Source organism: Peromyscus eremicus, chromosome 23 (assembly GCF_949786415.1).
Source record: "Peromyscus eremicus chromosome 23, PerEre_H2_v1, whole genome shotgun sequence".
Lineage (NCBI taxonomy): Eukaryota > Metazoa > Chordata > Mammalia > Rodentia > Cricetidae > Peromyscus > Peromyscus eremicus.
In genome coordinates, this window is record NC_081438.1 from 24,235,253 (window position 1) to 24,294,592 (window position 59,340).

General features: G+C 50.4%; 3 protein-coding genes across 3 annotated transcripts in view; 1 reads left to right on the forward strand and 2 right to left on the reverse strand.

The window, feature by feature from the left end:
- The window catches only part of LOC131898151 (syncytin-A-like), a 5,050-nt gene extending 2,332 nt beyond the window's left edge, over nt 1-2,718 (reverse strand). Inside the window, exon 1 of the mRNA XM_059249255.1 lies at nt 2,614-2,718. The gene's annotated coding sequence lies outside the window, so the exon portion shown is untranslated. The remainder of the gene's footprint in view (nt 1-2,613) is intronic.
- Nucleotides 2,719-23,890: 21,172 nt separating this feature from the next.
- On the forward strand, nt 23,891-39,540 carry Rfc2 (replication factor C subunit 2). Its single transcript, XM_059248904.1, has 11 exons — nt 23,891-24,043; nt 28,290-28,359; nt 29,154-29,195; nt 29,647-29,753; nt 31,167-31,268; nt 31,397-31,497; nt 33,687-33,844; nt 34,445-34,510; nt 35,369-35,449; nt 37,220-37,333; nt 38,540-39,540. The coding sequence occupies exons 1-11, from the start codon at nt 23,937-23,939 to the stop codon at nt 38,648-38,650; spliced, it is 1,059 nt and encodes a 352-aa protein (XP_059104887.1). The 5' UTR covers nt 23,891-23,936; the 3' UTR covers nt 38,651-39,540.
- Nucleotides 39,541-41,154: 1,614 nt separating this feature from the next.
- Nucleotides 41,155-55,648, reverse strand: Lat2 (linker for activation of T cells family member 2). The gene is made up of 12 exons (XM_059249307.1): nt 55,535-55,648; nt 50,335-50,457; nt 49,619-49,658; nt 47,868-47,911; nt 47,653-47,713; nt 47,442-47,473; nt 47,050-47,080; nt 45,878-45,933; nt 44,454-44,513; nt 44,128-44,199; nt 43,584-43,688; nt 41,155-41,895 (listed from the first exon to the last, which is right to left on the reverse strand). Exons 2-11 carry the CDS (start codon nt 50,429-50,431, stop codon nt 43,606-43,608), a joined length of 576 nt encoding a protein of 191 aa, XP_059105290.1. The 5' UTR covers nt 50,432-50,457; nt 55,535-55,648; the 3' UTR covers nt 41,155-41,895; nt 43,584-43,605.
- Between the last annotated feature and the right edge of the window lie 3,692 nt (nt 55,649-59,340).

A 59,340-nucleotide genomic window follows, 5' to 3' on the forward strand; every position in this document is an offset into this window, starting at 1 on the left:
AACCTTAGGGCACTCATCAAAATACCAGTTAGGGGGTCTCAGCAATAGGAACTTAGGGTTGGGGTTAGGGTTAGAAAGTAACAAGGAGTCAGGGGGATCAATAAAAGAATGGGGGTCCTCTGTAGGGCTAATGTCTACAGGAAGGAAAGTGGATGGATTAAGAGTTTTGTGTTGAAAGGTGATTAAAGGGTTTTGTATAAACTGTGTATGTAAGGCGGGGAGGTGGTATGGGTGGGGGTGGTGATGGCGCACACCTTTGATCCCAGCACTCGGGAGGCAGAGGAGGCAGATCTCTGTGAGTTCGAGGCCAGCCTGGTCTACCAAGCGAGTTCAGGATAGTCAGAGTTACACAAAGAAACCCTGTCTCGACAAACCAAAAATGAATTAAATAAAACAAACAAACAACAGCATATTATATCTGTTAAATGCAAGAGAGAGAGAGAGAGAGAGAGAGAGAGAGAGAGAGAGAAGAGAGTTGGGTCACATATGAGCGCAAGAAGATTGTGGGAGGTGGAGACAGGAATAGATTGGTAGAGTGTTAATTTGAGGGCTTCTGTTGTTAAATGGGGGGCACCCCAAGGGTTTAAGGAAGAAGGCCCGCCCTGGACCACCAAGTCTGACCGCTTAGACAGACAGTCTTCATAACACTGGCCGAGGAGACCTAGGCCTGAGTTAAGGATGAAAGTATAAAGAGGATGAGAGGTTTGGAGGGGTCCGGATGCCCTGAGGCAGGAGCAGCCATGAGGGCCTCTGAGCATACAGGATGAGCTTGAATAGGTTATGGGGGTCCAGAGGCTCTGTGAGAGGACCACCAGCAGCCTGGCTTACTAAAACCCCCAAGTTGAGGATCCAGCTACAAAAGTAACCCGCTAGGCCCAAAAAGGAGAGAAGAGGTTTCGTTTAGCTTAGGGGTGGGGGGGATGGGTGCCCTTGTTTAGAGCTTTGCAGCTTTGAGGTACCCCTTGGGAGGAGGAGGTTAGGATGACGAAGCCAAGATATGTGACTTAGGAAGAGGCTATCTGGGCCTTAGAGGAGGACACTCAGCATCTCTGGTCCCCCAGAAGAGTGGAAGACTAGAGGTGTTGTACAGACGGGTCCTTCGAAGGTGCTCAGAGTGACCTGGAGGCTTCAAAGGTCAGGACAAGAGCCTAGCTAAAAATATGAGGACAATCTCGAAATCCCTGGGAAAAGATTGTCCATATTAAGTGGGTAGACATTTGGGTGTCAAGGGCTTTCCAGGTCAATGTACAAAGGTCTTGGCAAGAAGGGCCAAGATGCCACCAGATGTTAAGAGTTCTTGCTGCTCTCGCAGAGGACCCAGGTTCAGTTTTTAGCACCCATATGGTGGCTGACAGCCAAAGGTAACTCTAGTTCCAGAGGAATTCTGGGCTGTTTCCTGACCTCCTCAGGCACCAGGCATGTAGGTGATGCGCATCCATACATGCAGGCAAGACACTCACACACAGAATATAAAATACAGGATCCTTTAAAGATAACATAATAGCTGGGTGGTGGTGGCGCACACCATTAATCCCAGCACTCGGGAGGCAGAGCCAGGCAGATCTCTGTGAGTTCGAGGCCAGCCTGGTCTACAGAGTGAGTTCCAGGAAAGGCGCCAAAGCTACACAGAGAAACCCTGTCTCGAAAAACCAAAAAAATAAAAAATAAAAAAAATAATAATAATATAATAAAAAGGGCCAAGAAGAATGTAAAGAAAGCATCTTCGAGATGAAGGACTGAGAAATGAGAGGTGGAAAGAGGAGGGTAAGATAGAATCCTGCAAGGTTTGGGGACCGCTGGGTGGACAGGAGTTACTAATTAGGCCCAAGTCTTGGCCTAGGCAGTAGGAGACATCTGGCATTTGGACTGCCAGGACAGGATGCTATGTGGAGTTAGTGGAGTGTGAAACGGAGGCTTTCCAGCGTCTGCTAATCACAAGTTTAAATTCCTTGAGTTCCTTTAGAGTGAGTGGATACTGAGCCTGCCACACAAAAGCAGAAAGGTCCTTTTTTTTTTTTTTTTTTTTTTTAAAGTTTCTCAGGACAGGGTTTCTCTCTGTAACTGCCCTGGCTGTCCTGAACTCGCTCTGTAGACCAGGCTGTCCTGGAACTCACAGAGATCCGCCTGCCTCTGCCTCCTGAGTGCTGGGATTAAAGGCATGTGCAGCACCACCCCACAGGAAGGTCCTTTTTTAATTAGGAGTATGGTGGGTGGGGGAGGTAGCTGCGATCTGAGGGTGAATGGAGGCAGGACAGCGGTGCAGAGTAGGACCGCGCTAACACAGTCCCCAGGAAGGGTCGGGTCTGGGTGACAAAGTCACAGGAAGGCAGCTGCCCTGAGCAGGCTTTGTGAAATAATGACAATTGCAGTGTAGAGCTCATCTAGAATGTCACCTCCCAAGAGAGGAGTTGGGCAACCAGGAGTGACCAGGAAGGAATGGGGAAAGGAATGCCCGAACAGTCTGCAGTACTGGTCTGGGTTGCTTAGATTTCATAGGCTTGTCTTCCTCTCCCTTAAGAGGGGGAGGGAACTCATGCTGGGGTCCCGCCGATTCTGGTAAAACTGAATAAGCTCTCCCCAGCTCCCGATCCAATAAACAAGATGTAATCTTACCCGCTGTTCCCAGGTTACCTAGGGTCCACTGAGGATGATAGCTGGGGGCAACGACCCCTGACCCCAGGCAGTCATAATCAATCCCCGAAAGCTTGCCAAGCTGGAGTCCAGGTTTAGATCGATTGTTGGGACCTGATAGAGAAAGAGGCAGCCTCTGGGCAACTAGAGCTGAATGCAATCTGGTTTGGAGTGTTTTTTCTCCCCATGTCGGGGGGCAGGGGTGAAGCGGCAGGCACAGAATGGGACAGTCTCCCCCGGGGTGAGAGTCAGTCTCCAATCTTTGAGGCTTCTAATGTCAGATGCCCTCACCCCAACTCCCTGCAGGAGCCACCAAAGGTCAGAGGAAATGTGCAGCTTCTACACCAGAGGTCTCTAGATGGGAAAACCAGAGCGCTCGCTGCTTACAGAGCAGGGGTAGTTATGGGGGGATGGGAGTGAGGGGAAGGGATGGGGGGGGCACAAAATCTTCCAATGCCAAGAGTGGAGTGTAGAGAAGCAAGAGAAAGAGAATGTGTGTCAGGGTGGGCAGGGAGGCACACACCTTTAACCCCTGCACTTGAGAGGTAGAAGCAGGCAGAGCTCTGTGAGTTCCAGGCCAGCTGGGTCTACCTAGGGAGCTCCAGATTCAAGGATACACAGTGAGACCCTGTTTCAAAAAACAAAACAGAATTTCCAGGGGTCATCAACATCTCTTATGATCGGTTGGTTATTCTCAGTGGGTGGCAGGGTTGCTGGGAGGAATCTAGAAAAGCAAGCCTGGATTGATGCTGATTAGTGTAGTTTTGGGAAACTATCATTAATTCACCAAAATGGAGAAAAATTTCAAGATGGCATGGCCATGGCTGACAGAGTGATTCTGGTCCTTAACATTTGCAAGAATTCTTGCCAGACATAGTGGCGCACGCCTTTAAATCCCAGTACTTAGGAGGCAGAGGCAGGCAGATCTCTGTGAGTTCGAGGCCAGCCTGGTCTATATAGCAAGCTCCAAGCCTGCTGGACTACATAACAAGACCCTGTCTCAAATAAAGCAAAACAAAAAGAATTATTTCCCTAGGGAGATAGACACAACATCTCCTCACTCTTCTTAAGATCCCAGTGTCAGGGCTGGAAAGTTGGCTCAGGAGTTAAGAGCAAGAACTTGTTCTTCTTGCAAAGGACCCAGGTTCGATTCCCAGCACCCATCTGGGGGTTCACAACCTCCTCACACACGCATTTGGTGCATAGACGTACATGCACACAAAACACTTATACACACAAAATGATAAAAATAAATCTAAAAAAAAAAATCCCAATGACCAACCAAAGTATGACTCCACTAAAGGTGACCTAGGGAGAACCAGTGAGTGAGTTTATTGGGGCTTACCTATAGAGTGTGGGTGACCCAAAAGTATCAGCACTGGAAAGTCTTCTTCCAGCATGGATAATGGCTTCCATATGGTCACATGAACTGAGCTTCTTCAGTTAATTCTCCCCAGTTTAAATACTCTAGCATGTCCTTAGACAACACCTCCAGGCTATATATAATTAGAGCATAGTTCTGTGGAAGGAATGGCTGGAATCTCAGGTAAGGGGCCAGTGGCCCTGCCCACCCCCTCCTTCTAAAAGGCCATTCGAAGAGTCAACAGGACCAGCCATGATGCACTCTCGGAACAGATGTGCACAGGTGTTTCCAAAAGAAGCTGCATCTCACCCTGAATATCTTCTGCGAGGCTGATCAACTGATCAAACCTTCGACGTTTGTGGTGAGGTGGGAATGTTGCAGGCCAGAGCCTAATTAAAATTTACCTTGGGCTATCTTTAGGCCTTTTTTTTTTTTTTTTAGCCATTCTTCCCCCCCACCCCCGCTCTAAACGTGATCTAACATTCTTGTGACTATCAGGTGAGGTATTTCTTTTAATGGATTAGCGTAGCAGGCCACTACCTTGCTCAACCCAACAGCTAAGGGTGACTTCAGAGAGCATTTGAAGCCATTAAGAGAGGTTTCCCAGCGTTGCTATAACCTGTCACTCTGATGTTTCCACTGACGTAATTTAAAAAAAAAAAAAGTATTGGAGCTGGAGAGATGGCTCTGCAGTTAAGAGCACCTACTGTTCTTACAGAAGACCCAGGTTCAGTTCCCAGCGCCCACATGGTGGCTCGCCACTGCCTGTAACTCCCTCTCCCGGTCCGTGGGCACCAGGCATGCACTTGGTGCACATACATGCATGCAACACTCAAACACATACAATACAAAATAAATCCTTAATGAAAAAAGAAGTAGCCGGGCGGTGGTGGCGCACGCCTTTAATCCAGCACTCGGGAGGCAGAGCGAGGAGGATCTCTGTGAGTTCGAGGCCAGCCTGGGCTACCAAGTGAGTTCCAGGAAAGGCGCAAAGCTACACAGAGAAACCCTGCCTCGAAAAACAAACAAACAAACAAACAAACAGAAAACTTAAATGAAATTGGGGCCTCATGGGAAGACAGAATTTTGAGTAACCTAAATCTGTGTTCTCGGGCCATGGTCACTCATATTTGGCTTTGGAATAAGATATCTCTTGTCCCCTTTGAAGTGAGCTGTGTCTTTGCATCCACACAGGCACAGCTGATGTCATGGAGATGGAGGCCGCTTGGCTGGAAGGACCACGTCCTACAACAGTGGATCTCAGCCTTCCTAACGCTGCAACCCTTTAATACAGTTCCTCAGGTGTGGTGACCCTCAACCATAGAACTGTTTCATTGCTACTCCATAGCTGTAATTTGCTGCTGTTACAAATCGTAAAACAAACACCTGATATGCCACCCCCAAGGGAGTCGCGACCCCCGGGTTGAGAACCAATGTCCTGCAACCTTCTCCTACCCATGCTCCAGGTCGCTTTGGCTTCTCTGAGAGTTGTGCCTTGGCCTTTCTTGGGTTACCTCCACTCTCTCCCAATCCCACCTGAGCCTCGCATGTCACTACACCCCCCGTGTCTGGGGGCCAGATGTTTGAGAGCCACTAGGGGGTCACTGATCCATCCAACTGCTGTGGCATTTCAGGTGGAAATCTACAGTGCTGAGGCAGAGCGGGACTAAGAACTAGCGATCTCCTTATGCTGAAGCTTACCCGAGCAGCTTCACCACTTAGAACTGCTTCATCCCAGAGATGGGGCCGGTGTGTGAACAGTGTGGGGGTTCCTGCAGCGTCACGCTGGCAGCGAAATAACAAATCCACGAAGAGGCGGGAATGAAAACTCCATTCAGCTTGATTTTGCCAGGCTGGATCAGTGCTGTGGAATAATCCTTCTGTACACTGTGGAAACGTGTTGCTCTCAATTCTCAGTAAAAAGCTGATTGGTCGATAGCTAGGCAGGATTCTTGGGACAGAGGGAATGCTGGGAAGAAGGAGGGTGGAGTCTCAAGATACGCAGAGGAAGCAGGAGATAAACATGTCCTGCTGAAAGAAGGTACCTCCATGTGGAAGAGGAAATATGGGTTAAGTTGTAAGAGCTAGTTAGTAACAAGCCTAAGCTATTGTCCGAGCAGTTATAATTAATAATAAGTCTCAGTGTGGATATTTGGGAGCGGCTGCCAGGACACAGAGAAACTGCTTACAGATCGGACTTGACTACATAGAAACTCTTGTGACCATGAAGATGGATTCTAAAGCTAGAAGCCCTTGGATCTGGTGTGGTCTCTGACTGAGATAGCATAAAGATCAGCAGGCCATAAACTACAAGTGCCATCTCCGCTAAGGATGGGTTCCATTAACTGAGCTAAACATAAAGGTCTAGGGAAGGAGAGTTTGGGATAAATCATTTCAGGGGAGCCAGGCATAATAGCACATGCCTTTAATCCCAGCACTCGGAAGGCAGAGGCAGGCAGATCTCTATGAGTTTGAGGCCAACCTGGTCTACAGAGTGAGTTCCAGGACAGCTACAGCTGTTACACAGAGAAACTCTATTTCAAAACAAACAAACAAAAACCAAACACCATTCTGAAGGATTTGGGTATGGTCTACAGATAGCAAAAGGTCACTGGGTCGTTGACAGCATCCACTCCCAGCTTTCTGGGTAGAAAGCAGGTGTTTTATTTTCTTCATCCATGAGACACTCCTGCGTGTTTAACATTCCTGGTTTCTCTAGTGCTTACCTGTGAGTCCCCATAGAACAGTGCACAAAAGGGAGGGCTCCTATTCAAGCTGCTGTTGTCTCAAGAACAAAGCCCTTCTTACAGCTTTTAATTAATTATTTGTGTGCCTGTGTGTGTCTGAATGTATGCCACTGTGCTGGGAACCAAACTTGGTCCCTCTGCAAGAGCAGTAAGTACTCTTAACCACTGAGCCATGTCTCCAGCCCCTTCATTTTATTTTACTGGTACATTTTTGTGACTGGGACTCATGTAACCCAGGCTAGCCTAGAACTCTCTATGTAGTTAAGGCTGACTGAATTCCTGATCCTCCTGAGCTGCTGATTGCTGGGATTACAGGCACTTGCCACATGTCCAGCCATTTTTTGTTTGTTTGTTTAGACAGTCTTCCCACGTAGTCGAGGCTAGTTTTGAAATCTCAGCAAAACTCCAGCCTCAGCCTCTCCAGTTGCTGGGATTACGAGTGTGAGTCACCATGTTGGGCTGATGTCCTGGCTTGAGATAACAAACAGAAAACTGATTTCATATTTATGAATGATAGGAAAGCAGGTTTTTGCTTTTGTTTTGTTTTGTTTTGTTTTGTTTTTTTGAGAGGAATGTGGTGGCTGACACCTGTCATCCCAGCATCCGGGAGGCAAAGGCCTGCTTGGGCTGCAGGGGTGATCCAAGACCACCGCGGAGACTGTCTCAAAATAAAAAGTAAATAAGGGTTGATTCAGTGGGAGAGCACCTGCCTAGCATTCCTAGTGAGGGGCTGGGGGTGTGGCTCAGTGGTAGAGCACCTGCCTAGGATCCCCCAGTGAGGGGCTGGGGTGTGGCTCAGTGGTAGAGCACCTGCCTAGAATCCCCCAGTGAGGGGCTGGCGTGTGGCTCAGTGGTAGAGCCCCTGCCTAGAATCCCCCAGTGAGGGGCTGGGGCGTGGCTCAGGTGTAGGGCACTTATCTAGTATGTACAAAGCCTTAGTTAGGTTCCAACCTCACTACCGTAGAAAAAGAAAAGAGACAGCATGTTGGGAATAGGCTAAGACCTGAGGACACCAATATCTAAGGTCCTCTTTTTATGATCTAGGGAACTAAGGGCTCCTAGCTGATGGTCTTGAAATGTACCTGGCCTTCTGATATGGGATGAGTGCTGGCTGGTCTCATGTCAACTTGACACACAAACTGGAGTTATCTGAAAGGAGGGAACTTCAATTGAGAAAATGCCTCCATAAGATCCAGCTATAAGGCATTTTCTTAATTAGTGATCAATGGGGAAGGGCCCAGCCCCTTGTGGGTGGTGCCATCCCTGGGCTGGTGATGGTCCTTGGTTCTGTAAGAAAGCAGCCATGGGGAGTAAGCCATGAGGAGCAAGCCAGTAAGCAGCACCCCTCCATGGCCTCTGCATCAGCTCCTACCTCCAGGTTCCTGTCCTGCTTGAGTTCCTGCCCTGATTCCTTCGATGATGAACTGTGATATGGAAATGTAAGCCAAACAACCCCCCCCAAACTTGCTTTTTTTTTTTTTTAATTAGTTTTTTTGAGACAGGGTTTCTCCGTGTAACAGCTCTGGCTCCTCCCGGAATTCACTCTGTAGACCAGGCTGGCCTTGAACTCACAGAGATCTGAGTGCTGAGACTAAAAGCATGTGCCATCACCACTGGGCCCCAGCTTGCTTTTTGATCATGGTGTTTCATTACAGCAATAGAAACCTTAACTAAGGCAGGGTGCTGCTTGAAAGCAGAGACAGGAGGCTAGGTGTGATGGCGAATGTCTTTAATCCCAGCACTCAAGAGGCAGACGCAACCCAATCTCTGTGAGTTCAAGGCCAGCCTGGTCTACAGAGCAAGTTTCAGGGCAGCCAGGATTACACAGAGAAATTCTGTCTCAAAAAAACAAACGAAAGGAAGGAAGGAAGGAAGGAAGAAGGAAGGAAGGAAGGAGGCAGAGATAGTAAAGCCCCACTTAGATCAGCTTCCTAGACTAGAACAGCTCAAGTGCAGTCTGATGATGATGGACAAGGGGCCATGTAGGGGCCAGTCCTCGTGGGCTGAGCGAGCCCTGGACCCTGCCAATGGCCTGGTGGCCAGCAGCACCAGCAGTAACAACGCCTCCTAGAAAACGTCACTGCCAGCACAGCCAAGGCTTCTTCCTTTCCAAATCACACCGTGGGCGGGTGTTTGAATTCAGATTTGCCTTCCAGCTGCGCTGTAGAGTGGACAGGCTGGTGTGACTGACGGTGGCCCAGGGTACAGAGGGCACTGCCAGTGTGCTGGCCTTGAGGCCCCAGCAGGAGACCCTCAGGACTGAGAAAAACGTGATGAATCTTGTTTACCCAGGAAGCCTCTCCCGTGGTGGCTCTCCTAAAATGTGTGCCTTCTCTCTCCTGTCCACCAACCAGCCATGGGGCCTCCTCATCCTTACCTCTGCCTTCCTAGTCTCGTATAGGACGTGAGCTAACTCTTCAGAGCCATGCCCCCCTTTTCCACCTGCATGCTTTAGTCTCTGCCAGATGGGGCCATGGCAGCACCTCCCCAACAGGAATCTGGGGCAACAAAGTGACATCACCTTTTTTTTTTTTTCTAGAACTTTTCACTTATAACCTGGTAAGCTGTAAGTGGCGTCACGCTCCCCACCCCATCCCCATCGCTCCCCATACCTCTACCCCTTCCACACCCCCATAACCTGAGTTCCACCTGCTGAAGTTTCAGGTACCTACCGCCAACCACCATAGTCTCAAAGTATTGAAATGGAAATTTCTAGAAAGTACAGGCATGGAATCTCAGAAATTAGTAGGCAGAGACAGGAAAAGTGAAAGTTCAAGGCCAGCTTGAGTCATATGGTGAGATTTTTTGTTTTTGTTTTTGTTTTTGTTTTTGAGACAGAGTTTCTCCGTGTAGCTTTGGAGTCTGTCCTGGATCTTGCTCTGTAGACCAGGCTGGCCTCGAACTCACAGAGATATGCCTGGCTCTGCCTTTCGAGTGCTGGGATTAAAGGTGTGTGCCACCACCACCCAGCTATAGTGAGATTCTTAGTCTCTGTCTCTCTGTCTCTGTCTCTGTCTCTCTCTCTCTCTCTTACACACACACAAAAAATTCATAAATGTAGATTTCTGTGCCATTTTAAGTAGCATGATGGAATCTTTCACAGTCCCCGTCTATCCATCCATCTTGCCTGGGATGTGAATTATCTCTTTGTGGAGTGTTTTACCCTACCCTCCTGTTAAGTCTAATAGCCTTCTTTGTAGACTAATTGATGTGCAGAGTATCCACACTGTATACACAACCCTGTTAGCTTCTCAGTTATTAAATGGATTGCTAGCTAATGTCTCTGAAACCTTGGCCCTGAGAGAAGAGAAAAGACTAGGAACCCAACCAGATTGGTGATAGATCCTAACTACCCACCAATTATTTGCATACCCATGTCCTGAGACAGGGACCCTACTGTAGCACTTGTCTTGAGGTGGGATGGGAGGGGAGAGCCTTATCAGTAGACAAATGGATGCATTTGAAGTGGAGAATCTAATCCCTGTTCCAGGGAGAGTGCGTAGGCAGCTTGAGCCAACAGAGGAAAGACTGGGGTAGCCAGTGAGTGGGGATTCTCAGAGTCTAGGAAAATCCAGGTCTCTCAAATCAGTGGACTACAAGCTCAGGGGCCCTTCTTCACTCAGAGTATGTATCACTTGCCAGTGAAATCTACCTTCACTTTGCCTTGAACTTTTTCTCTGTCTTTTAATTCTTTAATTCATGGAGGAGAAGAACCTGAGCCTCGGACTGCAACATATCCACACAGTATGTGCTACCCTCCTGTTAGTCATTCTGTGGGTGTTTATTATCAGACCCACTGCTGTGGTACTATAGTGTTTCCATTTTATTATTAATCTCTACAGTGCTTAACTTATAAACTAGCCTAGGTATGTGTGTAAAAGAAAAAAAAAAAGACATATGGGGTATCTTAGTCGTGGTTTATATTGATGTGAAGACACACCATGACCATGGAAACTCTTAAAAAATATTTAATTGAGGTGGCTTACATTTTCAGAGGTTTAGTCCATTATCATCATGGTGCAACATGGTAGCATGCAGGCAGACATGGTGCTGGAGAAGTAGCTGAGAGTCCTACATCTTTACTCAAGGCAACAGGAAGTGGTCTGCCTCACTGCCTCTTGACGAGCCCTCGAAGCCCACCTCCACAGTGACACACTTCCTCCAACAAGGCCACACCTACTCTAACAAGGCCACACTTCCTAATAATGCCATGCACTTTGGGGGCCATTTTCTTTCAAACAATCACATGTGGTTTGGAACGATTCCCCAGAGTCTTAGAGAGCAACAAAGGACAAAGGAGGATGTGTTAGTTAAAATATCAACCAAGAACAACAAAAAAACAACTTAATTGGGGAAGAGTTCATCTTGGCTCACAGTTTGAGGGCATACAGCCCGTCATGGTAGAAAAGTCACAGCCGCAGGAGCAGTGTGCCTGGTCCCATTACCCATTGCAGTCAGGAAGCAAAGCAGACCAAAGCTGCGGAGGGGGGGGGGGTGCGTGGCTCACTTTATCCTCTTCATTCAGTCCAGGGCCCCAGCCTGTGATGCTGCTCACACTCAGTGTGGGTCTTCTCACCTCCATTAATTCAGTCTAGAAACTCCCTCCCAGACATGCCCAGAGTTCTCTCTGGGTGATTCAAAATTCGTCAAGCTGGCAATCCAGATGGTGTCCGTGCAGGAGATGATGACGGCTCTCCAGGATGCAGTGACCATTGCCCTCCCGGAGCCAGGACTGCCAGGGACAAATTTGTATCCGAGGCGGAAGCGAGGCTCCAGCCTGGCAGGGCTCCCTGGGAGAGTGTCTACACATTCCAGGAGCCCACACAGCTGGAACCAGGCAGGCTCAGGCCCTCTCTGTGGAGCAACACCCACACAATTGATTCATCAGCCCCAGCCCTGACAGCTACATCCTCTCAGCTTTCCCAGGCCCCTGACCGCCCCCTCGGTACACTACCCTTGCCTCCTCCCCTTATATCGCCTTGTGGCCTCCAGCCCCCAGGACACCACAGGGAGAGCAGCAGGACACACACACACACACACACACACACACACACACACACACACACACGCAGTGGGAGAAACCCGGCAGCCTGGACCACTGCAGGCCTGATTATAGCACATTCCCAGATGGTCCCTTTTAAGTTGGGAACTTCCTGTTTTTATTTCCCCATCCACATTCTTTTTTTTTTTTTTTTTTTTTTCTAAATTTGAGTCAGGCCTGGTCTACAAATTCAGTTCCAGGACAACCAGGACTGTTACACAGAGAAACCCTGTCTCAAAAAACAAAACAAAACAAAAATTTGAGTCCGAGTCATACTTTGTAGCCAAGGCTGGCCTGGAGTTCTCTCTGTAACTCAGATTAGCCTGGAACTGGAAGCAGTCCTCCTGCCTCAGCCTCTCCAGTGCTGGAATTACAGGCATTAGTCACCCTGCCGACCAATTCCAATAAGGTTTCTAAATCATAATTTCCTTTCCCATAAAACAACAGCAACAAAATGTTTCGTGTTACCAACTCGGTGAGGCCACTTTGAAAACTAGGAATATTTGGAATACTTTTTATTTGGACCAAAATTAAAATTAAAACCAGGGCTGGAGCAATGGTTCAGCAGTTCAGGGCATTTGCTGCTCTTGCAGAGGACCTGAATTGGGTTCCCAGCACCCATGTCTGTAATTCCAGCTCAATGGCATATAGCATACCCTCTTCTGTCCTATGGGGTACCTACACCCACATGACACACACACACACACACACACACACACACATAAATAAATATTATTTTAAGTAGGGCATGGTAGTATACACATAATCCAAGTATTCAGCAAACAGAAACTGAAAGATCATGAGTTCAAAGCCAGTCTGAACTTTTATTGAGATCCTGCTCAAAAAAAAGGGGGTGGGGGGGATGATGGGGTGTGGCAATGCACACATGTAATTCCAGCACTTGGAAGGTGAAGGCAGGAAGTTCAGGAGTTCAGGACCATCCTCGGCTACATAGTGAGTTTAAGGTCAGCCTGGGCTACATAAGACTCTGTCTTGAAACAAATACATAAACAAATAATAAATAAATTGTGCCTGTGGGTGACGAGATGGCTCAGCAGGTAAAGGAGTCTGCCACCAAGCCTGACCGCCCCAGTTCTGTGTCTGGCACCCACAAGCTGAGAAGAGAACGGACTCCTGAAAGCTGTCCTCTGACCTCCACTTGAGCGCCGAGTCTCAAGTTCACAGGCACACTCACTAAATCAATCAATCAATCAATCAGTCCTGGTAAGCTGTCAGACCTGCTTCCAGCCTTTGCCCTCTGATCCTGTGTTTCCTCGTGTCTAAATGAAGGCTTTGGAGAAAGATTATCTCCAGCCTCAGCATCCCCCACTCCCCCTCTAACTACAAAATGTTCTGACTTGATGATACTAATCCAGAAAGATTAATAAAAGCCTTTGCTCTCTCTCTCTCTCTCTCTGTGTGTGTGTGTGTGTGTGTGTGTGTGTATGTGTGTGTGTGTGTGTGTTGGCTCACACTTGTAATCTCAGCACTTGGGAAGCTGAGGCAGGGGGACTACCTCAAGTTAGAGGACAGCCTAGGCTACACTGAGACCCTATCTCTAAGATAAACCAGGACTGCCGGGCATAGGGGTCGGCATCCTTAGTCCCAGGATTTGGGAGGCAGATGCAGGTGGGTCTGTGAGTAGCAGGCTGCACAGTGGAACTGTCAATAACAACAAAAGCAAGGGCTTGGAGAGCTGGGTCACCATTAAGAGGTCTGGCTACACCTCCAGATGACCAGCACCCACGTGGTGGCTCGCAACAGTCTGTAACTCCATTCCAACACCCTCTTCTAGCCTCCAAGGGCACTGTGTGCACACCGGGCACAAACATGCAGGCTAAATACTTATACACATTAAATAAATAAATATTAAAAAAAATTAACAAGGGGCCAGGCAGTGGTGGTGCACACTTTTAACCCCAGCACTCGGGAGGCAGAGACAGGCAGATCTCTGTGAGTTTAAGGCCAGCCTGGTCTACAGAGCAAGATCCAGAACAGGCACCAAAACTACATAGAGAAACTCTGTCTTGAAAAACCAAAAAAAAAAAAAAAGAAAAAAAAAGAAAAAAAAATTAACAAGGGCTCTGACCAGAACTCAGTGGGTAGTGTGCTTGTCTACCAGGCAAGAAGCCCTGGGTTCCACACCAGCACCCCAGAACTGGGAACAGGTTTGCATGCCTGTAATCTCAGCACCCAACAGAGAAGGAGGCAGGAAGATCTGAAGTTCAAGGTCATTTTCAGATCTGAGTTCCAGGTCAGTTTTCACTACACGACACTCAGTCAAAAAAATAAATAAAATGGATGTTCTTAAAAGATTAGGAAAACTAAGCCGGGTGGTGGTGGCGCACGCCTTTAATCCCAGCACTCGGGAGGCAGAGCCAGGTGGATCTCTGTGAGTTCGAGGCCAGCCTGGGCTACCAAGTGAGTTCCAGGAAAGGCGCAAAGCTACACAGAGAAACCCTGTCTCAGGGGAAAAAAAAAAAAAAAAAAAAAAAAAAAAAAAAAAAAAAAAAAAAAAAGATTAGGAAAACTAACTAAAGGAAAAAAAAAAGAAAACAAGAAAGTTTTATGTTCCTCTGGAACAGACCTGTGAACAAAGCTTGGTGGTCTAATTCCAGGAAATGGCCAAGAAATACAGAAAATGCCACAAAAATCTCCTGCCTCTGGTCTCCTTGACCGCAGAGGAAAAGTCCCTCGAAATCCCATACGGGAGGCGACAGCAACCAAAATATTAAACCACCTCTGGTCCCTACCAGCTGGCTAGCCTGGGTTTCTTCCCTTCTAAGCTTGGCCTAGAAACTCATATTTTATTCATGAAAATTGAGGCCCTGGGAGGCCTTGGCATAAACAGGATGTAAATATTTGCGGGCAGTTGAAGGAGAGGCGATATCTGAGCAGGGGCCGTCCAGAGCTGGGACGCCTGAGACAATGCTTACTTGGGGACCCGCCCACCTCCACCTCGGCTACAGGTTGAGGGTGGAGGACTGAGCTGCAGGTACTGGTGTACTGGTGTTCAGTGTTGGAGGTGCTCGGAGCTGGAGCTCGGTTTGCGATTCCAGTGTCCTTGAAGTGAGCCCCGGGATACTGTGGAACTCTCTCTTGCATTCTGTCCTCCTAACCCCTGGGGGTCGTCCATACCCCTTCCCCCAGCTGATTCAGATTCTCACACTGGTTCTTGCAACAGCCTTGTTCCCACCCCTCAGTAGCTCCCCTTGGTGTACCTAAGCCGTACGTGTGAGGAATGGGAGGGGGGCGTGGTATTATAGGCAACGGAGCCCTACTACCGTGGAACTGTGACCCTGGTACACCCCCCTCTTTTTTTTTTTTTTTCCTTCACTTTTTTCTTTCTTTTTTTCCTAGGTCTTATGTAGTTCAGGCTGTCCTGGAACTCTCTATAAGAGTCCTTCTGCCTCCGCATCCCAAGTGATGGGATTACAGGCATGGGGCCAGCATGCCTCAGTTTATGGCCACCTAACAACCGTCCAGGTGGAAATGCTTTACCCTGAATCCTTGCGGTTCCCCGTGTCAGCTGTGGTACTCCGGCACAAGGTCCCCAAGTCTCTCTCTGAGCAGGATGTGATGCCTACGGGATCATCGTGCCCACATGTATGTTCCGCAGCTGGCTTTACTCGGCTTGCCTCTCTGAGGTTAACTTGGCCTGGCTGGGAGCTGCCGGGGGAAACACCGGTAGCCTGGGACATGCAGAGGAGGTTCTCCCACACCTTTAACCCCAGCACTCGGGAGGCAGAGGCAGGCGGATCTCTGTGAGTTCGAGGCCAGCCTGGGCTACACAATGAGTTCCAGGACAGCCAGAGGCTGTTACACAGAGAAACCCTGTTTCAGGGGGGAAGAAAAAAAGACTTTTCCTTTGCACCTTATCTGAGTCACCTATCCCACGGTCTCCTTGAGAGACATTCCCTGGTCACAATCATTAAGTAGGTCACAAGGTGGCTTTGGGCAGCAGCATCCAAAAAATAACTGCTCAACAGGGACATCACCCCAGATGTCACTTTGAAAAGAAGCTGCCGCATGAGCTTTGTGTGAGAAATGGGAAATGAGCAGAGGGGAAGTTCATGGTCTGAGCATCCTGGTATATAGGTCCTGGTGTACCGTCCACCCCCACCTCTGTAGGGTAGCTGGAGGGGACTGGAAGGGGAGGGTCACCCCCAGCAACACATGGCCCATCTTCACAGGAAGCTGACCCTATTTTTAGACAGGGTCTCGTGTAACCCAGGCTGGACCCCAAATCCCGATAAGCTTAGGGTGTCTTTGAACTTCTGATGCTCCTGCCTCCACCTCCTGAGCCATGGGATTGCAGTCAGCTCCATGCCCAGTTTATACAGTGCTAAGAATTGAACTCGGGGCTTTGTGCATGCTAGACAGGCATTCTGACTACTGAGATACAACCCATCTCTATTTTTTATACCCTTTAACCCAACCCCCAACCCCCATACCCCTCTGTGCCTTGGGTTTTGTTGTTTGGCTTTGGGGTTGTTCTGAGATAGTCTTACTTTGTAGCCCAGGCTTGCCTGGACTCCACAGGCAATCTTTGGCCTCAGCCTCTGTAGGTCTACCATCATATCTGCCTTGGGACACCTCCGTTTTGAAGAAGGATCTAATTTTAATTGTTTTGTTTGTTTTCTGAGACTAGGTTTCTCTATTTAACAGTCCTGGCTGTCCTGGAACTCGCTCTGTAGACCAGGCTGACCTCGAACTCATAGAAATCCGCCTGCCTCTGCCTCCTGAGTGCTGGGATGAAAGGTGTGCACCACCACCACCACTGCCCAGCCTAGCTTTAATTTGTGAGACAGGGTCTCATGTAATCCTGGATGACCTTGAAATCACTACCTAGCTGAGGATGACCATAAACTCCTGATCCTCCAGTCCCCATGTCCTCTAATATTGAGATTACAGGCGTGTGTCACTCTGGGTGGTCATGAAAACCTGTGCTCCAAGTATGTTAGGCAACTACTCTACCCACTGAACTACATCCTCCGTTCTCCTCCCCGCAATGCATCTTTTTTTTTTTAAAAAAAAAAGATTTATTTATTTATTATGTATACAGCATGTATGACTGCAGGCCAGAAGAGGGCACCAGATCTCATTACAGATGGTTGTGAGCCACCATGTGGGTGCTGGGAATTGAACTCAGGACCTCTGGAAGAGCAGTCAGTGCTCTTAACCCCTGAGCCATCTCTCCAGCCCCCCCCCCCCCCCCCCGCAATGCATCTTAAAAAAAACCTTTCAAAACATTTATTTGGGGTGTGTGTGTGTGTGTGTGTGTGTGTGTGTGTGTGTGATACACAGGAACTACCAAAAGAGTGTGGATGCCAAAGTACAACTTACAGGAGTCAGTTCTCTCTTTGCATCGTGTGAATTCTGGGGACTGAATCCACATCATTATTCTTGGTGGCAAGCGCCTTTACCTGCTGAGCCAGCCCTCTGGACTTGCTGTTGTTTGTTCTTAAAGATTTATTCGTTTTTTATTTTATGGGTCTGAACCTTCTGCCTGCATGCACGTATGTGCACCACATGCGTGCCTGGTGCCTGTGGAAGCCAAAGAGAGAGCCAGATCCCCTGGAACTAGAGTTAAAGATGGCTGCGAGCCACCGGGTGGGTGCTGATGGGATCTGGGTCCTCTGCAAGAGCAGCATGTGCCTCATCTGCTTAACCTTCTCTGCAGCCCCTGCTTTTTTTTTTTTTTTTTTTTTTTGGTTTTTCGAGACAGGTTTTCTCTGTGTAGCTTTGCGCCTTTTCCTGGAACTCACTTGGTAGCCCAGGCTGGCCTCGAACTCACAGAGATCCGCCTGGCTCTCTCACTGGCCTGGCTGCCTGGCCACTGAATCCTGGGAGATATACCTGCCTCTTCAGAACTGGAGTTAAAAACATGTGCCAATTCATCCCGCTTTTTTTTTTTTAAATTCCAGCAGTTCTCAGCCTCTGGGTTGACACCCCTTTGGGGGGGTCGCATATCACATATCCTTCATAACAGATATTTACGATTCACAACAGTAGCAGGATTACAGTTACGATGAAGCCGTGAAAACAATCTTATGGTTGGGGGTCACCACAACACGAGGAACTGTGTTAAAGGGTCACAGCACTAGGAAGGTTGAGAACCACTGGTTTAGCCTGTCTTTACTTGTTCCTCGTCAATTTCATACACATATGCACGTACCTTGATTATACCCATCCCCACTCCCCCACCGTCTCTCCCTGTCTCCCCACGTGTCCCACTTCCTCTTCATACCCTCTTGATCTCTTCTGACTCACTGAGTCCGATCGGTTCTGCCCACTGTGCCTGGATGTGGTCATCCACTAGAGTGTGGACAAGCCGTCAGGCTTGACACTCTGAAGAAAACTGACTCTGGGCTGGAGAGATAGCTCAGTGGTTCAGAGTGCTTGCTGCTCTGCCAGAGGACCAGGGTTCAGTTCCCAGCACCTATGTCTAGTGGCTCACAACTGCCTGTAACTCCAGCTTTAGGAGATCTGACGCCTTCTTCTGGCCTCCTTGGGCATCTGCACTCACATGCATATTCACAGACACACACACAAATAAAAAAAAAAACAAATCTAAAAGAGAAAGAGAAATTGATTCTCCCTTCCCCAGTTGCTATCAATTACCAACTGCTCTTCGTCTTCGTGGGAGGCCTCATGAGTCCTCCCCCCATCTTTTCTGGGTTTTTGTTTGTTTGTTTGAGGCAGGGTCTCTGTCTGTAGGCCTGATCCTCCAGTACTGGCCATTTGACCACTCTGTGCATGAACTCAGAGATGCAGCTGCCTCTACCTCCAGAGTGTACTGGGATTAAATGTAGCACCATGCTCAGCCCTATCTTTACGTTCTTTGAGACAGGGTCATGTGGCCAAGCAAGATCTCAAACCCAATATACATTGGAGGATGCATGAGTCCCTGAGTCCCATCCCCAGTACAGCATAAAACCAGATGTGATGGCGTACCCCTGTGAGCCCAGCACTCAGGATGTGGAGGCAGGAGGGTCAGGAGTTCAAGGTCAACCTCAGCCATATGACACTTCCAGGCCAACTTGAGCTACATAAGACCCTACTTTTTTTTTTTTTTTTTTTTTTCTTAATTAGGAGAGATGATGCAATAGTTAAAAGCACTTGCCGCTTTTGCAGAGGACCTGGGTTCAATCCCACCCTGCAGGGAGGCTCACATCTATCTGTCTTTTACTCTCATTGCCAGGAAATCCACCGCCCTCTTCTGGCCTCCCTGGGCACCACACACACACACACACACACACACACACACACACACACAGTACGTATACATATGGTCAGGCGAACACTTAAATACATAAAACAAAAAGTAATATTTATCAGGGCATGGTGGCATTTAATCCTACCACCCAGGAGGCACATGCAGGAGGATGTGTGTAGTTAGAGGCCAGGCTGACCTACATAATGAGTTCCAGGCTAGCCAGGGTTACATAGTGAGAAATAATAATAATAATAATAATAATAATAATAATTTATAAATAAATAAAAAGATAAAAAAAAAACAACCTAGACAACTTAGTAAGACCCTGTCATGAAATTAAAAAAAAAGGACAAGGATGGGGGTGGGGGAGCTGGAAAGATGGCTCAGCAGTTAAGAGCACTAGCTGCTATTCCAGAGGACACAGATTCAAATCCCAGCACCCTCATGGTGGCTCACAACCACCTGTAATTTCAGTTCCAGGGGATCCAACGCCCTCTTCTGGTTTCCCAGAGCATTGCATGCATGTGGTGCACAGACATACGTGTGGGCAAAATACACACATAAAATAAAAACAAAAAGAAGAGCAAAGAAAGTTGGGCAATATTGGTGGTAGAGCGCTGCCCTAGGACAAGGCCTGGCCCAACCCCTGGTAAGACACACAGAGAAACAGATAGAATTGAAAACCAAGTCCTGAACAGACCTCTTCAAGTTTCCAATAACCTTTGGAATGAGACAAGCAACAGATCTTGGGTAACTGCCAGGCTTGTTTAGCTCTAAGCCCAGCATGAGTGAGTATGTTTGTGGTTTGTTGTTTGAGGATCCAACTTGAGGCTTCGTTTAGGCAAAACACTCAGCTGCTGAGCCACGCCCCTCTCTCCTCTCTGGGGGACGTCAGGCAAGTGCTCTACCGTGGAGCTACATCCTCAGACCTGTCCACCGTTTACTTATTTACATTTATTTAGATGTGTGTGTGCACACACCAAAGCGTGGTAGTGGGGTCGCTTCTTCCCTTCCACCATGTAGGTCCCTGGGATCAAACTCCAGTCTTCAGGCTTGGTGGCGAGTGCCACACCAGCTCTCGCCTTTTAGTTTTGAGATGGAGCCGGCTAAGGTGACCAGGCTGCCTTTGAACTCGCCATCCCGCGTCTTAGCCCCTTGAGTAGCGGAGACTTGAGTGTGGGCCACTGAGCCCTTGGCTGTAAGTCCTTTGTATTAGTGATTTCTTCCCTTTTGAGCTCTACCCTCAGCCTGCTTGCTCCATCATGCACCCAAGATGATCGACTAAAACGTAATCAGTTGGACTCCAGCGATTCTGTCATACTACCACTCAGGGGATGGAGGCAGGAGGATCACATTTTTGAAGCCAGCCTGGGTTACATAGTAAGACCTACTTGCAAAAAAAAAAAAAAAAAAACAAAAACAAAAACAAAAAGGCACCAAAATTGAAGTCTGTTTGGGATCTGGAAGAGTAGCTAAGGTTTACACGTTTACACCCTGCACCTAACAAGCAAAGTATGAGGAAAATATTGCTTCCTGTAAGACAAGGCCCTCTTGGAATGCACACCCTCAGGGCAGCACAGAATGTGGTGAGCTTGTGCGTCCCTGTGTGCGCACATGCCTCGGCAGGCCAGGACTCCTCTGCCAAAGGGCTCACTGTGAATTCTTCAGATAATGAAGCCCACACACAGAGAGATTCCTGGGATTAGAGAGAATAGACACAAGAAATATCGGCCTAGGTGTTGAGGATGTGGTTCATGGATTACAGAGTTAGCCAAGGATGCATGAAGCCCTGGGTTTGGTGCCCAGCATGACTTTTAAAAGGCCTGGGAGTGTTGCCGGGCGGTGGTGGCGCACGCCTTTAATCCCAGCACTCGGGAGGCAGAGCCAGGTGGATCTCTGTGAGTTCGAGGCCAGCCTGGTCTACCAAGTGAGTTCCAGGAAAAGGCGCAAAGCTGCACAGAGAAACCCTGTCTCGAAAAACCAAAAAAAAAAAAAAAAAAAAAAAAAAAATAAAAGGCCTGGGAGGCTGGAGAGATGGCTCACAGGTAAGAGCATGTGCTGTTCTTGCAGAGGTCTTGAGTTCTCTTGCCAGCACATAACGTCAGCCCACAACCATATGCAATTCCAGCTCCACAGGATCCAATGCCTTTGGCCTCCACTGCCAACTGCACTCACATGTGCACATGCGCACACACACACACACACACACACACACACACACACACATAAAATAAGTCTTTTTTTTTTTTGGTTTTTCGAGACAGGGTTTCTCTGTGTAGCTTTGCGCCTTTTCCTGGAACTCACTTGGTAGACCAGGCTGGCCTCGAACTCACAGAGATCCGCCTGCCTCTGCCTCCAGAGTGCTGGGATTAAAGGTGTGAGCCACCACCGCCCCGGCGACTTGCAGCTTTTGTAGGATACCCGGGTTCAGGTCTCAGTTCCTAACTGTCTGCAACTCCAGCTCCAGAGGATAGGATTTCCTCTTCTGATATCCAAGGGCACACCCCCACCTTACAGGTGGACAGCCCCAGTCAGACCATATGCAGACATAGACATAAAAATACATCTTAAAAGGAATGTGTGTGTGGTGCTACACACTTGTCATCCCAGCACACATGAGCAAGAAGCAAGACGATCAAAAGTTCAAGGCCATCCTAAATGGCATAGTGACTTTGAGGTCAGTCTAGGATTCTAGGCAGGTGTTCTACCACTGAGCCACACCTCAGCCCCTCACTGGGGGATTCTAACCAGGTGCTCTACCACTGAGCCACACCCCAGCCCTTCACTGGGGGATTCTAGGCAGGTGTTCTACCATTGAGCTACACCCTAGCCCCTCCTGGGACATAAAATCTGTCCTCTGTGCCCATCTGGGAAAGTTCTCTCCTTGCTTTCTTATTATTAAAGAAGACAAAGTATGGCCAAGAGTGGTGGAAAAGCCTTTAATCTCAGCACTCCAAAGCCGGGGTTTAGGGGGAAATCTCTGTGAGTTCAAGTCCAGCCTGGTCTCCATAGTGAGTCCAGGTCAGCCAGGGCTACCTAGAGAGACTTTGTCTCAACAACAACAACAACGAAAAGCCAGGCAGGCAATTCAAAACTGTCAATGTTCAACTAAAGAGTTCAAATGAAAACCTTTGTGCTTAGCAGAGGCGCTTGGTGGAATGTGTCTAGACAAGCAGGCGAGTTCATATGGAAACGAGTCTCTGAGTGTTCTGCTGAGCTTGCTAACGGTAGGGCAAGCCCACGTGGAAATCACCAGCTTCATTGCTTGAAAATGCCACCTTGGGGGAAACATCGGCCCCCCACACCTGAGGCTTCTAACACAAACCCTGTTATTTCTCTGAGACAGACTCTTGTGTATCTCAGGCTGGCCTCCATCTCCCAAGTGCTGAGGTATGAGTCTCCTGTCGGTTTTTTTGGTTGTTATTCTGTTCAGGCAGAGGCTCCCTTTATGTAGTTTCAGGCTGGTCTAGAACTCATTATCCTCTTGTCTCTGTGTCACTAGTGTTAGGATGACAGGTGTGCACTGCCATGCCTGGCCAGAAAGTACCTTTAATTTTATTTTACTTTTTGAATTTTTGTGATAGGAGTCTCACTATATCTGGCTCTGGCTGGCCTTGAACTCACAAACATCCAGGTGCCCCTGTTCCCAAGTGCTGGAGTTAAAGGCCTGTGCCACCAAGCCTGGGCCTAGAAAGTATCCTTTCTGGTCTACAGAGTGAGTTCCAGGAAAGGTGCAAAGCTACACAGAGAAACCCTGTCTCGAGAAAAAAAAAAAAATATTGTGAGAGGTGGGTCTGGTTGTTTCTCACTCTAGCATCAGGAGGCAGGGTGACTGAATCAATGTGAGTTCAAGGCCACCTTGGTCTCATAGTGAGTTCCAGGCCAGCTGGAGCTACATGGTGAGATCCTCTCCCCAAAATGAAAATTTATCATTATTGGGCTGAAGAGACGGCTCAGTGGTGAAGAACAGTTGCTTCCCTTCCGGAGGACCTGAGGTTGGGTCCCCACACCCACAATGGGCAGCTCACAATTGCCTATAACTCTAGTTGCTCTCTTCTTGCCTCTACGGGCACCCACACACGGGGGGCATAGACTCACACAGACACAGACACATAAGTAAAAGGATTTTTGTTTTGTTTTTGTTTTTTGTTTTTTAAAAATATGTGTATGAGTGTATGTTTACAAGGGTCTAGTTACCCACAGAAAGCAGAGGAACTAGTTCTAGGCAGTTGTTTTTGTTTTTGTTTTCAAGACAGGGTTTTTCTGTGTATCCCTGGCTGTCCTGGAACTCACTCTGTATCAAAACACAAAACCAAAACACAAACAAAAGAGCACTAGACTTTTGCAGAGACCTGGATTTAATTCCCAGCACCTACATGACTGCTCGCAAGAGTCTAACTTCAGCTCCAGGGGATCCAACACACTCCTCCAAGAAGACATGCATGTGGTGCATACACATGCATGCAAGCAAAACACTCGCGCGAATGAAGCAATACTTAAAAAAGTAATCCTATCACCCGGGAAGCTGAGGCAGGAGGATGGCCACTCGTTTGTGGGTCAGGCTGGGATACAGAGCAATAATACTCAGTTTCTAGAAACCAAAAACGTGGAAATAAAACGGAACGAAATGAAATAGAATACAATTAAACGAAATACAATAAAGATGACACAAACGTCCTTTCCTGGAGACACTCTCCTTGATGGCAACATTCTCACCTTTCCTCGCCCCTCGAACGCGGTCTCCTGTAGCCACAGCGGCCTCTAGCGGCCAGTGGTGTGGCTACGCTGCACGCTCTGCGCAGGCGCGGAAAGAGACCGCCCCCCCCTCACTCTCACTTCCGCTCCCCTCCCAGGGTTGCCCGGAAACCAGGGCCGAGACTTCCGTGGAAACGTCACGGGGCGGAGCTTCGGGTGGCGGGAAGAGCAGGCGCCGGAATGGAGGTGCAGGAGAGCGGCTCTGGCGCGGCCGAGAGTGGGGCGCAGGAGCCCTCGGCTGTCCCCAGCAGGACCGCGGGTGGCGCTGGCCACTACGAGCTGCCCTGGTGAGCGCGCGGCCGTAGTCACGCGCGCGCGGAGAGGTGATGGCGAGTGAGGGCGGGCTGAGCTCCAGGGACCCGGCTTCCGGCTGGGTCTGGGGGGGGGGACCCCGAAGGTGCTGTTCGACCCCTGGAGCCAGATTTTCTTTTTCTTTCTCTTCTTGAAACTGGGTTTCTTTTTTCACTTTATTTTTTTTTGAGACAGGGTCTTGGGTAACCCCGGCTGGTCTCGAACCCACTATGTAGCAGAGGGTGACTTTGAACCGGTGCTCCTCCTGCCCCCAGGGGATGACAGGCATGCCTCACTGTCTGTCATAAAGCAGTGCTGGGGATGGAACACGGGGCTTCGTGTATGCTTAAGCAAGCACTCTACCGACCGAGTCCCATTCTCAGCCCTGGGTTTCACTGTGCAGTTCTTGAACTTACCGCAGTCCTCCTGCCTCGGCTCCCCAAGAGCTGGAATGACAGGTGTGAGCTACCAGGCAGAGGTAGAGATTTTTATTTATGGAAATTGAGGTGAGTGTATCTCAATCCCAATCTGTCTAAGTGATGCTTGAACTTGACGAACAGGGCGCTCTGCTGTGCAGTACTAACGGCACGTCTCACTACCCTAAGCTGAGCCTTGAACTTTATATAGAGCCAAGAATGACCTTAAATTCTGATCGTACCGTCTTTTCCGTCGGTGTGTGCACCAGCCCCGGTTTTTGTTTTTGGTGTTGGTGTTGGTGGTTTGGTTGTTTGTTTTATGGAACTTGATTCCAGACATTTGTACAAAAGCATCTCTATCATGAACTTGTTTTTCTTGATCAAATGTAAGGCCTATGGCACCAGACAGCAGAGACAGTCCTTAGCAAACTGAAGCATCAGACTGTCTAGACCAGTGGTTCTCAACCTTCCTAAGGCTGTGACCCTTTAGTACAGTTCCTCGTGTTGTGGTGAACCCCCTACCATAAAATTATTTTCATTGCTACTTCATAACTTATTTTGCTACTGTTATGAATCGTAACGTAAATATCTGTGTTTTCCAGTGGTCTCAGGTGACCCCTGTCAGAGTCGTTTGACAGTCCCCAAGGGGTCGTGACCCACAGGTTGAGAACCATTGATCTAGACTGTAATACTAGGAAGAATATTACAAAAGCTGGGAATACGGCTCGGTGGCAGAATTCTTGCCTGGCATGCTCAGGGCCCAGGGTTCCATCCCCAGCACTGAAGAGAGAGGGAGGGAGAGAGAGAGAACCACATATGTAATTTAGCATTGTCTGGTAGCCACAGAAATAAGTAAAAAGAAAATGAGAATCCAAATGGGTAGCATATACCTGTTAGGTCCTTGTCAGCTGCATAGTGAGTTTGAGACCAGCCGGGGCTATATGAGTCCCTGTCACCAAAAACAAGTCCCGGTGAGATGGCTCAGTGATAAGGGTGCTTGTAGCCAACCAGCCAGCCTGAGTTTAACGTCTGGATTCTGCATGTTGGAAAGAGAGAACTGACTCCCAAAAGTTGTTTCTGACCTCCACACCTGTGCTGTGGCACACACACATAGTAAACGTGTGTGTGTATATATACTAAAAACAACATGAAGCACTCAGGAGGCAGAAATGATGGATCTCTGAGTTCAAGGCCAGCCTGGTCGACATAGGGAGTTCCAGTCTGGCAAGGACTACATGGTGAAACCCTGTCTCTGAAAATAGAAAAGAAATCCACAGAATATAATAAGGAAGCTTTGCTGGTCACATCATTGTAAATCTACCACATCTTGTACCCAGAGCTGGAAAAGGTCATTTCTCTCTTGATGTTTCTTGTTTATTTAAAAGGCAGAACTTAGTGGTCATGAGTTCCAGGCCATCTGGAGATGTGGCCCGGTTGATACGACGCTTGCCTGCCATTCAGAAAACCCACATTTCCTTCCCCAGCAGCTCATAAACTGGACGTGGTGATCCCTGTAATCCCAGAGCTGGGGAGGTAGAGGCTGAAGGATCAGGAGTTCAAGGTCATCCTTTGCTACATAGTAAGTTCCAGGATAGCCTGGGCTTTATGAGAAGACCCTGTCTATAAATAAATAGATTCCAAATGGGCACAAGTAGTTTTTGTTTTTTAATTTATGTCTGTGGGTGTATACAGTACCCTCAGAGGTGAGGAGAGGGATAGAATCCCTGGTAATAGATGATTGTGAGCTGCCATGTGGGTGCTAGGAATTGAACCTGGGTCCTCTGGAAGAGCAGCTGGCGCTTTGTTGTTGTTGTTGTTGTTTTCAAGACAGAGTTTCTCTGTGTAGCTTTGGAGCCTGTCCTGGGACTGCTATGTAGACCAGGCTGGCCTTGAACTCACAGAGATCCTCATGCCTCTACGTCCCAAGTGCTGGGATTAAAGGCATGCGCGCCACCACTGCCCAGCTGCAGCTGACGCTCTTAACCACTGAGCTATCTCCAGCCCCAAGGGAACAGTATTTTAATGACGTGTCTAAGTGCCATTTCAAAATTGCTTAAGAACTGTCCACACAGGCTTCCCAGTCATAGCCCAAGACCACTACTTTCCTGCTAGCGGAGCAAGAGTAGGCCATCTGGAACAGTAGCACGCTGTGGGCCAGCACAGTCTGCCTGTCTCACAGAGACCCTGGAGATGCAGCACTTACATCATTTGGTGGGACCAAAATGGGTGCACCTGGGACCATCACTGCGTACCTGCCAGCCTCTGCAAATGTGTGCATCAGAGCTGGCTAGACGGAACCCCTGCTTACTCTGCAGCTCCCTCTGTTGTGTGGAGTGGACAGTTGAGGAGCCCATTCGTACCAAAAGTTCATTTTTATCTTTTTTGTTGTTGTTGTTGAAAGCTCCCCCCCCCCCCCATTTCTTTATTGAGAGGGCAGGCTGTGGATGGAGGTCAGAGACCAACTCCTAGGAGTCTCTTCTACCATGTGGGTCCGAGGGATCCAACTCAGATGGTTAGGCCCATTAGCAAGCGCCTTTACCCACTGAGCCATCTTGCTGGCTCCTTTTTGGGTTTTGTTTTCGTTTGTTTGTTGGTTTTGGTTTTTTGAGACAAGGTTTCTCTGTGTAGCCCTGGTTGTCCTGAACTAGCTTTGTAGACCAGGCTGGCCTTGAACTCACAGAGATCTACTTGCCTTTGTCTCCCAAGTGCTGGGATTGAAGGCGTGCGCCACTACTGCTTGGCTTTTTTTTTTTTTTTTTAAGATTCATTTTGTTTTCTGTGTGTGAGTGTTGTCTTTATATCTGGGCACTGTGTGCATGCAGTACATGAAGAAGCCAGGAGAGGGCATTGCATTCCTTGGAATTATAAGGAGGTTGTGAGCCACTGTGTGGATGCTAGAAGTCAAACTCAGGGCTTCTGCAGCAGCAGGTACCCTTAACTACTGAGTCATTTCTCCAACACATTCTTCTTTAACTTATTGAAAGTGTCTCATTTAGCCCAGGCTGGTGTAGAACTTGTTATGTAGTCAAGGATAACCTTGAACTTCTGAACCTCCTGTTTCCACCCCCAACATAACCTGGGATTGCAGGTGTGTGTCACCATGCCTGGATGGTTTTTTCTTTTTGGTTTTTCAAGACAGGGTTTCTCTGTGTAGTTTTGGTTCCTGTCCTGGATCTAGCTATGTAGACCAGGCTGGCCTCAAACTCACAGAGATCTGCTTGGCTCTGCCTCCTGAGTGCTGGGTGCCACTTCTGCCCGGCTCCTGGATGTTTTGTTTTAATTTTTTTTTTTTAATGTGCATTGGTGTTTTGCCTGCCTGTATGTCTGTGTGAGGGTGTCAGATGCCCTGGAACTGGAGTTACAGACAGTTGTGAGCTGTCATGTGGGTGTTGGGAATTGAATCTGGGTCTTTTGGGAGAACAGCCAGTGCTCTTAACCACTGAGCCACCTCTCCAGCCCATGATTATTTATTTATGCTGTGGGTGTATGTGCCATACATGCAAGTCTCATAGTGCACGTGGGACTCAGTTCTCTTCCTCCACCATCTTGGTTCTGGGGATTAAACTAAGGCTGACTTAGCTTTGCTGTAAGTGCTTTTACATGCTCAGCCATCTTGCTGGCTTCTTATTTCTTCACTTTTTGAGGCAATTTGTATATGTGGTAGAGGTTGGCCTGGAACTCGGGGTCCTCTTGGCACGGCCTCCCTCTGTTGGCATCACAGGTAACACAGCCCCACCCTGCCAGAATTCACAGGGTTGCCCTTTCCTGCCCTGTCCTCGGGGTACCGAGAGGATAACCATGTCACTATTTGCTTTTTCTAAAACAGGGTTGAAAAATACAGACCTCTAAAGCTCAATGAAATAGTTGGCAATGAAGACACAGTGAGCAGGCTGGAGGTAAGGAGCTCTGTAACCCCGCTGACGTCACACTGTGGATCTGACGAGCTAGTGGCCATTGGAGACTGGGCGATTGGCTGAGGTGGTGAAGGAGGGTTTACGTCGACTGTTCCCCACTGGGGTGACAGAGTACCCGATGAACAGGACTTAAGCCAAGAAGGGTTAGTTTGCCTTTAGCTCACTGTCTGAGGTCACAGTCCTTCCTGGTGGGAAGGCATGGAGGCAGGAATGTGAGGCGGCTGGTCACGTGGCGCCCACAGTCTGGAAGCGGGGAGGTGGATGCTGCTACTCACTAGGCCGCTTTCTCCTTTCCCCTGAGTCCAGGACCCCAGCCCACGGGAGGATGCCACCCACATTTAGAGTGGGTCTTCCTGCCTCTGGAGGGCAGGGCTGGTTCCCTCCCACCGCCTGTGGGGCCTGATGGTGGGTGACAAACTAAGCTTGTTGGCCTTTGCAGGCGCCTTTATCTGCTGAGCCAGCTTCCCGACAACTGTTTTGTTATTGTTGTTTGGTTTTTTGGAGCATACTACTCACTATGTAGCCCTGGCTGTCCTGAAACTTTCTATGTAGACCAGGCTGGCTTCTGACTCACAGAGCTCTGCCTGCCTCTGCTTCCCAAGTGCTGGGATTAAACAAGTGTGCCACCCACCTGGGCTGTTGATTTGTCTTCGAGACAGGGTTTTGATATGTAGCTGAAGCTGGCCGGAGTTCCTGATCCTTCTCCCTCAGCCTCCCTGGTGCTAGGATTAGAGGCGTGTACCACCACACTAACTTCGTGAACCTCTTTCACCCAGGTCTTTGCAAAGGAAGGCAATGTGCCCAATATCATCATTGCGGTGAGTACTTGGGCCTATCTGTCCTCTAGGCATCTTGCATCCCGAGTCCACTCCCTCCCTGGGGAGGCTCACAGGTCCCTGGCCGGGTCGTTAGGGGAGTCGGGAGCAAGTGCCAGCAGTGGGGGGTTGGGGGAGCAGCAAGAGCTACATGGGAACCCTTTAATTAATTAATTAATTAATTAATTAATTAATTAATTGGTTGGTTGGTTGATTTTTATGTGTGTGGGTGTTTTGCCCATGTGCATGTCTGGTGCCAGGGACGGGGGAAGGGAGTGGGGTAGGGTAGGGTAGTGGTGATGTATCTCTTGGAACTGGAGTTACAGACAGTTGGGGCTTTGGGAATGGAACTCACGTCCTCTGGATGAGCAGCCAGTGCTCGTAACTGCTGAGCCATCTCTCCAGCCCCTGGGTCCTTCCTGCATGAATCAGTTCGGGGAGCTCTTACCTACAGGGTCCCCCAGGAACCGGCAAAACGACCAGCATCCTCTGCTTGGCGAGAGCACTGCTGGGCCCGGCCCTGAAGGATGCGGTTCTGGAACTCAATGCGTCAAATGACAGGTAGGATGGGAAGGAAGGCCGGCCTCCTGTTGTACCTGAGTGGACAAGCTCTGCTTGGTGCTGCTTGTGCCTGGCGCTGGCTTCTCTGACTCCACGTTTAACCGGGGAATCATTACCTTGTCCGAGCGTCTGAGGAGCACCTGCAGCCTTCCTTGTTTTGACGAAAGTGTTCAAATGACTCTTTTAATTGTTTTTATTGCTGCTTATTCACTGTGGGGAGGGGCCTATGCCGTGATGTACATGAAGAGGTCAGGACAGCTTGCTGGGAGTCCGTTCTCTGCTTCACCAAGTGGGTCCTAAGGATCAAACTCAGGTTGTGAGGGTTGGCGGCAAGAGCCCTCCCGTCAACCCTGTTTGTGTGTGCGTGAGTGCGTGCATGCGTGTGTGTGTGTGCGTGTGTTCTTCACATGTGTGAAGAACAGAGCACAATCACGTGGAATTAGTTCTTTTCTTCCACCTTTATGTGGGCTCTGGGGATTGACCTCAGGTTGTCCGTCTCCCGTGGTCGGCCAGCAGGTGTCCTCACCCACTGTGCCAGCTCACCAGCCCTGAAACCACCTAAGGTGTCCACTTCAGTCGTGTTAACATGTTAACTGTGCAACAGCCTTCTGGCCTTGCACAACTGAAAGTGCCCTCCAGCGCCTCCCCGTTTCCCGTCTGCGGCCTGGCAGCCACAGCCACCTCAGGTCTGTGTATGTGACGATTAGCTCATGTTCCCAGGTGAAAGTAAGGTTCTGTAGCCCTTGGGGCTCTCAGGAGGATTTCCAAGCCCCTTGTGAGCTGGGAGTGGTGTGTGGGAAACCCCAGCCCTGGGAAGGCTAAGGCAGGGGGATTCTGGGTTCCAGGTCTGCCCAGGTGCCATATAAAGATGCTCTCTCAAAAAATAAAATGTGGGGCTGGAGAGATTGCTCAGCAGGTAAGAACATGTGGCGCACGCCTTTAGTCCCAGCACTTAGGAGGCAGAGGCAGGCAGATCTCTTGAGTTCGAGGTCAGCCTGGTCTACAGAATGAGTTCCAGGAAAGGCGCAAAGCTACACAGAGAAACCCTGTCTCAAAAAACAGAGAGAGAGAGAGAGAGAGAGAGAGAGAGAGAGAGAGAGAGAGAGAGAGAACATGCCGCTCTTGCAGAGACCCAGAATTCCTTTCCTTGCACCCGCATCAAGCAGCTCACAGCTGCTTGGAACTCCAGCTCCAGGGCTTCTGACACCCTGTGGTCTCTCCAGGCCCCCACCTGCACATGCCCTGCATCTGGGCAGACACATAAAACAGTAAAACAGGGTCGCTGAGATGGCTCAGTGACTAAACACCCCCACTGTCCAAGCCCGAGAGCACTGGGTCTGCCCGTATAACTCAAAGTGAAGGTGGAAAAAGTCCCTCCGTTTGTGACACGTGCCTTCTTCCTTCTTGTTTCAGGGGCATTGATGTGGTGAGGAATAAAATCAAAATGTTCGCCCAGCAGAAAGTCACCCTTCCCAAGGGCCGGCACAAGATCATCATTCTGGATGAAGCAGACAGGTGCGGGCTGGAGATGGGCGTCCCCAAGTAGCCCAGGCTGGCCTCAGATCTCCAGTCCTCCGGAACAGCAGGAGTGGTGGGGCTGTGCCCCAGGCCTGGTACCCACCCCCCTCTTATGTTTGCCCCAGCATGACGGACGGTGCCCAGCAGGCCCTCCGGAGAACCATGGAAATCTACTCCAAGACAACCCGCTTTGCTCTGGCTTGTAATGCTTCAGACAAAATCATAGGTGAGCATGCAACCTGGACGGCTGTCTCCAGGGAAGCTTTCTTTTTTCTTTTTCTTTTTTTTTAATTCTTTTTTTTTTTTTAATGTATATGAGTGCTCTATCTGCATATATGACTATATGCCAGAAGAGGGCACCAGATCTCATTACAGATGGTTGTGAGCTACCATGTGGTTGCTTGAAATTGAACTCAAGACCTATGGAAGAGCAGCCAGTGCTCTTAACTGCTGAGCCATCTCTCCAGCCCGAGGCTTTTTTTTTTTTTTTTTTTTTTTTTTTTTTTGGTTTTTCGAGACAGGGTTTCTCTGTGTAGTTTTGCACCTTTCCTGGAACTCACTCTGTAGACCAGGCTGGCCTCGAACTCACAGAGATCCATCTGCCTCTGCCTCCCGGGTGCTGGGATTAAAGGCGTGCGCCACCACCGCCTGGCCCGAGGCTCCCTTTTTTTTTTTTTTATTTACTTTTTTCATTTGTTTTTGATTGTGTATCTGAGTATATGTGCCCTGGAGTTGAGGTCACAGGCAGTTGTGAGAAACCTGATGTGAGTGCTAGAATCCAAACTTGGCTTCTCTGGAAGAGCAGCGGGTACTTTTAACCCCTGAGACATTTCTCCAGCCTCTGTGTGTGTGTCTGTGTCTGTGTGTATGTGTGTCTGTCTGTCTGTCTGTCTGTCTCTGTCTGTCTGTATACAAGCCTGCTACAGTGTGTGTGTGGAGGTCAGAGGATAGCTCTCTCCTACCATGTGGATCCCAGGGATTGAGGTCAGGTTGTCAGACTTGGCAAGTGCTGTTTACTTTTTATTTTGAGACCTGGTCTTCTCTAATTTACCCAGGCTGGCCTTGAACTCACTTTATAGCCCAGGAATGCATCGAACCTACAGTCCTCCTGCCTCAGCATCCTGAGTGGTTGGGATGACAGGCCTGAGCCACCAGCCCATCTGGAACACACTCTGGTTGTTTTGTGTGCTGCGGCCCTTGACATCAGCTCTGTGCATCAGGCTTTGTGGCTGCCTGGTGTGGCCAGGCCTCCACCTCACCACAGGGTCTCCTTTCAGGGCCCTTTGGCCTTTAGCCCAGCTGCTGCCCACAGCACTGGTCTACCCTGTGTGGCTGGTGTCACATCCTCCTGCCACCGACTTCGTGAGTCACCTGGACCATCCTGTGTGTATTGTCTGTCTCCTTTCTGTTCTGTTGATCCCCAGCAATGGGGGTTTTCTGTCCTATCCTTCTGTACCCAAGTGTGTGTATGTGTGTGGTCGGTCACACATAGGTTTGTTGCCACATTCCTTTCCCTACCAGCTCATGGCTGCCTAGATGGGAGAATTGCTTAATGTTGACAGGACTCTCCCCCCCCCCCATTTATTTTAAAATTACATTTGTGTGTATGTATGTGCACATGCATGCATGTGGATGTTGGGGGTCATTTGCCTTCCTGTAGATGTCAGAATAATTTATAAAAGTCAGTAATTATCTTGGTGGGTCCCAAAGTTGAGCTCAGGTTGTCAGTCTTGGTAGTAAGCATCTTTATCCACTGAGCCTTCTTGCTAACCAGTGTCCTTTTTTATTGGTGGTGTTGATGGTGTTTGTTGTGTTTTTGAGTCTCAGGTAGCACAGGCTAGCCTGGAACTGACCTTGTAACTGAGGTTGACCTTAAATCCGTGATCCTCCTGCCCTACCTCCCTATTTAATCCCAAGTGTTGGGGTTACAGGCAGACACCTTCTTGCCTTGTTCCCCTGTGAAACGTCAAAGAGCTTGTTGGGGTTCCATTCCCTCCCAGCCTGAGGAACTGATCTTTCCTGAAGGGCCCAGCCATCGCACTGTGACTCCAGAGGCCCTAACTCTTTGTGTCTGGGGTGGGGCTTGCATGTGTGGCAGCGTCTGTCCCGAGGCCTCCTGTCCCTCCAGAAGCAGGCCCTGACCTATGTGTGCTGGATGTTGCTAACTCAGGCCTCTTTGCTTTTTTCTCCTTGCAGTTAAAGGCAGGCACCTTTGGGAGTAAGGAAACACACACATGCATGCAGCCCATGCACAGAGAAAAAGACCCTCTGCAGAGCAGGGGGGTGGGACTCAGAAAGCCAAAAATCCAGCCTCTTTGCTTCTTATCTGATAATTTGACACTTGGCTGTGATCAGCTGTGTCCTGATGAGCAGCCAGCCTTGCCAGGGAACTCTCACTCTGCTGTCTCTGTCCAGAACCCATCCAGTCCCGGTGTGCAGTGCTCCGCTACACCAAGCTCACTGATGCTCAAGTCCTCACCAGGCTCATGAATGTCATCGAGAAGGAAAAAGTGCCATACACAGATGATGGCCTGGAAGCCATTATCTTCACAGCCCAAGGGGACATGCGCCAGGTTGGTGGGTGACTGTTGCTGCCTGTGTTAGTCTGGGTTTCTGTTGCTGTGATGAAACACCATGATCAAAAAACAAGTTGGGGAGGAGAGGGTTTATTTGGCTGACACTTCCATATTGCTGTTGTCATTGAAGGAAGTCAGGACAGGAACTCAGACAGGGCAGGAACCTGGAGGCAGGAGCTGATGCAGAGGCCGTAGAGGGGTGCTGCTTACTGGCTTGCACCCCTTGACTTGCTTAGCCTGCTTTCTTATAGCACCCAGGACTACCAGTCCAGGGATGGCCCCACCCAGCATGGGCTGGACCCTCCCCCATCAAATACTAATTAAGAAAATGCCTTACAGCTGGATCTTATGGAGGATCTCAACTGAAGTTCCCTCTTTTCAGATAACTCTAGTTTGTGTGTCAAGTCGACATCAGACCAGCCAGCACACTGCCCCACAAGGCGAGGTTGGGGAATGAGTGTTGACCAAGTCTGGGTAAAGACTGAGGACCTAGCACCCTGCATGGGTGTGAGCTGGGGAGGGTGGGCATCGAGTCTCTGAGGCAGGATAGGGAAAGACATCGTAGTCACCCTTAATATGTTTCTTGCCTCCCTCCAGGCACTGAACAACTTGCAGTCTACCTTCTCAGGATTCGGCTATATCAACAGCGAGAATGTATTCAAGGTACCAGGGCTGGGAGAGGGTTGGGAGGGCTGGTCTGCACCAGAGTGGACCTACACAGCCCATGTTCTCCCCATCATAGCTTTGTCTCTCGAGCCCAGGAGAGCGGCAGGAGGGTCTGGGGGTGGTTGCACATGCGGGTGGTGGGAGACGGGCAGATCCAGGTTAGCCTGCAGCTGTCCTGCTTGATTCCCCCCCCACCTCCCTGCAGAGCTGTTCTTCCCCTCTCCTGTGCTGTGGGCCGCTCTGATGGCTGCTAAAGTCACGGGTCCGCCCTAGGCCGCCACTCCAACTTCTTTTCTTTTCTTCTCTTGACATAGTGTAGCCCAGGCTGGCCTTGAATCTGAGATCCTCCAGATTTTTTAGGTTTTTTTGTTTGTTTGTTTTTTGTTTTTTTTCAAGACAGAGTTTCTCTGTTTAGCTTTGCGTCTTTCCTGGAACTCACTTGGTAGCCCAGGCTGGCCTCAAACTCACAGAGATTCACCTGGCTCTGCCTCCCGAGTGCTGGGATTAAAGGCGTGCGCCACCACCACCCGGCGTTTTTTTTAGTTTTTTATTTGTTTTAGTTTTGTTTTGTTTTTTTCTCAGACAGAGTTTGCGCCCGGCTCTTCCTGAGTCTTGAGGTCACAGGCATGTGCTGCTGTGCCCAGCACCGTGCCTGTAATGCCACCCAAGAAGAGAGTCTTTTTGGGCCTTTGGCTGCTTTGTGGTCCATTCATTTTGGAGATGAGAAATGTAACTAGGGCATTGGGAGATGTCATATTTGGGGGTGTCTTTGGAAGTGAGAAGGGCGTTCCCAAATCCCATTGTAGTTGTTGGAGTGTGTGGGCCTCATGATGCGTTTCCTGACTGTTTGCTCAGGTCTGTGATGAGCCCCACCCCCTGCTGGTGAAGGAGATGATCCAGCACTGCGTGGATACCAACATCGATGAGGCCTACAAGGTGGGCTCTTGTTCCCTCCCTTAGTCCCATGGTGCCTTGGGACTTTTGAGACAAGTGGCAGGAGCCCTGGGTGGCACTAGGATTCCTTATCACTGCCCTTAACCCTTAAAATCCCTCTCAGCTCATCACTCAGAACCTGACAAAAGCAACTCAGCAGAGGCGGCCTCACGGGGACTTGCTGGAGGGGTGCAGCCAGCATGGCAGGAAGGCAGGACAGCTCCTGGTGGTTGGAGCACAGGGCTGAGACACTTTGTATCTTTGATTTATTTATTTTTTTATTTATTTTATGTATGGATGTTTTACCTGAATGTGTATCTGGTGCCCTTGGGGTCCAGAAGAGGGCATCAGGTCCCCAAGATTAGAGTTACAATTGTGAATTGCCATGTGAAAGCTAGGAATCAAACCCAGGTCCCCTAGAAGAGCAGCCCGTGCTCTTAACCACTGAGCCATCTCTCCAGCCCCATGAGATGCCTCCCATCTTGATGGATAGGGAAGCACAGACCTGCTGCCATGCTGTAGATAGGGGCTCCACCTCAGATACCACAGCCTGCAAGAACAGCACCACCAGCTAGGGAACCAAGAGGGGCCACTTCACACCCAAACCATGGAACTGACTCATAGAGGCTGATTCTTCCCCTAAGCCACACTACAAGTGGTAGACCTGGAAGGCAGCTTCATGGCCTACTGTAGTTGTATCCTCCACAAGAGGGTTCTCAGCCTCTCCAGTGACATCACATTGTCAGGTAGGGGAACACATCACATCCCACCTGTCTTCCCGAGAATGTTGAGAGCCAACCAGAAACCCAGCAGTCCCCGTTACTCAGAAGAGGGGGGATGGGGAGGGTCTAGTGTGGCTGCAGGGCCTGGTTCCTGAGCAGATGTCAGTGTGTGTGGTGGTTTCAGGTCTGTAGGTGTCAGGTGTGGTCGCAGACCCTTTCCCTGATCCCGAGTTTCTTACTGCAGTCAGCCAGCCTGGACGCTGACTAGGGGCAGGGCAGGTTGAACTGAACGAGAACAGTACTGGAGTGCCGGGCAGGGAAACGGGTACAGCCAGAGGTGGTTACTGAGGGGACAAAGCTAACCTAACCCCTGACTCTACCTAACACTGCCAGAATCCACCCCAGGGTGCTCGGGCTCAGTGGGCTTTCTCTAGACACAGCCCCAGACTGGGGAAAGTGGACAGGAGGGGAAGGCGTGGTACTAGTGAAATCCTGCCCTGCGTAGGTTGTCTGGTCCCATCACGCAGGGGCCTCTTTCTTTTTTTTTAAGATTTATTTATTTATTATGTATACGGTGTTCTGTTTGCACATATCCCTGCAAGCCAGAAAAGGGCACCAGATCTCATTACAGATGGTTGTGAGCCACCATGTGGTTGCTGGGAATTGAACTCAGGACCTTTGGAAGAGCAAGCCATCTCTCCAGCCTCAGGGGCCTCTTTCTTACTGAGCCTGGGGGAGCTAGCTGGTGAGGGGTTCCACCTGGAAGGCTCTGGATAGAGACGTGATGTGGGCAAGATATCAGACCATCTTCCTGAGGTCAAGAACATGTGGTGCCTCCTGGGAAATTTTACCTGCCGTGACCAGAGGACTGGGTGACACAGGGCATCTGTGGGGCCCCCCCAGCACCTCCATAAGGTTCAGGGGGTCCTCAAAGCCTCCTGGATCACCAGGGCCAAGCTATTGCCATGGCGATATCTAGGAGCACTGTGGGTCCGCCTCCATCTGCCTTTCCTGTTGACGGTGTTCATGGCCTGTTGGGTCTTTCGTCTAGATTCTTGCTCACCTGTGGCACCTGGGCTACTCACCAGAAGACGTCATCGGCAACATTTTCCGAGTGTGTAAAACCTTCCCCATGGCCGAATACTTGAAACTGGAGTTCATCAAGGTTCGTCAGAGCTCGGGAATACCTTGTGCACTTCTGCCTTCTTTGGAGTCCAGTCTGCTGGCTTCTTGCTTTGCTTTTAGACAAGGCCTTGCAGCGTCGCCCAGGCTGGGTTACAGGCGTGTGCCACCACACTACCTTGCACTTGTGCACAGTGCCTGCCAGATCTGTTGTGACGTGTCCACGCTGGCCCTCATCACTGAGCAGCATTCTGCTGTGTGGCTGTGTCACGGTCACTTGTTCTCTAGGAGGGCGTTCGGGTTTCTGTGGCTAAAAGTCACTGCACACTGGCACCCATGAAACAGCATGGCTGCCACATTCCTGTTCTACTTGGGTGGGCTCCCAGGTGGGAGACCACCAACTCAGACAGGTGCACGTTTAACTGTATAAGAATTTGACTGGGGCTGGGCAGTGAGGGCGCACACCTTCAATCCAGGTGGATCTCTGTGAGTTCAAGGTCACTCTGATCTACAGAGTGAGTTCCAGGACAGCCAGGGCAACACAGAAACCCTGTCTTGAAAACCAAAAACAACAAAAAATTTGGCTGGGGATGGCTCTACCGAGTACATACCTCGAGTGTGCAAAGCCCGGGGTTGATCCTCAGCCCTGCACAAGATGGGGTACTAGCCGGGCGGTGGTGGCGCACGCCTTTAATCCCAGCACTCGGGAGGCAGAGCCAGGCGGATCTCTGTGAGATCGAGGCCAGCCTGGACTACCAAGTGAGTCCCAGGAAAGGCGCAAAGTTACACAGAGAAACCCTGTCTCAAAAAAAACCAAAAAAAAAAAAAAAAAGATGGGGTACTGTTGGTATGGTGGTGCATACCTTCAGTGCTCCACAGTGAGACTTTGGTTTAAAACAGCAGCAGCAAAAGGAACTGAGTGTCTTTTTGTTTGCCTGTAGTTCCACACCCTGGAGGTAGAGGCAGGAGACTCAGAAGCTCAGGGCTATCCTGAGCTACATAGTGGGTTGGAAACCAGCCTGGGTTCTGTGAGACCCTAGCAGGCTGGGGCTGTAGCTTGTGCTGGAAGCTCCAGGTTTGCTCCCTAAGCCGGAACACCCTTTTCCAGCATGAGCTGGACCGGAGTGAAGCCAGGTCCGGCCTCTCCTGTCCTGCGTTTTGAGGTCATTGTGTGTGGATTGCACCAGGTTAGACAGAAAGGAGCCAACAGTCCCGGCTTACCCACCGTTCCTTCCGGCTTGTGTTTCAGGAGATTGGATACACTCACATGAAAGTAGCGGAAGGTGTGAACTCCTTGCTGCAGATGGCTGGGCTCCTGGCCAGGCTGTGTCAGAAGACCATGGCTCCGGTGGCCAGTTGAGATGGCCTCCAGTGATGAGTCTCTTGTCACCGAGACACTGATGGCCCAGCTTTCCAGTCGTGGGGAAATGTGCCCAAGACATTGTTAGAACATTCTCACTTTGGTTTTTGTTCTGGGAGAACGGGACTGACTTCGAACTCTCTGCAGCTGTGCCTGACCTTGAACTGCTGATCCTGCTCTGCCTCCTGAGTGCTGGGGTTACAGGTGTGCCACCACGGCTGGTTTGTGCAGTGCTTGGGGTGGGACCCAGGGCTTGTGCCTGTCAGGCGAGCAGTCTGCCAGCTGGCCGACAGCCTCGCCCCTGGCTGAGCTCTGGAGGGTTCCATGCTGCTCTGCTCTTCGTATCTGAATTCAGCTTCAGAGCCTGGATATGGGGCACGGTGGGAAGGCCCCTGACCTCCTCAGACTTGGGGTTGTAGCTGATAAAGCCTTAGGGTGTTGGTCTTGCAGTGCTTGATTGCATGAGGCCTGAGGAAAAGCATCGTCTTGCTTCTGCCTGTTGGACCTGCGGCCAGTGAGTGCAGCAGATGGTCTGGCCACACACCTCACCACTGGAGTGCCATCTCCAGAACCCACGAGAAGGTGGAAGAAGAACTGACTCCACCAAGGGGTTCTCCGAGCAGCTAGGCGTGATGGCACACCTCTCTAATCCCAGCACTTGGGAGGCAGAGGCAGGAGGATTTCTGAAGTCAAGGCCAGCTTGGTCTACATAGTTCTGGGACAGCCAGAACTACAGAGCAACTACATAGAGAGACTTGTCTCAAAAAAACAAGAGGAGGGGGGGAGATGTCTTCTGGTCCCTGCATACATGCACACAATAATAAGTAAAATTATGAAAATAAATACAATTTAAGAATTGAAGCCAAGTACATAATTTTTTAAATGACTAATGTGTATGAGTGGTTTTTGTTTTATTTTAAAGGGTTGATTTGTTATTTTATGTGTGTGTTTTGCCTGTACACTGTGAATGCAGTGCCTGAGGAGACCAGGAGAGGACATTGGATCCCTTGGAGCTGGATTCGCAGATAGTTTTGAACCTAGGACCTCTGCAAGAACAGCCAGAACTGCCTAGCCATCTCTCCAGTCCCACAGACCTAATGCCAAGCGCTCAGGCTAAGTTCAGAGCTAGGCCCTGTTACAGTGAGCCTGGGAAATGAGACCCTCTTGTGTCAGTGTCTGACAATTGGGTTCTGGGTGTTCCTTCTAATATGCTAACGTGTCATTTCTAACTCGTATTCATTTCTTCTCAGAACGAATTTGTGATGTCCGGGGGAAGGGGCTGGGCATCAAGTACACAGCCCATTCCTCTCTGGACCTCAGGGTTCCTTTCTACTAAGTAAGAACTTTGATCTTAAGCTAGGTGGTGGTGGCACACACCTTTAATCCCAGCATTTGGAGGGATGGGGGGAATCTCTGAGTTTGAGACCAGCCTGGTCTTAAAAAAGGAGGGAAAAAACGGGGAACCTTGATCTTCATTTCCAGCTAAGGTCTTTACCAGAGCCAGGCATGGTGGCATAGGCCTATAATCCCCACACCTAGGATGCCGAGGCAAAGGATTGCCATGAGTTCAATGCCAGCCAGCCTGGGTTCCAGAGTGAGACTCACATGGCTGACAAGATGGCTCCCTGGTAAAGGCACTTGTCACACCAGCCTGTCACCTGAGTTTTGTCCCTGGGGCCCTCCTGAGGGTGTGGAAGGAGAGTCGGCTGTACAGTTGTCCTCCGACCATGCCCACACACACTAGTAAAAGGGGAGGTGGCCTGCTGGATAAAGTGCTTGCTATGTTAGCACGAGGACCTGGGCTGGAATCCACAGAACCCACGTAAAAGCCATGTGCAGTGGCGGGTGCTTAGGATCCTAGTGCTGGCAGGTTGGAGACAGGATACCTGGGCCTCCATGGCCAGCGAGTCTACCCAATCAGCAAGCTACAAGTTCAGTGATGGACACTTGTTCCCAAAACAAGGGAGAGATTAGCTGGTTCAGCAGGTGAGCATGAACTAGGTATCAGAGGACCCTAGCTGGGTTCCCCACATTCACGTGGGGCAGCTGGCAAAGGTCTGTAATTGAGTTTCAAGTGTTCTGATGCCTTCAGAACTGGAATGTACTCAAACACACACAATATTTTTGTTTTTTTGCGACGGGGTTTCTCTGTGTCGCTTTGGAGCCTATCCTGGAACTTGCTCTGTAGACCAGGCTGGCTTTGAATCACAGACCCACCTGCCTCTGCCTCCGAGTGCTGGGATTAAAGACGTGCCCCACCACTGCCCGGCCCACACACAATATTTTTAAACTGGAGGCCAGGTACGGTGGTGCCTTTAGTGCCAGTACCCAGGAGGCAGAAGCAGACAGATGTCTTTAAGTCCAGCCTGATTTATACAGCAAGTTCCAGGCCAGCCAGGGCTACACGATGACTATCTTAAGAAGAAGAGGAGAGCAACAGAGGGAGACACTCTGCCTTATGGACACACAAAAGGTGTTTAAGCAAAAGTAAACATGGCGGTGCCTGCTCTTAAACTCAGGGTTTATTGATTGATTGGTGAGGGGCCAGTTTTGTTTCCCTCTCACTGACCCACAAGGTCCCTGCAGGGATGGAAGATTGAGCAAATGAGAGCCCACAAAGAGAACAAGGAGACTCCAGGTTACCCTACATCCCTACATCTGTTAAAGTTAGGACATGCAATGCTCTCTGGGAGACAGGAAGTCCCCCTGACATTGGCAATATTAAATACGGCTCCAGCAATTGACGTTAACTACAGAAACAGTCACGGAACGTTCCCAGAAATCAACACTCATAAGCAATTTGAAGTCCAAACAATGAAAAGAGATACAAGGTCAGGCGTAGTGATACACCCTGTGATCCCAGCACTAGGGCTGAGGCTGGAGGATTGCAAGTTTGAGACCAGCCTGAGCAATTTAATGAGACCCTATTGCAAAATTAAGAAAAAAAAAAAAAAAAAAAGACAAATGCCAGTGTTGTGACATATTTTAGATGTGGTACTGGAGACACAGCTAGCCTCAGGTCCTGGGCTTCTGGTCAGCACAGCCAATGTTTCCAGGTACCTGCTTTGCTCCCAAAGAAGTCCAGGGCATTGCTCGGGGGTTGCAGCCTTGGCGAGTCCCGATGTCTCCCAGGATGTTCTGGAACCCCTCCCAGGAGCAGCCACAGCCAGGTCTAAAGCTTGAGCATCCCCGGAAAATAGGCTTCAGCAGGCAGTGAACGCTTCAGCTCATAACCCCGTCAGGCCCTTCAACAGAGAAGAGAGTTAGGAGGCAAAGGTTAGGGGCTGGAGAGATGTCTCAGTCAGGAAAATACTCGGTACACAAGCGTGAGGACCTGAATCCAATTTCCAGAATCCACATACAGACAGGCATAGTGGTGGATGCCTTTAATCCCAGCACTCGGGAGGTAGAGGCAGGAGGATCTCTGAGTTCAGGACCAGCCTGGTCTACGTAGCAAGTCCCAGGCCAGCCAAGGCTACATAGTGAGAGCCTGTCTCAACAAAACAAAACATAAAGGAAAGCTTGCCAGGTGTGGTGGCACGCACCTGCAATCCCAGCATTCCACAGGGGAAGGCCGGAGGAAGAAGGGAGCAAGACCCGGATTCACTGTCCCTCCGTGTCGGCCAAGAGCTCCAGTGCTTGGCTCTGGCCAGCTGACCTCCAACCTCTCCCATGCCCTCTGCCAGAGGCAGACATCTCCCACCTCCCATCTGCTCTTCCGGGATGTCCTTCCCAGGGAGGAGGCAGAGAGCGCCTTAGTCCCTGTCACCCCATCCCAATGCACAGCCCTCTTCTGTCTATCACCAGGACTTATCACTAGGGAACATACTACATTTTTGGTTTGGGATTTTTATTTTTATTTTTATTTTATTTCTAGACCAGAACTCAGAAATCCACCTGCCTCTGACTCCTGAGTACTGGGATTAAAGGTGTGTGCCACCATGTCTGGTATATTGAATTTTCTTATGTTTTATTGCTTATCTGATTTCTTTGTTTTCTTTCCCCATCTTTCCTTCCTTCTTTCCATTCCTCTGTGTGTGTGTGTGTGTGTGTGTGTGTGTGTGTGTGTGTGTGTCTTCCTGTACCATTGTCCCCTAGCGCTCACTCTTTCTGCTAAGCTGGCTGGTCAGTGAGCCCTGAGATCCACCTCCCCGGCACCAGGTGACAGGGGTGTGCTGGGGATCTGAACTCACACCCTGTGCTTACACTGAGCCATCTCTCAAGTTCCCTTTCTATCATTTAAGACCAGATCTCTGGCTTCAAGGTCATTATGTAGCCCAGGCTGGTACTGAACTCCTGATCCTCTTGTCTCCACTTCTTCAGTGATGAGATTCACTCAGGAGGGAGTCATGTGTCATCATGCCTGACTTCATTTTTTTTTTTTTTTTTTTTTTTTGATTTTTCGAGACAGGGTTTCTCTGTGTAGTTTTGGTGCCTGTCCTGGATCTCACTCTATAGACCAGGCTGGCCTCGAACTCACAGAGATCCACCTGCCTCTGCCTCCCGAGTGCTGGGATTAAAGACGTGTGCCACCACCGCCCGGCATGGCTTCATTTTACATCTTTCATTTTTTGTTCTTTTTCGGTGCTAAGATGGAACCCAGGACTTCACACATGCCAGACAATTGCTCTACTGCTGAGCCATGCCTCCATCCCCCACTGGTGGATTGTACAGCAAGTGCTCTACCATAGACATCTCTGCTAGACACCCCCAGTGCCCCTGACCACATGTGTACTTCCACCTGTCACGTGGGTGAACCTCTCTTCTGGGTCCCCTAGTCCCACAGGTGGACTTCAACAAGCATCTCCCTTCTGGTTCTAATAGCAAATGAGCACCCATGGGGGTCTCCATCACTCCATGAGGCTCCCCCCCCCCAAGCAGGGCCCTTTCTTGACTTGGGCCCCTCACTTTCTGAGCAGCGAGAGTGCTGTACCTTCCTTCCGATTGATTCTCTCCTAGGCTTGCTCAGCAGCGGCCACATCCCCGTTCACGTAATCTGGCTCCTCATCTGGGCTTTCTAATGGGGATACTTGTGCACCTATGGGGCAGGACAGGTGGTTGTTGGGACAGTTCACAGGCACACACCAATGCTGTTCCCCAGCCGGGCTGCTCAAGACCCCACAAAGGACACAGGGGAGGTGTCATGCTGCACAGGACTCGTGGTATCTGCCTGTCACTGCTGTTTTTTCAGAAATCCTCCTGCTCCAAGACTGGGTGACCAGCTCTGGAGGACAAGCTGCTACCAAGGGGAGTTCTGGTAGAGGGCAAGGCTTCTGCAGCCTTGGGTACCACGGAGGCTCCACTGTGAAGTCAGCCAGATTGGCTGGAGGGGAATCCACCCAGGCTGATCCTCCTGGATCAGCCCACTGCCTGCTTGAGTTATACCACCACTACCACCACCACTACCACCCCCTCACCCCACCCCATTACCACCCCACACCACTACTCCTGGCAGCCTCTGCCCATGGAGGACATACCCACAGTCCTCCTGGATTCTCGCCATTCTCGGATAGATATTGAGTTCTGGTAATCCTCAGATTCCTCGCCACCTAAGAGAGGATATAGGGACACTCTGAGTAGATCCAGGGAGCCAAGGGCCAGCCTTCTTCCACTGAGGGTGACCCCATGAGGGAGGATAATCCCCTGGATGGCTCTTCCCTTAAGTGAATTTGACCCAAAGGCACCAGAGACACGGAGAATGCAGGCCAGGGCTGAGTCTTGGGAACTCACTTCTTATTCGCGAGGGTGGGCTAGCTCAGGGTGCTGGCCCCTGCTCTGCCTTTCTCGGGAGAGACAGCCTTACCTGAGTCGGGCGTGCTGGGCTTGCAGATGAGCACGTTCTCGTAGGAGTTGGAATCATCGTCTGTCAACAGAAGGGAGCTGGCAGGGCACCTGCTGGTGGACCAACCCTGCCTGCAAGCCTCGTGCCCCTTTCCCCTTCCGCTACCCCTGCAGGCCCCCCCCCCCCCCCCCCGAGCTCTTCCCGGGCTTCAGGGGCTTCTGCATTCTCTCAGACCGGCATTTTTGTTGCCTTTGTGTTGTTTTGTGTGTATGCTGTGTGATGCAAGTGTGGGGAACGATCTTGTTAGTTGTTGTGGGTCTTGTTTTGTTTGTTTCATTTGAGACAGTGTCTCCCTGTGTAACCCTGTTTGTCCTGGAACTTGTAGACTGGCTGTGTAGACCACGCTGGCCTCGAACTCACGAAGATCTGAGTGCTGGGATTAAAGGTGTGTGCTATCACGCCTGGCAGGGGGCCTTTCTTACAAAACAAGGATAAAGATTGGGCTGGAGAGATGGCTTAGTGGTTAAGAGCACTTACTGCTCTTCCAAAGGACCCAGGTTCAATTCCCAGCACCCATATGGCAGCTCATAGCTGTCTGTAACTCCACTTCCAGGGGACTCTCACACAGACAAAAACACCAATGCACATAAATAAGTTATTTATAAATAAATAATTAATTAATTAAAAAACAAAATAAGGATAAGTAAAAGGCGCTTGCCAAGTTCCATCCCCAGGACCCACATGGTTAAAAGAGAGCACTTGCTCCCACAAGTCGTCCTAAGACTGTCACATGTGTATCCCCACACCCACACAATAAACAAATATTTTGGTTTTTTTTTGTTTTTGTTTTCCGAGACAGGGTTTCTCTGTGTAGCTTTGCGCCTTTCCTGGGACTCACTTGGTAGCCCAGGCTGGCCTCGAACTCACAGAGATCTGCCTGGCTCTGCCTCCCGAGTGCTGGGATTAAGGATTAAGGGCTTGTGCCACCACCGCCCGGCTGAGCACTCCTTGACAGGCTGCCATGACCCACTCCAGAGCCAGGTGAGGACCCAGGCTAACGGCCCCGTCCTTCTCCATAGCCTCTGCCCCTCCCCCTGCTCTCCCTCTCTGTAAAGCAGAAGTGGTCAGGACCAAAGGCTCCAGCGCCCTCCAAGCTCGCCCAGGGCTTATCTGTCATCTGGTGCCTATCTGTGTGTGCCCAGCCCCAGATGACAAGTGAGCTGGTCTCAGATGCTCCTACCCACAGCCCCGCCCCTGCTTCCTGTCCTGTCCCTTGCTCACTCCGCTCTGTCCCCATCCTCCGTGCGCAGCTGACCAGCTTCCTTCCGCCCCACCCACCGTGGCCTGCAGCGTGTCTCTCTACCTCTCGATGCCTCTGCAGACCCAGCCTGACCTAGGGGCTGCCCCCTCTTCCACATCCTCCCCACCCCAGCCTCCAACCTTACCTTCTGGGGACTTCTGGAAACGTCCCCAGTTGTAGTAGTCCGTAGGGATGGGATCTCTGGACAAGAGAACAGAGTGCAGGTTGCTGAGCAGGTCTGTCAGGAGGGGCCATCAGGAGGGGGTTTCTCCTCCATTCACGTTTCCCAGAGCCCCTGACTACTCTAGGGCAAAAGGGCTGTCAGCCTGGCTGGGAGACCTTCAACAAGTCCTCATCTGGGCCACAGTCCCCATCTGTGGCATGAAGAGACCCTGGTAGGGGTCATTTCTTTTTGCGGGGTGGCCTTGAATCAGATCCTTCTGCCTCAACCTCCCAAGTACTGGAATGGTGGAGAGGACAGACCTGCCTGTACCACCATGCCCCGCCCTTGGTATCTATCTATCTATCTATCTATCTATCTATCTATCTATCTATCTATCTATCATCTATCTATCTATCATCTATCCATCCATCCATCCATCCATCTAACTATCCATCATCTACCTATCCATCACTCTCCTTCCTATCGATCATCTATCACTGTCCTTCCTTCTCTCTTTTTACATTTATATTTACTTATTTAGACTCGGTTCTCTCCTTTCACCATGTGGTGTGGACCTGGGGAGGTGGGTGGAACTTGGGTTGTCAGGCTTGTGAAGTAAACACCTTCACTGGCTGAGCTAGTTGGCTGTCCTTCTCTCCCCCACCCCCCCACCCCTCCCCCCACCCCCCCAATCTCAAACTCACTGGACCAGGATGACCTCCTTCCCCAGTGCCGGGCTGATGGGCATGAGCCACCACACCAGGTTTATGCGGTGCTGGCAATGGAACCCAGGGCAGGCAATCCGCCAACGGCACCCCAGCCCTTTTTTTGGAGGGAGGGAACCACAACTAGATATGGCCCACACCGGCTTTGATCCCCCTTCCTCAGCCTCCCTCCTCTTGAGTGCTGAAATGACAGACCTGGGCCACCATGTTGCCTTTCACCAGACGGCAGGATGCGTGCCCAACCCCCACCAGATGCTCCTCCTTAGAACAGAGCCACGTGCCAGGCCCACAAGGCCACGGTCACCAGATGGAAAAGGCTACCCCGAGTTGTGTCTCCACTGAATGACTCATAGATAAAGAAGCCTGAGATGAGCGACCCAGGAACACGGCGGTGGGCAGGGGGGGCAGGCGAGGGCGAGGGCCACTTACACATAGGCAGCGTCAGGCTCATGTCTGCTTCCTGGAAGAGGCCAGATAGGAGAGTTAAGACAGGCCAAGCTCTCGGGCTGGGACCCGTTCCCTCCCCACAGAGCTACCCACCTCTGTAGAAGTTCTGGTACCTAAGGGACTCAGGACCTGGAAGAAAAGCTAAGCTGTCTTCCCTCCAGGCGCTACCCCAGCCCAACCCAGGCTCTGCAGCCCAAGCCAGCGGCTTTGGATGGTTACGCCTTCGGACACAGTCAGCCACAAGCCTGTGCCTTATTCATGCCAATTTCATCAACCCCAGGCTCAGCCCTCCCTAAAGGCCTCCCCAAGCTGGTACTTGTCCCACTCACTGCGCCATCCCCACCTCAGGCTCCTCCCTGCCTGGTGTCACTCACCTTCGAGATCAGAGAACAGCAGTTTATTCTTTCTGTAAGGATGGGGTAAGGGGGGCTGAGGTGGTGCTCTGGGGAGGGGACAGTCCCCTCACGGGCCAGGACTGAGGTTCTGCAGCATGGGGACAGAGTGAGGTCTGGGCTTGGCTGTAGCGAGTGGGGTTCTCCAGGTCTGGGCCTGGGGAGGACCATGCACGACAGAATGCCTACCTACCTTTCAGATGACTTGTCTGAGGCTGTGTCCATCAGGGGTCCTGGCCACACCGGCCTGGCCACTTTCGGAGGGAAGCGGGGACAGGGTATTGGTAGGCACTCACCCAGCTGGGCCTTCCACTACACCAGGCTGGCCTCAGGGCAAGGGACACAGAAGGGACCTTGATAGGGGGAGTCTCAGCCCAGAACCAAACCCAGGAAGCATCGGGGACTCACGGGAGTAGGTCTGAGCCACAGTAAAGTTCTGTTCGTTTTCTTGCCTGTGAATACACAAGGGTGTGCTGAGCCAGGCCTTGGCATTCCCCAGGCAAGGAGCATAGAGAAGGACAGAGGGACAGACAGGGACAAAGAACAAAGAGAAGAGAGAGGAGCCGAGCCTGGGAATGTGACTGCACATGCCTGGATGTGAGTTTGAGGCCAGCCTGGGCTATACAAAGTTAAGTTCTGTGCTAGCCCGTGCTACAGAACAGGAAGACCCTGTTTCAAAAACAAAAAATAAAAAAAAACAAACAGGTAAGCTTTACCATGGCCCGCAGTGGTCAGAGATGGAAGGCTTTGTTTTTAAATCTCTGTGGTTTTTCAGTTGCAAAAGGAAATGAGGAAGTGTGTGTGTGTGTGTGTGTGTGTGTGTGTGTGTGTGTGTGTGTGACACAGCCTATTGGGGTGCGCACGTGAAGGCTGTACTCTGAGTGTAGGAAGTGTGTGTGCGGGTAGCAGAGAGGGGTAGAGTGTGATCAGCTGGTTCCCTCCCCCTCTCTTTCTTTCTTTTTTTCAATACAGTCTTACTCTGTAGGTCTGACTGGCCTGGAACTTACCAGGTTAAAGCTTAGGACACAGAGATCCACCTGCCTCTGCCTCCTGAGTGCTGGGATTAAAGGAATATACCATCATGCCTGCCCCTTGCCTTTCTTTCTATGTCGGGCATTGAACTCAGGACCTATACCACTGAGTCACACCCCAGCCCCTCACTGGGGGATTCTAGGCAGGTGCTCTACCACTGAGCCACACCCCAGCCCCTCACTGGGGATTCTAGGCAGGTGCTCTACCACTGAGCCACACCCCAGCCCCTCACTGGGGGATTCTAGGCAGGTGCTCTACCACTGAGCCATACCCCAACCCCTCACTGGGAGATTCTAGGCACATGCTCTACAGCTGAGTCACAATCTCCTCCTCCTACTTTAAAATTATTTTTTTTAAATGTGTATGGGGTATTTTGCCCATGTGTAAGTCTGTCTACCACATATAAGCCTGGTGCCTAAGGAGGTCAGAAGAGGGCACTGGATCTCCTGGAACCTGAGTTAGAGACTGTGAGCCATTATGTGGGCGTTGGGGATCAAATCCAGATCCTCTGGAAGAACAGCCAGTGCTCTTAACCACTGGACCATCTCTCCAGCCCTGCTTTTCAGTTTTAAAAGTTTATTTGTAATTATTATTATTATTATTATTATTATTATTATTATTATTATTGTGTGTGTGTGTGTGTGTGTGTGTGTGTGTGTTGTGGTGCAGTAAGCAGATGGATGCCAGAGGACAATTTTTGGGAATTCTCAATTTCTTCCACCATGGGTTCCAGGGATTTAACTCAGGTCCCCAGGCTTTTGTGCCAGCCACTTTGACTTGCTGAGCCATCTTGCAACCCCCTACTTATAAATTTGGAGACAAGGTCTCACTGCATTGCCAGGCTGTCTTGAACTCCCTCTGTGGCCCAGGCAGGCTCTGGAATATCTGGGATGACAGCCTCTCTTAAGTGGTTTTGAGATTCTGCTCCTATTCTGCCTGGGGCTCAGGCTTCTGTCCCCCACTACCACTGCCATGTGATGGCACATTCCCTCGGATAGCCCCCGGACTCTCTTTCCGTCCACTGAATGCTAGGCACCCACTAGAGTCTGCCATGGAGCAGGCATGAGAGAGGGCAGGGACCGGGTTCCTGAGAGGATGCCCAAACACGCCAAGCTGGGGCAACTCACTGGTTCCTCTGCTCGAAGATTTTCTCATTTCTCTTCACCCCTGCAAGAACAGAAATGGCATAGCAAGTGTCCCTGAACTCGGGTGTGTGGTGGGGGAAAGCAGAAGTCTGGGACCCCCGACCCCCCTCCCGCTTTGCAACTCCACCAGGCCCTTGGCAAGTCCCTTGTGGCTGCCTGTTATTGAGATGGTTCGGATCAGCTGGGTGTGGGGACACATGCCTGCCATCCCAACACTCAGAAAGCTGAGGCAGGAGAGCAGGAACATTTGAGGCTAGCCTGAGCTAAAGTGTGAAAAGAGAAAGAATTAAGAGGAAGGAATTGAAAGAAAGGAGGGAAGAAAGGAGGGAGAGGGAGGGGAAAGGGAGGGAGGGAGGGAGAAAGCTGGAGCGGGTTGGGGGAGGAAAGGAAGAGGGACAGAAGGACAGGTACTTAATCTCTTTTTGTGGGGTGAGGATAGCTTGGAATAGAGGGTGCCACAGGTAGCCAGCCTCCCTTCTCTTCTCCAGAGCAGTTTCCTGGCCTGAGTGACCGCCATGGTCCAGCAGAACCAGCCTTCACCCACAGCCAGTGTATGGAGAGGCCGGATAGGGGCCACCAGCTGGCTTCTGGGTGCTCAGCCTCCTGCCCCTCCCATCACAGCCAGGTCCAGCCCCAGAGACCCCTGGGACATAGTCTCCACGGTCCTCCCATCACTCCCTGCCCGGGGGGACACGTACCTGGGCGGGAACAACGGACACACAGCCAGGCTGTGGCCCCCAACATCAGCAACAGCGGTATTGACAATGGCCACACCAGCTCCAGGTCGGCACTCATGTTGGCTTGGGGAGGGGGCTGCAAAGCTGCATTGGAGATCTGTGAGCCAGTGGCTCCCAGCTGCTGCCCTACCTACCCCACGCGCTCGGTTTCTGATCTCTCTGGTTCTTGGCTCCAGCAACATCCATGGAACAGCCTTCCCTACCCCTGGATTGAACCAACCGTGTCTCCCATGTGACCCTAACCAGCACACTGACGACCAGACCACATGTGCTGGAAGGTTCTGAGATGACTGGGCAGCACTAAGAAATTGTGGCCAACCCTAGGCTCTCATTCCCAAGCCGCCTGGCCCTGAGAGACAGGCTCCCCAATTCACAGGTGGAGAAGCTGAGACTGGGGAGCTCCCCACAGCTAGGTGGAAAGGGAGGGCTCAAACATAAGGCTCAGGCCAGACCTAGGAGAGGGGCTCACACCTGTAATCCCAGCAACTCTGGAGGCTGAGGCAGGAGGATTGCCACTAGTTTCAGGCCAGCCTGAGACAACATAGTGGGTCTGAGGCTAGCCTGGGTCAAAGACTAAGACCCTGTGTCAGAAACAAAACAAAAATAAGGTGGAGGGGCTGGAGAGATGGCTTAGCAGATAAGAGTGCTTGTAAGCCTTTAATCCCAGCACCTGGGAGGCAGAGGCAGGCTGATCTCTGAGTTCGAGGCCAGCCTGGTCTACAGAGAGAGTTCCAGGACATCTGCACAGATAAACCCTATCTTCAAACAAACAAACAAACAAACAAACCCAGGTCCTGTCTATAAGTGGTAGCTGGAGGATGCCTCTCAGAGGAGGTAACCCTGAGACAGTATAGTTCAGGGATGGGTCCCCCTGAGAGATAGGGCTTGAGGACCTGCAGAGTGAGGCTGGTCCTCTGGGAGACAAAGGAGGAAAGAGGTGGGGCTGTGGAGAGGGCTGGCCGGGGTGAGGAGGCTGCCAACCCCCAGGTAGCCCAGGGCCACGTGAAGTCGTGGTTGTCCCAGCCTTGGTGAAGCCCCGCACAGTCTGGTGAATGTGTGGAGAACAGCCCTCTCTAATGGGCTATGAAACCAACAACTCCGTGGAGTCTCAGCTCCCCCGCACGAGCAAGGGACACAGGTGAGGAGCCAGTCTTCTGTAAGGCACATGCAGAGTGACAATGACTACGTGGCCACTCTGTCTGCACTCGGGCCCACCTCCAGCTGTAGAGCCCCTTCTGAGGATCCCCCAGTGAAGGGCTGGGGTGTGGCCTTTCTGTACCATAGAGACTCATAAACTGAGCATATGGCGCATTCCCGTAACTCTAGCACTTCAAGAAATAGAGCCAGGAGGGCTAGAGAAATGTCTCAGCGGTTAAGAGCACTGGCTGCTCTTCCAGAGGTCCCGGGTTCAATTCCCAGCACCCACATGGGAGCTCACAAACCATCTCTAGTGGGATCTGATACCTCTTCTCGCATAAAGGCGTGCATGCAGATAGAGCACCATATACATACAGTAAATAAATAAGTCTTTAAAAAAGAAAGAAAGAGCCAGGAGGACAGGGAGATCAAGGCTAGTTCTGGGTACAAAGCACAACCCTATCTCTCTATTTTTTTTTTTAAAAGGAGAGCGGTACGTGTACATACACACACACACACACACACACACACACACACACACGGGGTAGGGGAGACAGAGGAGGTAGAGGGAGAAATATGCGAGAATAGAGGGCGGGTGGGGAGAAGAGAGGAGAACTAGATCATGGTGTCTTACTCCTATATGTCTGTAACCCAGCACTTGGGAGGTATAGGCAGAAGATCAGAAGTTCAAGGTCACCCTTGGCTACATAGGTTGGGTTATAAGATACTCTGTCTCAAGGAAAAAAAGAAGAGACTTGGACATAGCACACAAGCAGGCTACATATAACTCAGCCCTTGCCCATCTCAGTCCACTTGTGACCCCAAGAGCAAGCCCACATTTTTGGCTTGGCATTCAAGGTCCCAGGAGCCGGCCTGCTGATTTCTGTTTCCTCTTCAAGGGCACCCCATGCCTTTGGCATGGGGACCATCGTCCATCCAAGAGGTCTTGACTACCAGATAGCCCACTTGCTTCTAGACTTGTTATCCAGGGATGAGCAGGGCTCCAGAAGCCCTCAGCCCTGGGATAGCATTGGTCGGGTCATCCGTACCGACCAACACGGGGAAAATAACGTGTCCCCTGAGTTAGTCACATGAGGCCTGTCATGGAGATGATGACTAGAGAGCAGGGTCAGCCATGTGGGTTGTTTCTACCATGACGTCTGTTATAGTCACAGTTCTTAGCCACGTGACATGGGAAGGGACTGAGAATGGCATGCAGCAAAAACTGAGGGGCTGTATTATCCTGCCTGGTGACGTCTAGAGACACAGGCCTGGACTCCCCCCTCCACTGACCCCAGTGGGGTCTGAGGGGCGAAACCTTATGAAGAGAGTTGTGAGGACCTAATGATGAAGTAGATATGCCAGGCCTAGTGGAGCAGGCTAGCAATCCTAGCTGCTCAGGAGGCTGAGGCAGGGGTATTGTAAATTCCAACTTGGGCTATATTGCAAGTTCAAGTCCAGTGAGACCCTGTCTCAAACCCATGTCTCAAAACATAAAGAGGACTTGGGGGCACGGTAGGACATTTGCTTAGACTGTCCCAGTGATGGCCTAGAGGAATGGCTTAGTGGTAGATCAACTGCCTAGAATCTACCAGTGTGAGGTTGAGGGCACGGCTCAACGGTAGAGTACCCACCTAGAACCACCCAGTGAGGGATATGCCCAGGTTTAACTAGCATGGGAAAGGATTTGCGTTGTGTTCACAGCACTGGGGAAAACGAAAACAAAACGGATTGGGGCGGTGGAGTTAAAGAGATAGCTCAGAGGTTGAGAGCATTAATAGACTGCTCTCCCAGAGGACCTGGGTTCGATTCTCAGCATCCACGTGGCAGCTCTCAACCATCTATAACTCCAGTTCCAGGGGGATCCAACCCTCTCCGTTTTTGTGGGCACCAGGCATGAATGTGGTGCACACATGTACATGCAAGCAAAACACTCACACACATACATCTTGTTTTTGAGACACGGAGTCACTGTGTGTAGCCCTGGCTGGTCTGAAACTCACTGTGTAGACCAGGCTGGCCTGGAACTCACAGAGATCCGCCTGCCTCTGCCCCGAGTGCTGGGATTAAAGGTGTGCGCCACCACTGCCCGGCTACATAAATGTTTTAAATTTAACAAAAAAGATTGCTGGAGGAGAGATCTTGCTCCACGGTAAGGTGCCCATGCTCCTGTAGATAACCCCTCCCATCCTGAGAGCAAACCTAATGAAATCATTGGGCCACTACCAGACCCCACCCCCTCTGGAAAAAGAACATGACATCAGAAAGGGATTAGTTGGGAAGAAGGCAAGGATCAATTGGAATGGGGGCGGACAAGAGAGGTAATTGGAGGTGAATATGGTCAAGATGCATCATATACATGTACAGAAATGTCATAAGCCTATTATGCATAATTGATACATGACAATAAAAAGATTGAATGGGGGCTGGTGAGATAGCTTGTGGGCAAAAAGGTGCTTGCCTCCAAGTCTGATGATCTGAGTTCAATCCCCAGGACCCACATGATTATGAGAACTCACTCCTGTAAATGGGTCTCTGACCTACACTGTAGCACACACACACACACACACACACACACACACACACACACACACATCCATCCATCCAATATTTAAAAATGTATTAAAATATTGAAAAACGAAACAAAGAGAGCAGGTGTGAGTGCATGGGACACTTCCTGGACAGGGTCTGGAACTTGCTTCTCAGTTGGGAATTCCTCTGAGCCCAACTGTTTTCTTCCCAGGGAGCAAAGGGGAGGTTCAGAGAGGGGCATACTGTGCCACAAGGAAACACAGTAAATGAGGCACAGTGATGGAAATCCAGAGTAGGCTCAATGAATTCCCTCCATCCCATGTGCTCTCATGCTCTCTACCAGGAACGACAGCCTGTGGGCTGAGGGTGGAGGGAACAGAGGCTGGGTCTGTAGGAGGGGCAACCCAGCAGTCGCAGAAGGCCCCAAGGGGCCAGGCAGGGCTGGCTGTGGGTGTGTGGGGGACTGCCACAGGCCTGTGGCTCTGTGGGCCGAAATAGCGCAAAGGGAAGTGGGCAGTTTTCATATGAACAAGGTTTGCACAGGGCTGGTCTCTGATGGTAGCCACTGAGCCTCCAGCCTCAACGGCCCTTAGCGATCACTCCGCGATCGCTCACCCTTCAGGGAACAGAGGCCACGAGGGTCTGCTTAGATGAGGAGTGTAACCAATCACACAGACCTGGGATGGCTGTATTCACGCGCTGCTCGGGGGCCTGTGGTCTTAGCTGAATAGTATTGCTGTGGTTGGTTCCTTTGAGACAGGGGCTTCCTGTGCAGTCCAGGCTGGCCTTGAACTCACTATGCTCCCACCTTAGCATTCCCTGTGCTGTGATTACAGGAGTGTACCGCAATCCCCACCCGGTCAGACCAAGTAATTTGGGGTTCAAATGAGGGTAGCAGGAGGACCCTGAAAAACCTATTGGAGGCCAGAGAGCCAGGTGGGTTGTGCATGTTTGTGGGTATGGCTATATGCAGAGGTCTGGCAGGCCCCTTTCCAGGCCAATAGTAGTGGTGGTAGAGGCTGGGTAGATGGAACCTGGCCAACCTGGGCTACCTATTTACAGATCCAGAACCGCCAGCTCTACAGGGGTTATCTGTCAGAAGGTACAAAGCTGGATCAGGCCTAGGTGGACTTTTGGGGACAGCAACTTCCTCCTGGCTGGGACAGGGCTCGGGCACAGCTCCCCAGGGCATCCCAGATTCACCCACAGGCCTGTGGCATTTCGCTAACCCTTCACAGACGGGAGAAACCGAGTTTATCTCTGGCTTTTGGCTAGCCCTCCCCAGTCACTGGTAGTGACAGAACCACCCTAGGGGCTTCCTGGCTGGGGGTTTGGGAAGACAATGATCCAGGTAGGTGCCTGGAGCCCCTGAAACAGGCTGTCCCCAAGAGGCCACAATGCCAGGCCAGGGTAGGAGGTATCCCAGCCAACGCTCAGTCCATAGCTACCAAGGGGATACCTACTCAGCTGGGCGCCCGTGGGAAATGCTTACCTGAGAGTGGGGGTTCCTCACCATGGCCACCTCATCCTGTGCCGGCACACCTGCCCAAGCCAATACCAACACCACAGACTCTGGCGGGCAGCAGGCAAGGCGGTTGGCTTCCTGTCACTACTGAATCATCCCTCGTACATCCGCCTCGGCCGGACTGCTCGCCTGGCTAGTGACAAAGGGGGTGGGGCCAAGACAGAAAAAAAACGATACAGAGAAAGAGAGAGGAGAGCGGGCCGTGGTGGCGCACGCCTTTAAATGTTTGCACTCGGGAGGCAGAAGCAGGCGGATCTCTGGGAGTTCGAGACCAGTCTCGTCTACAGAGTGAGTTCCGGGACAGCCGGGACTGTTAGAGAAACTCTGTCTTGAAAAATCAACCAGACAAAAAGAAAAGAAAGAAAAAGAAAGGTAGGCCAGCGCGCAGACACACAGACAGACAGACAGACAGACAGACAGACACACACACACACACACACACACACACACACGGGGAGGAGGGGGGATGGGTAAAAAAGAAACAGAAACTGATGCAGGAGAAATGGGAAGTAAGAGATGGGCACGGAAAGACAGAAGACAGAAAGCCCAGGACGCACACACAGCACACACCAAACTAAACGCACAGACACAGGTTCCAAGGAGCGCAGAGAAGCAATGTCAACCCAAGAGCTCACACGCACACACAAACACAAGTGGGGGGACAGAGGGGAAGCTGTGCAGGTACACACACACACACACACACACACACACACGAGAGACAGACAGACAGACAGACACACACACACACACACCCCAGAACACCAGAGGTGGGAGACACACACAGATGCATAGGTCAGGAGAACACCAGAAAGACAGAGACCCAGCTAGACAGACCCTGACAACCAGAGGCCTGAGGCAGCCAGAGTCCTGCCAGCACCCACAGGGATCTCAGAAAGATAAGGAGACTTGCCAGGCGGTGGTGGCGCACGCCTTTAATCCCAGCACTCGGGAGGCAGAGGCAGGCGGATCTCTGAGTTCGAGACCGGCCTGGTTAGAGATCGAGATCCAGGACAGGCTACAAAAAGCTACACAGAGAAACGCTGTCTCGAAGAAAAAGGAGGAGACTGGAGTAGCAGAATCCCGCAGGACAAACACCAAAGGGCAGACAAAAAGATAAGGATATGGGGGACAGAGATGAGACATGGTGGATGACAGACAGCAGACAGAACAAAGGACCAGTGTATCAGAAACAGCTGGAGAGACACCCAACCTGCCTGTGTGTGAGGGGAGGCGGGGGTACATGTGAATGTAGAGGCCAGAAGTTGCCCACATTTTTGTGTTGTTTTTGAGACAGCATTTCTTTGTGTAGCCCTGGCTGCCTGGAACTCACTCTGTAGACCAGGCTGGCTCAGAGATCCACCTGCCTCTGCCTCCTGAGTGCTGGGATTAGAGTGTGTTATCATCACTAAGCATGGAATTGGTTTTTACCACATGGGTCCCAGGGATAGAACCCAGATGGTCTTGGTAGAAAGCTCCTTTACCCACTGAGCCATCTTGCCAGCCCATGTAGTTTTTTTTTTTTTTTTCCTGTCTTTATTTATGTCTCACTATGTAGTTCTGGCTGGCCTGGGAACTCAGAGACCCACCCGCTTCTTCCCAAGTGCTGGGACCACACCTTGATTTTCCTCTCTCACTGACCTGGGGCTCACCAAGCAGTCCAGGCTGGCTGGTCCTGCAAACTCCAGACAGCCATGTTTCCATGTCCTCAGTGCTGAGGATCCAAGCTCAGGTCCTCTGGCTTTTGAGACTTTTATGGACTGAGCCATGTGGCCCCTCTCCCCTACAGCTGTTTCTCAGATCATTCTCTGGGAATGTCATTGCCTGTGGCTCAGGGAGGCTCCAAGTGTTGAGTAGGAAGAAGGCCAGCAGGTACCACCGCCCCAAGGGGCAAAAATCAACAACCTGCCTAGCTCAGTTCCCCTGGAACTTGGAAAAGTTAACATAATGTTCCACCTGCTGGTTACATCAAGGCTTGAGGCAGGACAGTCCCACCCTGCCATCTGCTTTGAGTTTAGTATTTCTGTACCTGGGGACTGCCCTAGTGCCCTGGCCATTTCTTCCTAGTCTTTGGGCCCTGAGCCTACTGCTGCCACCATGTGGTGAAGCAAAGTAGCACATGCATCGGGAACCAGTAACGGAGACTGCTTCCCCACACCGGTAACAATTCAGCACCCACCCCAAGTCCCTGACATAACTACTTGTAACCCTAGTCCTGTGTCCTCTTCTAGCCTCCTGGGGCACACACACACACACTCATGAAGATAAGCCAGGCGGTGGTGGCACACCCCTTTAATCCCAGCATTCAGGAGACAAAGACAGGCAGACCTGAGGTCAAGGTCAGCCTGGTCTACAGAGTGAGTTCCAAGTGAGCGCCCCCCCACCCCCCAAAGATAAATTAATCAACACCACCAAAACTGAAACAGAGGGCTGGGGATGTTGCTCAGTTGGTAAATGCTTGCCTAGGCTCCATACCAGATATTGCACAGGCTAGGTGTGAAGGCATACTCCTACAGTGCCCGAGCCCTTTCTAAGTTCTCATCTTAAGATTGCCTCTTGTCCAGGGTTGGCCTTGAACTTGCAACCCTTCTGCTTCAGCCTCTGGAATAGCTAGAATTATCGAAGGACTTTAAAAAATCGTTTATGTGTTTCACCAGAATGTCTGTGCAACACTTGTGTGCCTGGGTCCTGGAGGCCATCAGATCCCCCAGAACCGGATTGGACTGCTGTGAGGCATCATGCAGGTGCTAGAAGACTATCCGGTGCTTTTAACTGATAAGCCATTATCTCCAGCCCTGAACCACGGTTTGTTTTTCCAAGACAGGGTTACTCTGTGTAGCCCTGGCTGGGACTAAAGGAGTGGGTCACCACTCAAGGCCTGAACAATGTTTTAAAGACTTAAACTATTTTGGGGGCCTGGAGATACAGCTCAGCATCCCAATACCTGGAAGGTAGAGGCAGATCAGAAGTTTACCATCATCCTTGATACTCTGTATACAGGATCGCTTGGACTATGATTCTATTGTACTGATGAGACCGGGACCTTGTGCATGCTTGGCAGGCACTCTAATGTTGAATTACAAACCTAGCTCATGAAGTCAATTTAATTCGTGCTTTTATTTTTTGAGATAGGCTCCTGCTATGTAGTCCAGGCTAGCCTGGAACTTGTGAATCTCTCTTCAGCATCCTCAGGTTAAGACTAGAACTCTGTACCACCATGCTCAGCAGTGACCATTACCATCTTTTTTTTTTTTTTTTTTTTTTTTTTTGGAGATAGGGTTTCTCTGTGCAGCCCTGGCTGTCTTGGAACTCAGTTCTGTGGAACAGGGATATGCCTGCCTCTGCTTCCCGAGTGCTGGGGTTAAAGGCATGTGCCACCATGCACAGCTTTAGTATTGAGTCTATTCTTAATTTCAATGTACAATATGAGACTTCTACCAATTGCAAGGACTCTTGGTGGTATTCTGGGTGTCTCCCTCCATTTAGAGGGGATAGTCACTGCTCTGCTAACCACTTACTGCATCTCCTAGGGAATCCAGACTCTGTAGGGTCCAGTAGAGTACCATAAAGCTACCTTACAGAGCAGCTGTTTTTGAGTATCTGACATCTTATAGAGAGCTTTGGTTGGATGCCAATGAATTTAGATATAGCAGGAACAGAGTTGACTATAGTCAATTTTTTTTGTTTGTTTGTTTCCAAATGAAGTTTACATTTGTGTGTGTGGACACAGAGGGAGATCGGAGGACATTTGTGAGAATCAGTTTCTTTCAACCATG

Bases quoted from the DNA above. Each gene is read 5' to 3' on its own strand.
- Rfc2 (XM_059248904.1), top strand. From the start codon at position 23,937: ATGGAGGTGCAGGAGAGCGGCTCTGGCGCGGCCGAGAGTGGGGCGCAG. The intron at 29,196-29,646 runs GTGAGTACTTGG...TCTTACCTACAG, and splicing joins TGCCCAATATCATCATTGCG to GGTCCCCCAGGAACCGGCAA. The intron at 33,845-34,444 runs GTTGGTGGGTGA...GCCTCCCTCCAG, and splicing joins CCCAAGGGGACATGCGCCAG to GCACTGAACAACTTGCAGTC.
- Lat2 (XM_059249307.1), bottom strand. From the start codon at position 50,431: ATGAGTGCCGACCTGGAGCTGGTGTGGCCATTGTCAATACCGCTGTTG. The intron at 47,714-47,867 runs GTGAGTCCCCGA...TCCCTCCGAAAG, and splicing joins TGTGGCTCAGACCTACTCCC to TGGCCAGGCCGGTGTGGCCA. The intron at 47,081-47,441 runs GTGAGTGACACC...GGCCTCTTCCAG, and splicing joins GCTGTTCTCTGATCTCGAAG to GAAGCAGACATGAGCCTGAC.